Here is a 71756-nt window from a genome sequence, read left to right as displayed (position 1 = left end):
TATATATATATATATATATATATATATATATATATATATATATATATATATATATATATATATATATATATATATATATATATATATATATATATATATATATATATATATATATATATATATATATATATATATATATATATATATATATATATATATATATATATATATATATATATATATATACATATATAAATATACAAAATGGCATAAAATTAATCACCCCATTGAAAGATGTTATAATTTTCGCAAATGACGTCGTACGTCAATCATATTTGACATTCGTGAACTAGACAGCTGCAGTGTAAAAACAGTTTGATAAAACGGGCACAAATGTGTATCGACACTGGCCGGCAGCCACATGACGGATATCATCTTTTCTACTCAAAAGAAAAAAATTGCAAAGGTCCAAATGAAGATTTCTATCACTGAAAATATATATGATTTATTTAGTAAAAAAGTTATTCAAAAACAAATTTGGATGATTAATTTTGCGCCACCCTTAATTTTTCTGTATACTGCAGCTGTCTAGTTCGCAAATATAAAATATGATTGACGTACGGCGCCGTTTGCGAAACTTATAACATCTTCCGATAGGGTTAATTTTGCGCCACCCTGTATAACAATTACACACAAGAACATGTCCTGTGGAAGTCAATTTAACAGTATATCAATAATATATAAAATGGAACCTTTCGTCAATAGTGGCACTTTGCGGGAAACATGTCATCGAAGAATTCAGAATTAATATTTAGTGTGATCTGAATAACTTGATATTTAACAATATTAATATTGTAGATTATTTTTGTCATCTGAAAATAAATGAAGAAGAATATGGAAGTCTGGGCATTTACAGGGTGATCATTTTACACACATGTAACATACACCAGTGTGTAAAGTAATCACTTAAACCAGGTTGTAAGCCCTTAAACTGGTACTTAAACCAGCCTATGACGGTCGTAAGCCCTGTAAATGCACAGACTTCCATATTCTTCTTCATCCATGTTGAGATGTCAAAAATAATGTACACAATAACTCCGAATTGGCGATAATCCAGATCTGTGAACAAGTATTTGGACACACAAAATTTTGTACATATTAATGTTATTTATTATATGGGACACTGGATTATTCACTCTACGGATGAGATTTTTTAAAAGTGTCTCAACTTGATACGAAACATGTATATTCAAATTACTCAACTGACAGCGCAACAGTTCATGAATGTATCAGGTAGGATCTAAGATCATTGCATAAATACAAGTTTCAAGAAATAGTGCAAAATGGATGTTCAATAACGGGCAGAACGGTGAGCATTACACAAGTGTATAAGTGATCGCTTAAGCCAGGCAAATGTCAGGTCGTAAGCCCTGGGATGCTCAGACTTCCATAAACATGTTTCATATCAAGTTGAGACGCTTTTAAAAAAACTTGATATTTCATTATTGTTGTGAAACATGACTTCGAACCGCTACCACTATTTTTGGCAAGGCGCAATAAGCGTAACAAAATTACACCTATAAATATTTTTTTAAACAAATTATTTAAATTGTTCGGTAAATTTACGACTACAAAAAATATTTTTCTAATTGTACATATTTTATCATTTACAATGAATCTACACCTTTTCATAAAAGTGATAAAACTAAACGATACAAATATTTTTTTTATATTGGGTCATAAAGAAAGTCTCCGCGGTTTTTCGGTACATTTTTGAACAAAAAATTTCTTTCTTAAAAATCAATTTTAATCAATTACATATGGATGGGATCGAAAGTAGAGTGGAAATTGTTGTCACAAAAACGCGCTTAGAGTGTCAGAAATGAAGACTCTAAGAAGCATATCTGGCAAGAGTCTACGAGACAGACTAAGGAACGCCAGGATAAAGGAAATATACGAGATCGAAGATGTCGTTTTTCCGCTATTTCCTGACGTGTCCTGACTATTTCCTTGCGTGCTGGTCTTGCTCCACCAGTTGCAAAATTTTTCATTGACTGGCTGACCGGAGCGAGGTACATCTTTGACAAAGAAATTTCCTGAGCGGACCACTCCTGGGTCCTTTGGTCGCTCAAAGCATTAATTGTACACTTTTCGTCCAACTGTACAATTTTTCACCATGTTTTTGCAGGGTTTTCACCTTTTTATAGTAAAAAAGCATCACATAGCGTATTCCTTCAGATATTTCACTAATTTTCAAATCAATATAACTTTTTACAACTTTACATAACAACAATATAACTTTCAACAACGTATTAGAAAACTATGTTGCCAAAAAATGTAGACTGAAATGTCATCTTTTAAGCGAACGTTGGTTTGAGACAATCGGGTGAGTATTGCGAGATATGTAGGCATAAACACTATCTAGTGACAAAAAACCACGGAGACTTTTTGTATGAGGTATTATAAAGTAGTAAAATCTTACCTAAAAACTATAAATATTCACGGCTCCAAAAACCATATTTATTAAGTAAATATAAAAAGCATTGAAATAATGACATGAACGTAGATACTGCTTAGTATAATGTATAATACACAAGAGTGCACTTCGTAAGTAGTGATCGCTCTCGGGAAATAGAAAACAATCCAACTTGTATTTAGGTCTGAGATCGTCTTTTCAATCAGTATTAATAAAAATTACCGAAAAAATTGAGAGGCGCACAGGAAGAAAGTTTTTTTTTTTTATATTGTACTATAAAAAAAAAAAACTTTTTAAATATTATTATGCGTATTCTTTCTGTGGACCCTTCTAAATACAGATGTACGAATCTGAATTACATTTCCTTCCTACCTAAACCGTGTCGGTGTTGCATAATGTACAGTACATAAGTGTGGGTAACAGAACAGAAGCGGGATACATTCTTTACACTATCTATGAAATGAAAAATAGGATCTCTGAATATGGCACGAAACATAAAATGACTACAAAAAGCAAATGACACTGAATCAATCTTAGCGTACAAAATCTTCATAAAGGAAAGTATAAGAAACATGTATTCCGCACGAAATATATAAACTTAGTCAGATTTACTTACAAGCACCAACTAGTCGCAAACCTCGGTGACTACTTATTCCCAAATGATCAACATTTCAATTACACCAAAACATTGCCAATTGCATTTCAATTACATGAAAACACTGAATTGCATTTCAATTATATGAAAACACTGAATCGCATTTCCATTGCATGTTGTGAATTGCATTTTGATTACATGAAAACATTGAATTGTAATTCAATTATATGAAAACACTGAATTGCATTTCCATTGCATGTTGTGAATTGCATTTCGATTAAATGAAAACACTGAATTGCATTTCAATCATATGAAAACACTGAATTGCATTTCCATTGCATGTTGTGAATTGCATTTTGATTACATGAAAACATTGAATTGCAATTCAATTATATGAAAACACTGAATTGCATTTCCATTGCATGTTGTGAATTGCATTTCGATTACATGAAAACATTGAATTGCATTTCAATTATATGAAAACACTGAATTGCATTTCCATTGCATGTTGTGAATTGCATTTCGATTACATGAAAACACTGAATTGCATTTCCATTGCATGTTGTGAATTGCATTTCGATTACATGAAAACACTGAATTGCATTTCGATTACATGAAAACACTGAATTGCATTTCAATTATATGAAAACACTGAATTGCATTTCGATTACATGAAAACACTGAATTGCATTTCCATTGTATGTTGTGAATTGCATTTCGATTACATGAAAACACTGAATTGCATTTCAATTATATGAAAACACTGAATTGCATTTCGATTACATGAAAACACTGAATTGCATTTCAATTAATTGAAAACACTGAATTGCATTTCAATTACAATACTCATATTTACAAAACAATTTGTAAAGTAGGTGGAATCACGAGATACCTTTTCGCTCTTCGGTGACCAAAATGTATTAATTCATTAATATATTTTTAAAAGTTGATTATAACTTCACAAGATAATTTATCAATTACATTCAATGATCAACAATTAAAAAGACATTAAATGAAGTAAGGTTATAATTTCTTTGCACGGCAAATGATGTTTACAAAACATAATATAATGATATCGTTAAAACATAAATTGATTGGATGTAAAGATAAAAATTGTGCAGAGATTGAACTTCCCATATTTTACACATGATTTATTCTAATATTTTACAAACCGTTCACGCAGACGATGAACGCACTCGCGCGTGCTCGAACCCAATTTAAATTGTCAAAAATATTTATTTACACAAAGAAAAATTATACAGTGCGAAAAATAGACACTCTTCGTTTTATATGAAAAAAAACCTAATATTAACTCGTAAGTTGCAATTTATCTACACACCAATTTTTATACAACTTAATTTCATTTCAAAAATTAAAGTGAGAATTTTAATTAATATATATATATATATATATATATATATATATATATATATATATATATATATATATATATATATATATATATATATATAAATATATATACTCAGTGCAATCTCACATAACGAACATAAAAAATGTGAAAAAGTTGCTCCCCTTACGAGCGACATTAAGCATAAAGAGTTACAGGGAAAATTCCCTTTTTTACGACATTAACTTGTAAGCTGGAACTTCTGCGCCAGTCAAAACAATTTTTTTTTTTTTAAACTAGCGTTTCGCTTAATGAGTAAGATTCTGGAACGAATGATTATGAGAGGTTCCGCTGTATATATAATATCTAACACTCATTTTCTGGATAATTGTAGAACTAATCATTCAAGCTCATCGACACCATTCCCAAAATGTATTCGGTGAACACAGCATGTTAGGAAGTTGACTTCTGTACCTTAACTAAGTAAGAACGCAGTAAACTTACGACTAACCCACGATAAGTCCTCAGTCTCGGTGCATCGAGGGTTAAGTAGAAATGATTTTACTTCAAACAAGTTCCTACAGCTATTTAGTGATATGCACTAATGTAGAACTTTATACTCTAACTTTATTGGTGAGAGGGGTACACTGGAAGTTTTATAACAATTTCCTTTTGAGAGTGAGAGTGTGAACACATAAAAAATGTTATTATAACATAGATATCACATATTCCTATACATAAATTCCATTAAAATTTCACCAAGTAGCAAAAATTTACATAAAAAAAAATTATGATGCGGAACGCACCGAAACATGTGTCACAATAGATTTCAAGAAACATTGGCATTAGCCAAGTGAAATTAAAAAAAAAAAAAGTTGACCTTACTTGCTATATTTTACCCTTATCCAGTTTAAATCTATTTTTGCTATTGGACACATGCAACATATAGTGCAACAGTAACATATGTACTAGAGAACATGATAACAGCCTAGTGTTATTTTGTTGTAGAGTTGTTAGTACTAGGTCAAATATTACAAGGATTTGTGAATACGAATAATAGTCAGTCAATAAATTCGGTTAATTTAATACTAACTGATGAATATATGGATAAAACTTTTTAACACATTATTGGTGGGCACTTTTTTCTTCAACCCTGACCCTAATCAGTATATTATTTAGGGTCGTATCTTATCACAAGTAACCGTAAATCCAACTTTGATCTGTACGATGTTTTTTAGAATCTCGTGTTGTATCAAAAATAAGCAAATAGAAGGCTTTATAAGCGTCTCCCGCTCTCTACCAACAGTATGTTTTCAAACATGTCGCTCACTCCTTTCAACAACGTGATATATCAAAAAACTTGATTTTTCAGGAGATCGTTTTTAAAGTTTAAAAATATAATAATATGTATTAAAAATAAATATCAAGCCACTTATTGAACTTTTTACTGTGCAAAAGATCTTTTTAGGTAAAACCTGAATGTTTTTTCTCCATTTGAAAAATATTTAGTATGTTTAAAAAAATAATTAAACAATACCTTTTCTTCAAAATGCTAAAACAACACTTTCTGCCCTGTAGCGGGTAAATATTAAGTTAAAAATATGCCGCTTTTGCTGGGATATAGTACATTTTCTGGGCATTCTGAAAACACGCACAACTCAAAATAGACGATTTTTGATATGAAGTTGTTGAAAGGAGTGAGCGATGTGTTGATATGTTTCAATGAGACCATCCCCAATACTGAATGCTTTTCAATTTCCTACCCTGACCATGTGTGCCTATCTCTATAAGTTTCTTTGAAATATTTCTCTATTTTTAGGTAACGTATGCGGCACCATTTCGTTTGCAATAAAACAACAGATAATTTTAATTATGGAAAAATTTCCTACAGCTGAAATTGGATGTGTTTTGTTAGGCTTAACAAAATCATAAGATAACATTTTGCTTTATGTGAATCTGCCTTACCAAATTGAATTGAATTTAGTTAAGATTGTTGGAAATTGAAATAAAGCATTTTTTAACCCCTATTGGGAATTTAGGGAAAAGAACTTGAATGTGGTCAGGTCAGAAGCCGGTATAGTTGGTGGGTATATATGAGGATATGCATGAATGTGGAAGAGGCGAAGATTGTTTGCAAAGATAGAGAGCGGTGTCGTAGTCCATTATCTATGCTGAAGAGGTGTGATGGTTCGTTAGTAAGTGAGAACCTATCGTTAAGTGTATATACTAATATGTACAATATCTGTATAATTTATGAAAAATTAGATGATTTTCTGCCTATACTTTTACCTTTCAGTAATTATGTTGTTATGTAAAGAGACAAATATTATCTGTCATTGAATAGGTGACAAATGATTTTTCCTAGAATGTAACAAAATCTAGTTTTCTGCGTAACGTATTTCCTAGTTTGTGGATTTTTAATGTGTAAGAATTATTTTAGCCCATACTTTTTTTTAAATGCTTACACACTACACACTCTCGAAAGGAATTTCTTACAATAATTCTAGTCTACTGTATACAAAAAAGTCCATTTTTACAATTTGCTGCCATAAGTTTTGATAAGAACGATGTTGGAATGATATTTTGAGCGTAGCATATTGGCAAATTCTTAATTTTTTTAAATTTAAGTTTTATTTGGTAGATACCGCTATTTCTAAAAATGTTAGTATTTACCAAGTAAAACTTAAATTAAAAATGAATAGATATTACCACAAACTGACTGCCGAATCAATTGATGAAATTCTTTCTTTTCATACAAATTTACCAGTATTAGTTGTCGGGAAGATAACAAAAGAAATAAAAATACAACGTTCAATTATAATAGATCACCGTGTGACGGATTTAATTTACACGGGAACAGTTTGGTAATTACATAGTGCCGCATTTCTGACTTGGACTATTCTAATGATGTGAAATAGAATAACTCTGATAAGAGCTGGAATGGGTTGGCAAAAACTCTTTAATTAAAACAGTTCCATCAAAACGATTCTCCAGAAAAAGTATTCGCAAGCATACTTCCAGCTGATTGGTTTCGCCAATATCTAAATCTAGAGACTGCAATAAGACTTGCCAAAAAATTAAATATGTGTGGAAGAAAAAAATTATATTTTAAAGCACTATTTGTCATTATTATTGTAAAATCATGTATATTTTGATTATGGTAGTAAGCTTAATAAACCTAGACTAAATGTTCGCATTCGAAACAACGTTCTAGATTTAAAATAATTTATATTAATGACTTGAATAAAATGAGCTTTAATACCGACCAAATCAATTCAATAGTACAAATCAATATGTTTCCATACTGCCTTCTAATACTCGGTGGAATTTCATATAATTTCTCATGTGGTTTTGATTCATATCATTTGGCTTTTACAACTTGAAAAAATAGGCCAAATCGCATTGATGCCTCGATTCATTGAGTGAGTTAACAATGCGGTATATATGGCGATTTTTTTTCATTTATTGTCCAGCCTATCACACAGACGGTCGCAATAATATTGTCTCTGGACAAATTTCCCCATCAGGAATTGAAGTAATCCAAACGGAACTGAGTGAGATATTTGTTTATTACGAATGTGTTTGGAAATCTGCGTTTAGTGAAATGCCGCGCTATCAATTACCAAATTCTAGAGTGATTAACGGAAGCGTCAACAAGCGACGGTGGCGGATGTTTAGAGAATATGACACTTGAAGCGTCTGTTGGATCCGATCTTATTCTGCTTCCTGTTCTTCTTCCCGCGGGACTCCTTGTCCTTGCGGATCTCACGCACCAGCGTGTAGAAGGCGTCGTCCACTCCCATCCGGGTTTTTGCCGAGGTCTCCACAAAGGGGACGGCATACTGAATAGCAACCTGGAATTATTTGATTTGTACTTTACACAGGCAGAAATGCAAATGCAAATCTGCCTATGCAATGGCAACAAGAAAAGTGTATTTCAAAGGGTTAGAGAATGTGAATCGAATGAATGAAGAAACATAATGAAAGAAACAAACAAAAATAAAGAAATAAAAACAAACAAACAAAAAGTAAGAAACAAAAGAGTCAAAAATTATTTGCATAGACAGATTGGTGTGAAGTTTTATTATCTCTTTTTATGTCTACTCCTGCCGGGAAGCGACATGATGGTTACATATTATTCTTCTCCCCCCCTTAGAGAGGGGTCAAAATAAATACAAGAGATGTAAATGCCCACACTTTGATATTCTTCTTCATCTATGTTGAAATGTCAAGAATGTATAAAATAATTCCTAACCGGAGATAATCCAGATTTGTGAACAAGTATTTGGACACGCTCAAAAAGATTTTTCACTGTAATATTAATTTAATATTACCCTGGACTAGCACTCAAAATTCATGATTCATAATTCAACATTGTGTCGAACTGATGTGGAGCCCTATTCACCATTGCCAATGGCTGGGTGCCTGAGCCAAGTGGACCTTTGTAGGTATCGCAGTGTACATTGCTGCAGGGCGCATTTGCACTCAACATAAGTCAGCGAGAATTCACAAGAATTTTAACAGATAGCGTTTCCAACCGGGATAAGTTGTAGTAATAAAAAAATGTTTGAAAAAAAATTGTCCGCCTCCGTAGTGTAATGTTCAGCACGCTGGGCTACCGTACTGGGTTCGATTCCCAGGGGGGGGGTCAAATAAATAAAAGTGATTTTTTCACTCTAATATTTATTCAATATTACCCTGGACTGGTACCTGAAGCGGAGGGCTGATCACCTTTCCTTCATGTGTTAAAATTTAGGTAAAACTGCGTTTATATGATGCATTGCCCTATGCACCATTGGGGTGCGGATAAGGGTTTGAAGAAGAAGAAGAATTTTTTTTTTAATGACAATCACATTTCAAATATAGTGAGGACCTTTTGAAAAATTATTCAGGAAACAGCAAAAGCAAAAACTTTTAAAATATTAAATTTCAATCGTAATATTTTTAAATCTAGTAAAACTGTAACTTGTAAGACTCAAAAATCATTTAAGATTGATAAATGAATAACGTTCGCCTCCACAGCGCAGTGGTTGGCGCATTGGCTACTGTGGTGGTAAAGATTCTGGGAACGATTCCAAAAGGGGTAAAAAAAAATACAAGAAATGTAAATGCCCACACTTCGATATTCTTCTTCATCTATGTTGAGATGTCAAGAATGTATAAAATAATTCCTAACCGGAGATAATCCAGATTTGTGAACAAGTATTTGGACACGCTCAAAGAGATTTTTCACTGTAATATTGATTGTATATTACCCTGGACTAGCACTCAAAATTCATGATCAACATTGCGTCGATCTGATGTGGAGCCTTATTCACCATTGCTTGAGTTTGAAATTGAAAAAAATCTTGGTAATATGTGAAAGAAAACATTGTAGTCAAAACAAAAAATAAAAAATAAAAACCAAAATAATCAAATTATAAATAATTGTCTTAAAATGGAGGTGATGTGCGATGGGGGCATACGAATGATGAGCAGTACCTCTTTTGCTTGTGCCATGTTGACGGCCCAGTTGGGCAAGTCACACTTGTTCCCAACTAGCACCATGGGGACCTCCTCCGCGTCCTTGACCCGCTTGATCTGCTCCCGATACGAGCCGATGTCCTCGAAGCTCTTGGGGCTGTTCACCGCGAACACCAGGAGAAACCCTTCCCCCGTCCGCATGTATTGGTCTCGCATCGCCGAGTACTCCTCTTGCCCGGCGGTGTCGAGAATATCCAACAAGCACGTCTCTCCATCGATCACAACTTGTTTTCGGTACGAGTCTTCTATCGTCGGGTCGTATTCGTCGACGAAATGGTTCTGAATCAACTGTATTGTCAGGGCAGATTTTCCTACACCACCAGCACCAACAACAACCAGTTTGTATTCAGTCATAGCTTGAAACAAAATGCAATATTACCGAAACGCCAAATAATATTTATGCGGTGATGTCCGGCACTAACGCGGTAAATATTGTTTCACTCGAGCATACTAAGCAATGCAAGGATTTATGAAAGCTTTGCGATTATAGTTTCCGATGGGAGTTAACGACACTGTCATTCGCACGGACCATAGACACAAATTATGGAATGAGTAATCAAAGGGATAGACGCAAAGATACTAAAGATAGACGATATACGTAAACCAAAGACTAACTAATTACGCACACCAAACCATAAACAACATTTTTTTATAAAGGGTACCTTCCCATAAGATTATTTACTTATTTTTCTTTTATGGCTTTTCACCCTGCAAGGGTGTCTAGTTATTTTTTTATTATTATTTACAATTGATTTTAAAATATTAATATTCCTGTTAGTGGGGTTAGGTTTTTATTAATTAATATTTGTTTGATTTGTGAGTTATTTCACATATAGAATACACCTTTACAAATTTATACAATTAATTTGAAGAAATTTACAAATTAATGTATACACATGTTTGTCAGAGGAGGTAACGTTAAGATCTTATGAGGCAACGGAATATTTATGCTGGAAATAATTGATAGGAAACTCAGGAAGCCGTCATTTAACAAGCACCCAAAAAACATGTGATTTAGGTACTCATTTTCTAAACTGCACTCACACATGGTAGTATCCCGGACATGTATTCTAAACAAGTGGGAGCCGCAACAGCAATGATTTTGATCTACTAAAGATTAAAAGTATATGATAAAAGTAAATACTGGATAAACGTCAACAAAAGGATGCAAAAAACAAATCATTGTAAAATTTACCAATTGGGTAGATTTTTAGAGGCCTTTATAATTTTTCTATTTTTGATACATACAATATATCTATTTGAATTGTCGGCAATCTATAAATTGTCCATTAAATAAATTGGGTTGCTAATCATGTTCATACATTTCGCTCACTCCTTTCAACATCGTCATATATCAAAAAACTTGATTTTTGAGATCGTTTTTAAAGTTTAAAAATATAATAAAAATAAATATCATGCCACTTATTGAACTTTTAACTGTGCAACAGATCTTTTTAGGTAAAACTTCAAGGTTTTTTCTCCATTTAAAAAATATTTAGTATATTTAAATAAATAAAAAATACCTTTTCTTAAAATGCAAATACAATACTTTTTGCCCTGTAACAGGTAAATCTTAAGTTAAAAATATGGCTCTTTTGCTGGGATATAGTACATTTTTTGGGCATTCCAAAAATATGCACAACTTAAAATTTAAGATTTTTGATATATGACGTTGTTGAAAGGAGTGAGCGATTTGTAATCATCAAATTTGCATTTCATTTAGACTTCATACATTTTCTTCGATTCCTCTTCTATAAGGAATGTAAGGCTGAACTACGGATAGTTGAAAATATTAAGAAGAGTTCTTTAAGGTGGTATGGACATATGGAGTTAATAGGTAACGAGAGAATGACTAAGAAAGTATGTGTGCAAATGTGAGCGGGAGAACATAACGAGGATGGCTGAAAAAGACTTGGCACGATCAGATCAATCAGAACCTAAAATCCAGTGAAGTAAAAAATCTGCGTAATTGGAGGAAATGTATGACTAGATTTATGGATGTGAAGGAGGCGAGGAGTGTATTTCAGGACAGAAGAGTGTGGCATTCCATCTTCTCTGCCTAGCCCTGCGGAGAAACAGCGTTATGGTATTAGTAGTAGTAACTCTTCTATTATAAAAAAAATTTGATTAACACATTAATATTTTGCTAATTTACTTAGGGAGGTACATAAAACTTGTTGAAAAAACAAACCACAATCTATTATTTTCCAAGTTTTTTTTATTGTTCTATGTGAAATTACATATATAATACATACACATATTAGGTAAACTAAAACACTTTTTATATCATGATAAGAAATGTAATTTCACATTTTAAAAGAAGTGAAAATGAAGTAGATAGATACAGTGGAACCTCTCATAACAAGTAATTTGCATGATCAGCAAAAAAAAGTGAAAAAGTTGCTCCCTTAACGAGTGACATTCTGCATAACGAGTTGCAGAGAAAGGACAAGTCCTCTTTTCACGACATTCACTTATGAGCCAGGACTTCCGCGCTAGTCATAACTAAAAATGTTTCACTTTACGAGTAAGATTCTGGAATGAATTATACTCATTATGAGAGGTTCCACTGTATTTTGCATAGAAAATCTTACACTATCATTTAGATGTAAATATATGTAATCTTAATTATAATGTGAATAATTGCCTATTTCAATATCAAGTCTCAAACAGTGAATTCTGGCATCGTAAAGTTTTCACATCAACTGGGATTTCTAGGTCAATAAAGGTTACCTTCAGCTCTTCAGTAGATTTTGAAAGTCAACACAAGCTAATGTATCTATTCAATTATTGTCTATCGCATATTTATAACATAGTAAATATTTCCACACAGATTTTGACCTTCCCCTCCCAGTGATTTGTATTTTCTACAACTCGACTTTGAAAATGAGAATTTCAAAATAAAGTATAATAGATACGGGCTCAGAATTCTTATATTCCGCCGTAATATAATAATGTATTTCATGAAAGTATTATAATATAAACTTATTCATTTGCAGCGACAGAAATAAAAAATTTGTGAAAAAATCAGAGATAAAATCACCAACACACTAACATTTCTCATTGTGTGCGTGCGTGCCGTGCTTTGTGTATACGCGCATGTCGTAGCGTGTTTACTGCGCCGGTAGTGCACAGATCGTCTTAAGCGGTGGTCGTGTCGCTACGCTAGTTATTGCGGCTACTTGCGATTAATTTTTGTCTCGTTTTCAGATACTTATCAGAGCTAACATTACAAAATTGTATTTTAACTTCAACTGTGGTCAATAAAAGCAACATTTAGGAATATTCACATTTTCATATGGTGTACAAATACATATGATTGTTGCACCGTAAGGGAAAGGTTAAGATAACTGATGGTAAATTAATATTAGTCGATTAGGTGATTTATGTATTTCCAGTGAAACGTACGAGTATGCGTTTAATTAGTCCAGTACGGGTGGTATGGAGGCTGAGAAGTAATGTTGTGAACATTGGGGGGCGGTGGTGGGGGCGCAATGTGAGTGCGGGCGGGGGGCATCATGGGCGGAGGCCCGCTGGAAGGGGGAGGAACCATAGACGGTCCCATGGAGTGGACCATAGGTCGCATATTCATCTCTCCCATATGTTGATTGTTATTTCCCACATTCATCGGCATACTTTGATTGTTGACAATCATCGACGGCATGCCTTGACCCATGCCCATGTTTTGGTTCATGTTGGGTTGGATATTTTGAACCGGATTCGCCGGTCCCCCTTGGCCCATATTAGAAGTCATATTCGGATTCATCATGTTCTGTCCTAAATTATGCTGCATGTTATTGGGAACATTGTGTCCCATGTAAGACGAGGGGCTTTGACCCAGATTAGGCATCATGTGCTGCCCCATGTTTTGGGGAATATTCTGCCCCATATTTTGAGTCATGGCTTGTAAGTGATTGGGCATTATTTGTCCCATGTTGGGAGACATGTTTTGTCCGACATTCGGGTGGATGTTTTGCCCGACGTTCATCGGAATGTTTTGATTCATTCCGGGTGGCATATTGGGCGGCATGATGTAACTGTTGTTGGGCATGTGATGCTGTTGCGCCATATTACTCACCATGCCCTGAGACATATCGTACTGAGTATTTTGATGCATGTTTTGGCCGGCGTTCATGTTCGGTGGCAGATTTTGCCCGAAGCCTTGGTTCATGTTGGAATTGGCCATGAGCATATTGGGAGGGGTGTTGTTTCCTTGCGGCATATTGAACTGCATGTTCGGTTGCATGGAAATGTTTTGGGGTTGTCCTCCCGGAGGCGGAGGGGGCGGCGGCAGCAGGTGATAAGGCAAATTCCCCTGGAATATCTGCGTAGCATTCACATAGGGCTGATACTGCTGTTGGAATTGTCGATTCGGGATACTGTCACCGCCCATCGGAGCGGGTTGTCCTTGGTACTGATTTGTGTTGTACTGCACCGCGTTGCCTTTGTACTCTGTTCGCTGGTCATTCCACGGTGCCGGTTTCTGCATATTCTGATTTCCATTTGCCTGTGTCTCAGACCTGTGAAAAAATCAAAGTAAATAAATCATAAATGAAACGAAAGAATAGCTTTACTTTAATAATTAACAAAACCATTTACTTACTGTTCCCCAGCTTGCTCGTTGGGCTTATCGCTCTTGGGAGAATTTTCTTCCTTCAAATTGTGGTCTTCCTTTTTCAGATCAGATACATCTACTTTTTCCATTGTGTTTTTTGAGTCACCTACACATTCATAGAGTTATATCTTTGTTATGTATTATCTAAATTAATACTTACAAGATTAAGCATTAGATTTTTTTTAATTGTGTGGACTTGCAGCACTCTAAAGTATTACATAATATTTAATATTTAAAATAATTGTTTTTATACTACTATGTAAACTTGAAAACATTATATTATTAAAACATTTATATGATGTTATATTGGCTCCAGGTTTTCAATTAAATACAGGAGAAAAAATTTCCACCTAGAACTAAGTATTTATGCATCAAAATTGCAAAAATAAACATAAATATTTGCTTTCTCCGCCGACCTATATGAAATGTGTTTCTGGAACATAAGTATGGAAAAAAATCCTTTCATAGCAAATAGTATAGAAGAAATGTTTCATCTCAGGCAGCAATAAATGTGTATGAAACATATTCCTGGTACATTAACTCTAACTATGACAAATACATATCGTAGTTGGGTGAAACTGGTGTCGCCGGTTTGATTCTCGCTAACGAATGAATGAATAAAAGCAACACAAAGGAGAAAAATTTACGCCTTCAAAATGTGGTGTTGTAGGCGCATGCTCCAAATTCCATGGACAGCTAGACGCACCAATGAGTCCATTCGCCAGGAACTACGCTTGACTCAGGGCAATGCCTGTACGCGATGATTTATCGTTGCTCGTGGCAACGAGGATAGCCTGGAACGACTAGTTGTGATCGGTAGCCTGGAGGGGAAAAGAGGGAGAAGAAGATCCCCCCACGATGGACCAATCAAGTTAAGACAGCAGCAGGCACCTCGGTGGCTGGAGCGCTACGTCCAGTGCAGTGAAGGGATAACTGGAGAAGAGTCATTGCTTCCCTAAGGATCACAACCCTCAGTAATGAAGAACAAGACGGAGAAGAAGAATGAATTAATTCTAATTGGTTAGGGTCACAGTTTCATCATAATTTCCTTGGCCATTTTCTCCCTCCTATAGAGATTTAGGAATTTATTGAATGTTTCAGCTCTGGAATAGTAGACATCGATTGACAGCAAATATATATATACATGAAAACTGTCAGTATATTTTCTTGGTAGCAAATAAACAGTAATTTTTCAGCCCCGGATCTTATCTTGGTAGCAAATATACATGAAAATTATCAGATCTTTTTATTGTAGCAAACAAACATCAATGTTTCAGCCTTGGATCTTATCTTGGTAGCAAATAAACATAGCAAAATTGTCAGGTACTCTTTTTGGTAACAAACAAACGTGAATGTTTCAGCCCTGGATATTTTTTTGGTAGCAAATATACGTGAAAGTTGTCAGGATCTATTTTTGGTAGCAAACAAACATGAATGTTTCAGCCCTGGATCTTATCTTGGTAGCAAATATACATGAAATTATATTATTAATTGATTCGGCATTAACTTTGTGGAATGACATGATTATTTTTATTTTTATAACACTTGAATAATCCACTTAATTGAGTTTTATTTTTATTTACGACTAGTTTCGAAAACGACAATTGTTTTCATCTTCTGGTACAAATTCAAACTTAATTTTAAATTAAAACTTAGTTTAATTTGTACCAGAAGATGAAAACAATTGTCGTTTTCGAAACTAGTCGTAAATAAAAATAAAACTCAATTAAGTGGATTATTCAAGTGTTATAAAAAAAATATATACATGAAATTGTCAGGATATTTTTTTGGTGGCAAACAAACATGTATGTTTCAGCCCTGGATCTTATCTTGGTAGCAAATATACATATCAAAATTGTCAGGATCTCTTTTTGGTAGCAAACAAACATGAATGTTTCAGCCCTGGATCATCTCTTGGTAGGAAATAAACATGAAATGTCTTGGATCTTATCTTGATGGCAATAATATACATGTAAATTTTCAGCACTGCATCTTAGCTTGGTAGCAAGATACATCAAAATTTTCAGCCCCAGAATATTACTCTTCTCTTAGCGGTAGTTTTTAGAAGTGGTTCCGTAGTTAGCGTCATGGTCTCCGAATTGGAAGTTCTAAAATCTAGGTTTAACCCCCACTCCGACGCAACACGATTCCTATTTTACATTTCGTGAAATCTTTCAGCCGAAGAATATTTATCCTCCTTTGACTTAGGTTTCCATAATTTTTCTACCACTATAACTATACACATAAGAACTGAATTGTGGTCGATCAGCATGATAAAATTTTGATCATTTTTATTACGTAGTTTGTATGTAGTTAGTTCTTGACTTGAATGTTGTATATCTGGTTCTGCTGACAGCTGCTGTGTTGACATATGCGAGACTGGATACTGCTTACGTATCATAGGATGATCAAAATTGAGGCCATTGAAATGCAGGGTCACTGCAGAATGCTCCAAATATGGACAGACTGGATATCAAATATCCTGCAATGGATTCACCAAAGTCCAAGCTTTGTAAAAGAATGCAAAAAAACGAATAATACTGAAAGTTAGAAGTTGCAAGAAGAAGGATTTTGTGGCTGGGGTTCGTCAGAAACTGCATGGGCCTTCGCAAGCAGCTGTTCCATGTACTAGATGCTTGGTCTCTGTTGATACATCTAATATAAATAACATATAAATAACTAACATCTTGGCCATGCTCCAGCACGAGAAGGCGCAATAATACGGCAGCTCCACTTTCCCCCCTTCACACTCAGCCAATTGACGATGTCTTTCTTCAAATTTTTTTTTATCTATCATTATAATTTTCATATCATAATCCGCATCTGTAAAACCGCCCTTGAGGTAGTATTTTACGAAAATGGCCCTATATAAATTATCTAAAATTATTAGTATTATCTGCTTTCTCCGAAAAATACAAAAAAGGTGTTCTGAAAACGAAAACAAATAGCATTTTGGAAGTAACTGAAAAGGGCAAAATCTAGCAAAATGTTTCAAGGAAAAATTGAGCTAGTAAGAATAAGAATACTACTATATTCGTGTTTCCCGATTAATTAGGAAATTAATATAATACCTTTCTTCTCACCCCATTTAGTGGAACTGCTTTGATCACTCTTAGTAGATTCGGTTGACTTGAAGGATTTGTTTGGAGATTTCCCCGAACACTGTGATCTGAGGAATGTTGTAAACATGTTATACGTTAACACCTATTTTACACAATATCATCAGTCGATAGACAGATTTGCAATTCGAGAAGTCGCAACTCCTTAATATAGCTTAATCTTGACAGCATTATGACTATTCATACCTCACAGCATATCCAATCTTGATGTGGCCACCACAGACTGTAACTCTACACAATAAACATATTTAATCTATACAAATAAAAACGTTACTTTGTTCAAAATCTCAAATCTCCTCAAGCTATTCACCGATTTCTTTGAAATTTTGACAAAATGTTGCATTCAAATATGCGCCAGTTTTTATATACCTGACAGGTGTTTTTACTTGGGACATTATGAAATTATGTTTTTTTTTAATCTTTTTAACACTTTTTTGACCATAATGGCAATTACATCTGTTGAACACAACAATAATATGCACAAAACTAAACATTGCTCATGGCGGACAGCATGCTTCTTAATAGCTACTATCACTTATTTTATACATTATTTTGGTTCATTGATTTTTAATATTTTTATTGCTACACAAGCATTGTGAAATTAAACATATTAGAAATGTGCGTTTCGTGTTTTCTTTCTTTTCCATTAAACCAAACTGAGCCACAGCAACACGTGGCCGGGTACAACTAGTAATAATATAATTACTTATTTATATTTTTCCAAAAATGTTATAAATATTAGTATCTAACCATCGGTGAGTGGTTAAATACTGACATATTTGTAAAAAAATAAATAAGTAAAAATGACTAACCACAAAGTAAATGCTTTAAATATTAATAATATTGAGAATAAAATAATATAATTATTCGAATAATTGTATTTACGAAAAACTTTCGATAAAACCAAAATCAGTAATTTAAAAAAAAATGCTACTTGTAAACTGATTTCTTGTAAATTTGTTTTAAATTAACTGGAAAATAGTGTCTAGCAAAAAGAGAAAATTTGACCCATTTTAAGGAATTTTGCGAACTCTTCAGCATATCCCTATCCTGGTATAACATGTTATATGGCATTTTAATAGGAGAATAATTTTCTAAGAATAATCATAGTGAAATTTTTTTATTAAAAAAACAGATACTTATTGCCTGCACTATAAAGTAAGTCTTGAAAACACACATAACTTATACTTTAAGGCAGTTGTGATGCCGGTTAGAAAATATTATTACTTGATAAATTGGCAAAAAGACATTATATTGTAGTCATACAGGAGAAAGTGACCAACTAACAAAACGTAAAATGTTCAGGAGGGCCATTTAAGTCACATTTGCTTGGCAAGAAAATAAACATCAATGCAGTTAGTCATTTTTAAGAAGTCAATATATTATATTTCCAAGTTTAAAATCCTTTGAGATTATTTTCAATATTAAGCTAGTAAGATATCAAATAGTCAATGATCACGCTTTTTGTAAAAAAATGCACTTGGTCACTTTCTCCTGTATGACTACTATATTATCATGGAATGTTATTTTGGCTTAGTACAATGTATTAACCTTTCCTGGAGTAAGAACGTAAATGAACATCGGTGCGAATTTTTCTCAAAGGAGTGTCGACATTAATGAACGTTAAAGTCCGTCTGTCAGTTGTATGATGTAACTTGTATGGCATTTGCATCTGTGGATATTTGTATGTAATTTTGTCATAATAAAACCTAAAAATGGCGAGTTATTTAATTATTATTTTTACATAATTTCTATCTTCATAATACATAATACATAAAAAAAAAAATTCATGTAAAAAGAACCCATTCCCCAGAGAAAGTCGAACATCAATTATTGTACTCCCGGAAAGGTTAAAAATTGTCTCGAGTAAATACTGCATTATATGAGTACTCATTGAGTTTTATAATGTTTGAAAATGATTCTCTTCCGTTTGGCATGCACTATTTTTTGCAGAGAAAGCGTCGAAATCTAGCATAATATTGACAATTAGCAAAAATTTACTCCATTAGCTGCTCCATAAACCTGTCTTTGAAAAAAACTTCAAAAAAATATAGTCTGCCATCATCAAATCAAAAGATCTGATTTGATGATGTCATACCGCACTGCGGAACATAAAAACAAGCTTTAAAATCTCAATTATTGCCTTTTGTTCATAATGTTTGCATTCTGCACCAAACGGCCTATTCTCGGTTTACCACAATATCCCAAAGTTGTAGGCAGCTGAACCATCTTTGCAGCAGCAGCGTTGCGTTTTTAGCAGAATTTGCAAATTTCCGCGACCGAAAGTTCAGGAGCGAGCAACTATGATCACGTGACTAAAAAAATATATCCCGCAAAATCTGCTCAACGAAGACAGGTCAAACCTAACTGGAAAAACCTAGACACCACCCTGGTGATCTGATGGAACCATGAAAAATACTAAGCACAAAACATTCTCCATGAATTCCAACCAGTGGTAGACAGAGCTGAGCTGAATTCCAGAGAGAGAGATATCAAATCATATTCAACAATCAGCTACATATGCTGTAAATGGGGGCTTGTTACAAATAGTGAACTTATCATAAAACAAGTACAGTAAAAGATCATTGATGAGAAGTACAATAAGTTAACACATTTCAGACGGTTATTTTTTTCATCTGCTGACAATGGGATTTGATAATTATGTACATATAGCTAAGACCTTAACAAAGAGATTGGTATATAATATTCATATAAAAACATTGGATAATTCTTTGTTTTATGCCTTTGGATAAAGGCTGTCGCAGAAGGTAAAAATACCCTTCCCATGCTTAAGCATCAATTGACCGATTAGGTAGAAATACCTTTCCCGTCCGAAAAGTGTTAAGATATTCCATAATTTTAAAAATACTCATATTATAAGAAAAAAGGAAAAAATATTTTTTCAAATTCATTCAAAGATTTGTTATTTTGTCAACACAAAAATATGTTTTTATTTTGAAAAATCAGTGCGCAAAATTTACATGGAAATTTCAAATTAACCCTTCAATTTCAAATCAATGATCTTTTACTGCATAACTAACAAAACAAAACTAGGGAGCCTTTCGCCAACCAAATTCCAGAAAACGCAGCTGAAGAAATACCGGTAATACCTATCAAGTAGTATGGAAGTGTCAAGTTTGTCTCTAAAAATCTGACATGTTCCATCAAGGCAACAGAAAAGTAATATGTATTATCAAAAATGTGACTTGTGAAATTTTGACATCGCCAATATACGCGTCCACTGCGTTAGAGAGGCTGAAATTTAGATTAGAAAATATTTAATAATATATGTGTTTATAAATGTTTAGTTCAATTCTTACCCTGGAGCTCTAGATTTATAATCCTCTTGGTCAAATCTTTTTTTGTGGCTGCCGTCTGATGAAGATTTTAGGTTTTCAGATCTGTTTCCCCAAACACCCTGTAGAAACACACATTTGAAACGGTTATATTTATAAATTCATAATGCGTATTGTGTTCAGTTATCCGAGTGATAAGCGCATTTATACCTCTTGATCAAATTTTCTCTTCTGTCCTGCCTCTGGAGATCTATCCTTCCGAGTGTGATCCGACTCGTTCCTATTGCGATTTAATTGCTACAAATAAAAAAAAAAATATCTCAAATAAGGCAATTAATTTGCATGTGGAAATACCTCTCTAAGGTATAATACAGTCTGTCTTGTGTTGTGGTTCTATTCCGAGTATAAATGTGATTCAATAAATAAATATGATTTTTCACAAATATTATAACAATAGTAAAACAAATTTATGAGGCGAATGTGTTTTGTATCAGAAGCAAAAGAAAACAGAGTAAAAGTTAAATAATAAAAAGCTATTAAACAAAAAACTATCCAAAATCAACAAAACCAATCAATTTCCATAATATTTATTTTTTTTAATTTTTTTTTTTTGTATTATTTTTTGACATCTCATCAAAGATGAAGAAGAATATGGAAGTCTGGGCATTTACGGGGCTGACGACCGTCATCGGCTGGTTTAAGTGATCACTTTACACACGTGTAACATTCACCAATTCTACCCATTATTGACAACCACACTACTCAAATTCTTGGAAGTTCTTTATATATGAACCAATTTAGAAACCTTGTTCTTGAATCACTAGAACTTCACTAGAGACATCTATTGGTGAGATGTAAAGAAGCTTTTTATTAAGCAGAAACTCTTATATTAGTATGTGAGGTCCAAATCCTGGATTATAATCACACACATGAGAAATGCCAAAAAATACCATTTTCATTTTTATTATTTAAGCTTATAATTTGACCAGATAATTTATTTACAACATTTTGAGTGTGTCCAAATACTTGTTCACAAAATCTGGATTATCTCCAATTACAGGAGTTATTTTCATATTATTTTTTGACATCTCATCAAAGATGAAGAAGAATATGGAAGTCTGGGCATTTACGGGGCTGACGACCGTCATCGGCTGGTTTAATTGGTTTAGAATTGGTGAATGTTACACGTGTGTAAAGTGATCACTTAAACCAGCCGATGACGGTCGTCAGCCCCGTAAATGCCCAGACTTCCATATTCTTCTTCATCTTTGATGAGATGTCAAAAAATAATATGAAAATAACTCCTGTAATTGGAGATAATCCAGATTTTGTGAACAAGTATTTGGACACACTCAAAATGTTGCAATTTCCATAACACACAAATAATAATCTATAACAACGGTTTCTAAACTTTTTGAATTACTCTTCCGGCGGTCTTGTGACATAGTCCATTATAGCTTAAGTTAGAAAAAAGAAACCAAAAGAAAGCATTTCTTACCGCAGGTGGACTGGATTTGGTTTCTCCTTGTCCATATTGCTGCGGAAAGGTATTACGTTGTCCGCTCTGGTTGCTAGAAGCTTGAACATTGGATCGCAAGATGTTCTCCTGCTGCCCATGGTCACCGTCGTAGCCCCTGTACTGATTATCATCCGTCTGAGATTTTGCATCTTGCTCATCTGGCGGCTGGTAGCGAGACGATCTACCTTCGTTCCGTTGCATATCGCTAATCTTCCTCTCATACTCAAACTCCCTGATACTTTCTTTCCTCTGCCAAACGGGATCCGTTTGTTGATTGGTCCTCTCTTGGTCGTTCCTACTCCACGGGTGAGGATATTGCCGGTTGCTTCTCGGCGCTCTCCTATTCCTGTTCCCCTGATTGGACCGACTCCTGCTTTGGTTGTCCTGCCTTCTCGGTTCCTGTCTCGACGGTTCGTTTTGGTTCGGCCCAAAAGGTCTCTGGGTTTGGGAATGCTGATTTATTTGATGTTGTTGGCCGTCTTGAGAGAAGACTTGCATGTTCAGCTGCGGCTGATTTGTATCTTGAGGGTTGATTTGGTGTTGGTTCCCTTGCTGCTGATTACTGTCGGAGGAAAAATGGTTGGGAGGCATCTGTCTCATTTGCTGATGAGTATTAATCTGACCGGTGTCTTGATTAGATTGCTGATTGGCAAAATTGTGTTGAGTTTGATTGGGTGCTTGCTGATTTAGGTATTGGTTGTTGCCAACCATAGTCGGAGGACCGTCTGTGAATTGGTTGGGCGGGCGGTTAGTACGTAACTGTCCAAAGTTTCCACGATGGTCCGAGTTATTTGGCGGGGGATTCATTTGCATTTGGTTTTGAGGAGGCATCTGCATGTTGATCTGACCGCGTTGGTTGTCTTGTTTTCCTTGACCGAACATTCCCATTTGCCTCGGTCCGGACTTCCCGTCACCTTGATCTGACTGATGGGAATTAGGGTTCCCTTGTCTCGAGTCGTTCTGATCTTGCTCACCGTCGGATGTATTTAAATTATTTCCCGCGTTACCTTGATAAGGAGAATTGATAATAGCTGAGTTCGCGTTTCCGGTTTGATTAACATAGTTGAAATTGTCATTGTGATTGTCTTGATTCTGGACTATCTGTTGGGACTGATCGTCCCTGTTCATTTGGTTTTGAATCTGACCGATGACGTGGTACTTCTGATTGTTTTGTTGATTGATTGATCGGAAATTATGGGACATTTGATCGTTGGAATTGATGATCTGAGAATTGGGATCGAGTTGGATTTGCGCGATGATCATTTGGGGCGGCGGTTGGGAATGGGGATTGATAGAGATGTTTCCGTCGTTCTGTTGAGAGTTCATGATCTGGTTTTCTCCGATTTGGGCCTGCGTCTGAATGGGAGGCGCCTGGTGGTAGACGAGGCCGCCTTGCACCAGCGAGAAGGTGCCGATGGAGTTGGAGGCCACGAGGTCGGGGGGGAGGTAGAGCGGCTGCGGAGGGGGGTGGCTGACCACCAGCACGGGAGGTGCATTGGGGCCCGAGGGAGGGGGCGCAGACAGCTGCACGAGCTGCGGTGGCGGAACCTACCAATAAACAACAATTTATTATTTTTGACATTTTGAAAGGTGAGAAATCTTTTTTTTTCTTCATCTGGAGTAAGTATTGAATTCACAGAATCAAGACATTTTAACTACGAATGCAAAGTTGCAAAGATTCATACAGATTTTGGATTATTGATTCTATACTAATTTAATACAGATTTCTAGACTGTAATTCAGATTTTTTGGTTTGGCATATAGTAACACTGAGCACAAGGCCACAAGCGAGCAGTAGTGTTATAAACGAGCACTGATCGCGGTCAGTCAGCAATGCCGCAACGTCGTAACGTAACATGCTCACCGAGAGCGATGTTACGACGTTACGTTATGACGAAATGCTCCGGTCAGTCTCCACTATCCCAAGTTGGACTTATTCCAAAGCAGACGTATACTGAGGTTCCACTGTATTTGGACACACTCAAAACGTTGTAAACAATTTATTTTTGCCTTTTGCAGAAAATTAAAAAAAAGTTTAATCAAATAGATAGGACAAGTAAAGTATACATTACCAGGGGTCCAGCATGTTGCGGGATGTGCACTCCAGGTGGAGGGATGTTGACATGCGTGCCGGGACGCGGCGGAGGCTGTAACACAACCTGCTGCAGCTGGAACTGCTGACTGGACACTCCCATCTGTTGTCCAGTCGACTGTTTCAAAAATAAATCAAATCAATCACTATTTTTGATATCTCAACATTGATGAAGAATAATATGGAAGTCGGGGCATTTACGGGCTGACGAAGCGTAGTTGTCAATCATGAGTAGAATCGGTGAATGTTACACGTGTGTAAAGTGATCACTTAAACCAGCCAATGACGGTCGTAAGCCCTGGAAATGCCCGGACTCCATATTCTTCTTCATCAATGTTGAGATGTCAAAAATAATGTTAAAAAAAACTCCTAATTGGAGATAATCCAGATTTGAAATTGTGATAAATAACTCACATTATTTTGAGTGTTCATCAGCCAAGGATGGTCCACGGAGAGTTGAGGCGGGGCGGTCATGTGCTGCTGGGGCGGAGGGGGCGGCATCGACATCTGAGGGGGTGTGCTCATCATTTGCTGGAATCAACAGGTAATATGAGTTTAACCCTTTCCCGTCCTTAATTTTTTTTTAATAATTCCATCAGGTCCACAATAGATTTACAGCATTACAGGGTTAAACAATACATCCAAGTTTTTTTTTAAATAAAACTACACTTGTGTTAAAAATTTATTTTTATTTTGAATGTAAGCCCTGTAAATGCCCAGACTTTCATATTTTTCTTCATCTATGTGGAGATGTCAATAAGTACAACTCAAATTAAAAATGGATAGATTTTATCACAAAGTGACCGCCGAATCGATGAATAAAAAACAAATTTCATACCTGTTGTGGGAATTCCGTTTGCTGGAGTTCCTGCACCAAGGTCTCCACGAGGTTGACCGCCAGCTGCCGCGCTGTAGCCAGCCCGTCCGGGCGAGGGTGCTCCAGGTACAGGTGGAGGGGCTCCAAGCTCTCTCTCCCCAGAGCCACCTCCACGAACTGGGAGCCGCGCCCACGCAGCGTGACGGCGGCTCCCGTTTCACTGCGGATATAGTGCAGATTGGAGCCGTTCTAAAATTATAGATATAACCAGAACAAAAATTAACCAAAATATGGAGGCGGACATGGGCAGTATTATATTTACACAAAAATTAATTTTTCCTTTGAATATGGAAAATATCTTATTATTTGTTCTTATTATTCTTACATATTATTTGCAAGAAATGATTAAAAATGTCTTTAACTTTCCCCTCCCGGTGATATAACCTTTAAAATGAGAATACCAATATAAAATATTATAGATACGGGCTCAGAATTTTTATATACTAATTTATTATTTGAAGTTATTCATTTGCAGCGACAGAAACAAATTTGTGAAAAAATGGAGGATAAAATCACCAATACACAAACGTTTCTCAGTGTGTGCCATTGCTTTACGTATACGCGCATGTCATTGCAAGTTTAGTAGTGCGCAGACCGTCATACGCGGAGGTCATATCGCCATGCTAGCTATTGCGGCTACTTGCGATGTATTTTTTCTCGTTTTCAGAAACTTAGCAGAGCTAACATTACCAAATTGTTACATTTCTACTTCAAATATGGTCAATAAAAGCAACATTTAGGAATATTCACATTTTTCCCGTTTTTAAACCACATTTTCATACGGTGTAAAAAATACATATCACCGTTGCACGCGGAAGTTTATTAGCACCGTGAGAAAAAGATTAGCATACTGTTGATAGAGAGCGGGACACGCTTATAAGCATTCCATTTGCTAACTTTGGTAGAGCGCGAGACGCCAAAAAACTTTGTATAGATTGGAATTAGGTTTGCAGTTGCTTGTGATTAGTATACGACCCTAATTAGTATACTAATTAGGGTCAGGGTTGATGAAAACGCCTGACAACAATGTGTTAAGAAAAGAAGGCCAAATTTATCTGTACTTTACTCTACAACACGACATTAAATTTTTCATGTTATTTTTTTCCCAAAAAAAAATAAACTAAATAAGATATTTGTTGATTTAAATACCAATGATTATGCAGCCCTGGAATCAATTCTTGATAAATTATTGATTGATAGTTTTGCTATCCATACTATCAAATCTTTAAAAAAAATTATATACCAGAAGCAAGCAGGTATTTTTTAAAAGTGATCCTTTTATCTTACAGAATTTTATAAGGGGTTAATGTTTTAAATTGTATTTTTATATTTTGACTAGCGAAAATGACTGAAATGAGTAACTCAACCCTTCACTGCATGACTTTTTTTGCATGACTGCATTGACAGTTCATCTTCGAGAAACAAGTGAAGTTATTATTTTGGCGTTCATAGCGCATCTCTTGGCTAAATTATGAACTATATACGTGAGTTATGAATGTATCTAATCAGTAACAACAAAGAATGGTTGCCTATATTTTTAAAGGACGTTTTAACACTAACTTTTGGGTATGTAACAAATTTGATACACTATGCAGTGAAGGGTTAAAATTGAAAAACAATTTAAAAGCATTGACATTACTTCTCTAAAAAGTCTCCTCTGATATCTCAGCATTATAGGGGGGTTTACTGTACTGATTTGTTGAATAAAATACTATTTTATTACCGGTCCAATGATTTTCCCCCTCAAATCGAAGGAGGCGGGTACTCCATCCAAGCCGATATAGAGTTTCTCAACCTGTGTGACATTAGTGGACACACCCATGAGAGCTGGGGGCTTGGGCGCCGGCTGGGAAGACTGCATGTTGGTTCTATTATTCGCCTGCATGGAATGAATGGAGTTCATCCCTTGACGAATCGGGTTCCCGATGTCGTTACGGATTATTTCGTGGATCTTTTGAATAGCCACTAAAAGCAAAGTAAAAAAAAACATATGTAGTACAGATGGGCAAGTTAATAATATAAATAGTGATAGGTAAAATACATAATTTTAACACAGTAAATCTGGGTAATTTAGAAGTCATAGTTATTACATATTGAACAAATGATTAATATATCTTGTTTAACAATTCTTATCTTTCATTAATTGATTCGGCGGTCACTTTATGGTAAAATCTGTACATTTTTAAAAAAAGTTTTACTTAGTAAATACCATGTCCACCTCTGTAGTGTAATGGTCAGCACGCTCGGCTACCATTCTGGAGGTCCCGGGTTCGATTCCCAGGGGGATCAAATAAATATCAGTGATTTTTTCAGTCTAATATTTATTCAATATTACCCTGGACTAATACCTAAAGCGGAGGGCTGATCACCTTTCCTTCATGTGTTTACGTCAAGATAACACTGCGTTTATATAATGCAGTGCCCTATGCACCATTGGGGTGCGGATAAAGGTTAGAGAAAGAGAGAAATACCATTTTTTCTTAAAATCTATTGTGATACGTGTTTCGATGCATTCCGCATCATTTTCAAACACCGTATGTGAAGCTAATTATAAATTTTAGAGTTGGGTCCTTGGGACGTTGAAGGTTGAAGAGAGGGTAGGAGCTGTTTCTTTTTTCTATTTATTTATTTAATAATTATTATTGTTTATTTGATTTTTATATCACTCATAAATGGGGCAGTATGGAAAATACTTTTTCTGTTGTTAGTTTCATGTTTTATTTTATTTTAAAGACACAAACATCTAGAATTTCGGGCACTCAAGAACTTACATTCAATGCTTTGCTTCGTCGGCCCTTGGATAAAAAGATACAAAGGGCGGTCCAGAGGGTTCTTCTGATGATCATTTTTAGAAATAAACCTCCCCCGAGTCGTTATCGCAGCACCAGAATAGTGGTTGATCTCATCTTGCACAAATCCCTACAGGAATAAACACAAACTTCTATAAGGAAAAATCTAACAAAGGTTAATTAATTCTTTTATTTATATTTGAAGCACTAACTTTGTGACTATCCATTTTATAATTAAAATGTAACTTGTATTTACAGTGATTTTAAAACAAAGTTACATTTTAATTATATATATAGTAAATTGATTCAATTCTTAAATTTATTAGATGTAACACGTTGACTGTCACGGCTTTTTTCAGAATTCCGGTCTAAACAGCCAATTTTATTAAATCATATTATTATTTTTGACATCTCATCAAAGATGAAGAAGAATATGGAAGTCTGTGCATTTACGGGGCTGACGACCGTCATAGGCTGGTGTTTAAGTGATCACTTTACACACGTGTAACATTCACCAATTCTACCCATTATTGACAACCACACTACTCAAATTTTTGGAAGTTCTACATATATGAACTAATTTTGAAACATTGTTCTTGAATCACTAGAACTTCACTAGAGACATCTATTGGTGAGATGAAAAGAATCCTTTTATTTAGCAGAAACTCTTTTATTAGTATGTGAGGTCCGAATCCTGGATTATAATTACACACATGAGATACACCAGAAAATATCATTTTCATTTTTATTATTTGAGCTTATGATTTGACCAGATAATTTATTTACAATATTTTGAGTGTGTCCTATTACTTAAATAATATGAAAATAACTCCTGCAATTGGAGATAACTCAGATTTTGTGAACAAGTATTTAGACACACTCAAAATGTTGTAATCATATTATATTATTAAAAAAATTAATAATACATAATTATATTTCCCGTTTATTTATTAATAAATTTTCTAATCTCAATAATATTAACATTTAAAGCATTTACTTTGTGGTTAGTCATTTTTACTTATTTATTTTTTTACAAAATATTAGTATTTAACCACTCACCGAGATTTTTATGTCTACTGGTTTCGAGACGTACACGTCTCTTCGTAAGGACAATCACTAATTCATCACAAATTAATTCAAAACAAATCACTTAGTGATTGTCCTGACGAAGAGACGGGTACGTCTCGAATCCGGTAGAGATAAAAATCTCGGTGAGTGGTTAAATACTAATATTATTAACATTTTTGTAAAAAAATAAATAAGTAATAAATTTTCTGTTCATGTAAGCCAGCATTGATTTTTTTTCTTCCCATGCGCCATCCATCCATATTAGTACTGATATACATACTAGGAATTTTATCATAGCTGCATGAATATGGCAAGTAAACACAGTACGAGATAACTCATAGTCAGTTTCCTAGCAAGAACACAATCTACGAGTAATCTCGTAGTCGGCTTCCTAGCAAGAACACAATCTACGAGTTATCTCGTAATCGGCTTCCTAGCAAGAACACAATCTACGAGTAATCTCGTAGTCGGCTTCCTAGCAAGAACACAATCTACGAGTTATCTCGTAGTCGGCTTCCTAGCAAGAACACAATCTACGAGTTATCTCGTAGTCGGCTTCCTAGCAAGAACACAATCTACGAGTTATCTCGTAATCGGCTTCCTAGCAAGAACACAATCTACGAGTTATCTCGTAGTTGGCAGTCAATGTATTAAAGGCAGCTCAGATGCTGTTGGTCATTTTATGGGTTTTATGCAATGCGCTAATAATAATTTTTTCTGGTCTTCGGGCATTTACAAGGGACGTTTCGAGAAGAGGTTAGCAAGAGGTATGATCGGTAAATGGGATAATAACCCGCAAATGCACCATAACAGGTAGATGGTTTCTTATTTTTGGGAAGTGTGTTTTTTAGGGATGGAAAGATTGATAATGATAAAGAAAGGATAGTGAATGATGGGAACAGAGTGAATGGTGCACTGAATTCAGTTAACCTTTTCCGGTCCCCCAAAATTAAAAAAAAAAAATCTAGGTACAGTTACATTCCAATTGGAATAAAATCCTTTGTCCTCTGCTCCACATACTGTTGGAAAAGATAAGAGTGACAAAAATGTAAGATTGGAATTTAAATAAACAATACTAATGATGAAAAAAATGTCGAATAACATCTGACATGGGACCTAAGAGGAAAAAATCGATGTCGAATGAGATTCGACATTGGACCAGTAAGGGTTAAAGCAAATAAACAAAATCTGAACTGGCAGTGCACAATGGAGTCCTGGTTCCAACATGTATGCCGGATATTCAACCATCCGGCCGAATATATTTATGAGAAAGCCGTATATCGGGTATCCGGCCAAATCACTATGCATTTCATTACTAGCCGTTTTTTATATTAGTACAATATATTTAATTTGCAATACAACAACAACGTTACAGTCAATAACAATGAATAAGCTTAAAATACCTTTGTAAGGAGATTTCTAGCTCCCACGGGTGCATCATTTATTTCAAACTCTGACGTGAAATAGTCGGAATTTTTCGCATTCGTATTGAATGATTGGGATTCTCCATTGAAATTCTTGCCAAATCTCGTGAACACGTTAGTCATACTGCTTTATGTATTTAGAAAAATTCCAAACTCGGTTAACTATGTAGTTTTCGCATACTAATGTATAAATAAATATACTGCAAACATGTCAGATATATAATACTTATTAAATAATCTTTTAAACAGTATTTTAACTATGATTACAGCGAAAATAGTTACAAAGATCACATACTAGTCACGGCTTAAATATTATCGAGCTTAATATTGCTTAATATTAATAAATTATATTTGCGACAAGCCATAGATGAAACTGGAAATGGATTTTGATTTTGACATTTATATTGACAAGAATATGCACTACATTTTGTACTAAGTGGTTCATATGTTGGTAAGTACCTAACCGTAAATTACGTTCATCTTGTTCTGACCGTTATCATCAGGGTAGGGTAGGGTTTTTAATTTGCCTTTTTCCCTACAGAAGTGTTTGAATTGATTTTTCTCAATACAGTGATAGTGAAAGTAAATTCAATTTTCTAAATGAAGTCGTTGCGCTTAGCGCAGTTACTCTAAAGTGTAAACTTGTGTCCCATCAGGAACAATTAAATGTAAATTCAGTGAAAAAAAAAAACGTTATCATCATCCAAAGGTGCACAAGGCACTTCATTAAATCGACGTTAACTTGATTGTAAATCAAATGAAGGCTTCTAGATTAGTCCTCTGCTTCAGGTACTACTAGTCCAGGGTTGTATTTAAAGTACTCGCAATAATAATTTCAATATCTAGCCTATGTATATAGGGACACTTTTACAAAATATTGTCTGGATGTCTAGAGTTGATGCTCTATAACAAAAATATAACTAAAAAAAATATGTTAAACTTAATTTGAACCCCCTGAAAATTGAATCCGGGATAACCAGGACAGTAGCTAAACTTTAGTAGCTAACTTTAACTCCTACCTTATGGAAGCGGAATTACTTTTATTGTATGATCTTATTATAATATATAATTAATTGTGCTTTGAGGGTTTTTACTCGGAAATCAACAGGCTTTCATCTATGCGTATACATTAGTACCTAATACGATGAAAATTCAATACCAGTAAATTATTTAAATATTTTTTTAAAATCCATGAAATAAATAATGAAATCAATAAGGTAGCTAGCCGAAAATGACAATTTGCCCTGCGCCAGCCAGTACCTGTTATGTTGTAATAAAAAAATGCTTATGTTATCCACCATGTTTTTTTTTTTAAATATGGAAACACCTGAATTTGACCCATATATCGATTTTACGGCGGGTGTCTGTCATACTTTTGTCTTTATTGTAAACGAATAATTCGAATCAATTATTGGATGAAAGTTTTTGCGCGAGAGTATTAGTCTAAAATATGCCCGCAAAGCTTATTCTCCTGACGTTATTTTCTCTAAATCTTTACGGTGAGCGAACTATCTGACAGCTGTCATTAAATTTTTCATTGTGATAATAATCTATTTATATTAATGTGTTGATTTTAGTTTTGGTGTTGAGTGACGGAGAATGCCCCGACATACATGGGAGAATTATTTCACCAGGTTTGCACTACGTTCCGGGCCCGGATACGTGCACTCTGTGTATATGTGAAAATGGCCAACCCAAATGGTGCAAGGCAGTTTTGTGTTCGCCACCACAGGTAAGAATTCATGTTTTGTTTTGTACTTCTAGTGACTAAATTATATTAGCTGGTGAAAATATATATTGGTTGCATGTTTATTTTAAATATGCTTCTTACCTTATATTTTTCTCATTTATTTCTTTTAAATATGCTTAAATATGCTTTAATAATTATGCTTAAATATGCTTCTTATGCCTTCTTATGTCCGCCTCCGTAGGGTAATGGTCAGCACGCTCAGCTACCGTTCTGGAGGTCTTGGGTTCGATTCCCAGGGGGGGTCAAATAAATATAAGTGATTTTTTCACTGTAATATTTATTCAATACTACCCTGGACTGGTACCTGAAGCGGAGGGCTGATCACCTTTCCTTCATGTGTAAACGATCAAGATAACACTGCGTTTATATGAAGCAGTGCCCTATGCACCATTGGGGTGCGGATAAGGGTTTATTATCATTTATTCTTATGCCTATTTATTGTTTTTATATTTTGCCATGTATTAGTTTTAGTTATTTAAAAAAAAACTGTTCTTTAGCTTTATTATTTGTGTTCCAGTCTTGTAAACCTTAATCCCATGTCCCAAAATGAGAAATAGAAATTACTCATCGGGAATATTATATATATCGCCCACTCCTTTCAAGAACGTCATAAATCAAAAACTGGATTTTTCAGGAGGACGTTTTAAAAATATAATACAATGTATTAAAAATAAATATCAAGATTCTTATTGATCTTTTTACTGTGCAACAGATCTTTTCAGGTAAAACCAGAAGGTTTTTTCTCCATTTGAAAAATATTTAGTATATTTAAAAAAAGTAATTAAACAATACCTTTTCTTCAAAATGCAAAAACAACACTTTCTGCCCTGTAGCGGATAAATATTAAGTTGAAAATATGTCTCTTTTTTTGGGATATAGTACATTTTCTGGGCGTTCCGAAAACATGCACAACTGAAAATTGACAATTTTTGATTTATGACATTCTTGAAAGGAGTGAGCGATATGACTTATGTATATTATATTTTTTGAAAAAAAAAATGTTTTGTTATGATATGTTTAATAATGTTAAAGAAAGCAATATAATTCCATATTTTTCTATTAACTGAAGGTAGAAAGGGTCTTGTAGTTTAAAATTTATCTTTAAGTTTCATTATGATTTATTTATTGTGTTGGTGTCGAATGTGTATAAAGTGATCACTTCAACCAGTCAATGATTCTATTATTCAAGTATTCTTCTTCATCTTTGTTGACATATTAAAATAAAAGAAAGATGTTCTACATTAAAAAAAATATATAAAATAAAATAAAAATCTCACTCATTAGCATAAACAATAAACAATGAGTTTAAGTCCCTCTCCAAGCACAAGAGCTTAGTCTCTTTATTGTAGGGAACAGCGTAACTAATTTAAAAAATTTTAAAAGTGGAAATGTCTAGCAAATTAATTAAATTATAAAGCAATAATAATTACAATATTTCAGGCTAATGCATAATTCCTTGTTTTATACATTCATCTTTTTTTAGATAAGTACTTTTCGAACCAATGATATACTTAAAAAGAGAAAACATATAATTATCATGTATAAATTGGCTATGGTCATTAATAATGGATTTAAAATAAAAAAAATAAAAAAAAACAATGTTAAAGGTTTCATTCTTCCTAGGTTTCGTTTAAATTAAAAGTATGCTGACAATTTAATATTTTAGGATTGCAAGTCATTTCGGCTCGGAAACACCTGTTGCGAGTTCATCTGCCTGGACGATGCCCTCTCGAAGCACCCGGACTCTGTGCTGGACGGCTCGCAGGACTTCGGGCTGCGACTGATCGCCACGGCGGTGGTGGTCATCCTCTTCCTCTCCATGCTGTTCTTCATGGTCCACCGGCTCCGGCAAAGGAAGCTCAGAGGACATCAGAACCGGCAGATGAACGAAGACCAGCGTAGTCTCGCTAGCATCGGGTAATATAAAATTTTACCTTTAGTTATTCAGTTAATATTGTTAACTGTTTAAAAACATTGTTTGTGGAAAACGCTAAAGCTTTCCCTTAGGGCGTTTGTCCACTACACGGGATTTCACCATCCGGCAGTGCGGTTTTGAAAAATGAAAACGACTACGACAGTTTAGCGTGATCGAATTTATGCACAACGTGTTCACGCACCGACCCGAAGAAATATGGACAAAAGCACAAGCCAATCCAAGCCAATGATCGTTTGAAAACGCTAACTGACGTGCCGGACGGTAAAATTCTGTGTAATTCCGGGTAGTGGACAAGCGCCCTTACGGTACTAAAAACTTCCGCGTGCAATGGTGATATGTATTTTGTACACCATATGAAAATGTGATTTAAAAACTGGAAAAATGTGAAAATTCCTTAATGCTGCTTTTATAGACCATAATTGAAGTTAAAATATAACAATTTGTAATGTTAATTTATAATATAAAAAATACATCACAAGTAGCCGCAGTAGCTAGCGTAGCGGCATGACCGCTACGAAGGTCGACCTTCGCAACTCGTGCTACTAAACATGCTACAATGTGCGCGTGTACGCAAAGCACGGCACACACGCACACACTGAGAAATGTTTGAGTATTGGTGATTTTATAGATTTTTTCATAGAAATTCATCATAGAAATAATCGTATATTCTACAATAACCATATATTTTCACGAACCTTTATTCACATTTAAATATAAATATGAAGTCAGAATAAGCGCTGGCATACTCTTAAGGTGGAGACTGACCGGAGCATTTCGTCGTAACATAACGTCGTAACATCGCTCGCGGCGAGCATCACCGAGCATCCAAAGCTATGGATGGAGCGCTCGGCTCGCTGTACTGACTGCCTGAAAGCTCGCATCGTAACGTTTTACGTTACGACGAAATGCTCTGGTCAGTCTCCGCATTTACTTGTAATTTTTACAGGTTCCTTGAGGTCAAGTTGCTTAGGTAGCTTTTAGTGAGGATAATATGAATTATATTGTTTTCTATACTTCATGTGCTATTTATCAAGTAATTATATGCCATACTGTCTTGTATATATAATGTCCTCATAATGTTACATTCCAGTTATATTGGTGGAAGTCTCGGTTACCTCGGCGGAGGCTGTGAGGACGGTCCATCCCATTTCCCTTCTCTCTGGAAGCCTCCGGGAAACTACTTCCCGCGAGGCGAAGCTCCGCCTCCTTACGATGAAGCGGTGGCCCAGGCGCGAGCGGAAGCCATCAGGTTAGTTGTAATTGACGGTATGATCCGACATTTTGCTGCATGGTCACAAAGTGGCAAAACAGGGAGTGTTTCATGTAATGGTACTGGAACACTTGTGATGCGGAAGACGTTAACGCGCAAAGTGATTACAAAAGTCAATTACAGTGAAACCTCTATCTATCGTTCCTCGAATAATCGTTTTCCCGGATGTATCGTTTATTTTCTCTATCCCGAATTCATTTCATACTAAACTAAACCGCATTGATCGTTTCTCTACCACCATTTACCGCATTTATCGTTCGAATTAAGTTGCATATTTGATACATTTTGTCTGTTTTTTACATTATTTTCAATTTTCTTACAATCAACGGCAACGTATAGGATAGAAACTATCAAAAGCTTGTGTAACCGATAGCAGGAGAGGTCGATATTGATGAAAAGGAGCCGCTGCCTGTGCCTGCATTTCCAGAAGCGTACACTCTTTGAAAGAAAACTTTCTACAATGCACATTCAATAACCGATGCTGATATTGACTTACGAAAATAAAACAATTAAAAAAAAAATTTTTGATCAATAAACAACTCTATTCTTTTTCAAATTCTATTCTGGTTTGTAGTTTTTTTAAAAAATAGATTCATTTGCGTCTGAAACCTGTATTCTTCTTAAAATTTTAGCCTACGAATGGTTACACAGATTGGGAGGCCAGTATCGTATCTACTTGCGTATTGATCTTAATCCCGCATTCATTGTTTTCCCGCATTCATAGTTTATTTTAATAGGTCCCTTTAAAAACTATACTATAAACTGTAATTTATAAAAAATTACAAAGTTATCAAGGCGAGAAGAGCAACGGGACACAAATATATTGAAAATTATAACACTTATTAGGGCGAGAAAAACAAAGCGACACCAATAGAAAAAGAACGAGCGCGACGTATACACGTTTGAATATTAATCTAATCTGAGCATGAAAATATTGGTCCTCCACCCCTTATATACGATTTTAAAGGAGTTGCATGTGGTGGGGACAATATTGTAAACATTTCAAACTTATTAAACTGCGTCTCTTTGTTCTTCTCGAATACATTTATGCCTACAATTTTAAAAACAAATTGTTTGAAAAAATACACAATTTTTGGCATGAACAGGGAGAATGCCGGACGAATTGAAATATTTGTAGCTATCATTCTTCTTCTATTAAATTTTATTATGAACGGTTATAATTATTATTATTATGAACAGTAGCCAAGTGAGTGAAAAGTTATCAAATTGTGATGTGTGATTTACACATGAATTTTGTCTAAATTAAAAAAAAAACAAATCTTTAACTGGAATATGGGAGCCATCAGTAAAAAATGTATCGGGTTGTGGTCTCAAGGTTAGTGTCGCAGACTCTCGAGTCAGAGTTTCCCGGTTCGAACCCTCTTACCACAATTTGATACCTATTTCTAATAATGAGCCGCTAAGGGTCACAGAAATAGTATGAAATTTAAGTATTTTTGTAAATAATAAAAACACAAATATGTATACTTTAAAAAAAAATTAAAATAAAAACATTATTTGGCTAGTAGTTCTCTTTCACCAACCCCCACTGAACATTATCATTAATTTTAGTAATTTAATTTACATTTTGCTTTTAGTTATGACCTAACAATCACATATTTTTTTAGCATAAACAACATGTCTGGATACCACCGCAGCTTCCCGCTGAATGCTGCTACGAACATGGAAAACCTCATAAGGATTGAGAACAGCCACTCCCCACAGCAGAGGGGCCATAATATGCAGTCTTCCAACGATCACAATAACATCTCGCAGTTCCACAACAACGGGAGCAGACTGGCCGCCCCCTTTTATCTCAACAACATATCGTCTAATCACAGCAGTGTCGGGAACAGCATCGCAGATATGAGGGATAGACAAGTTATCGTCATGGGAACCAATCAAGCTAGAAACTTTACAGCACAGCATTCCATTACGAGCTCTGCAGGTAAATACATTTTACTTTTCATTGGTAGGTTAGGTTAGGTTAGGTTAGGTGTGGCATCTTTAAACACTCAATGCGAAACTAGCATTGCAGGTTTAATTCTACTGTTTAATATGTACTCGTGTAGTATATATGTAACCCTGATGATGACAAGGTCCTTGTCGAAACCGGTTGGAGAAAAAATGTACCAATAAAAAAGGAGTTAAAAACAAAGTTGTTTTATTTTATAAAGTTTATAAAATGCGCCACAAAGTATCTGCGAAAAACATTCAAGAAATCAAGTAAGGTTTTATTTCAATTGGTCCTAGTATTATAGCGACATTCTATTGATATTTCGAAATATTAGGTTGTATGTATGCCTGGGCTAATGACTCATCGTTGGCTGGAGCAAATCCACAATCACACGAATCCACGACACAACCAAAATATTATGAATGTAAGCAGTCTAAATAATAAGAATGTATCAATAAAAGGAAATAGTTGAGTGATATTTGACATTAGTGGGACCTGACCTGACAGGCATAGAAGAAGAAGAAGAAGTTCCGAAATTCAATAACTGTGATTGGCAATCATACGTAGAATGGTAAATGTTTCACAGTACATAAAATGACAAGTCTAACTAACTAACCATCCATCATGCTGCTTTTCCGCAGTGTTAGTAAGAGAGAATAGAACGCCACATCAATCTGTTTTTGCAAACAATCTTCACCTCTTCATATTCCTATCTCACCTTCTTAATTGAGATATCGATAATTGAAAAAAAAAGGATTGATTACAGGCAATAATAACTTCATCAGCACTCTCAAGATAACGAGCTCCCTGTCTGCTGTGTCTGCCCGAAACAGGGAACACGGGGACTTCCTGTTCTCTCCCCACTCCGGGTCCAACGCTGAATCTCACTCCTCCACCCAGCCCCGCGTGCTCCCGGCTAGCTCCATCGTTGAACCGAGGCAGTGAGTATCATTTTGTGGGCAGATCCCACTTAGCTTGCGTTCGCCTTTTAACAGTCTACCCTGGAATCGGGAGAATACATTAACCTGTTAACCGGGCGGGACGCATAAATACGTCAAACGTAAACAATATCGGGTACAGGTAGGACAAAACGCTCACTCCTTTCAAGAACGTCATAAATAAAAAATCGTCACTTTTCAGTTGTGTATGTTTTCGTAATGCCCAGAAAATTTACTATATCCCAGCAAAAGAGGCATATTTTAAACTTAATATTTACCCGCTACAGGGCAGAAAATGTTGTTTTTGCATTTTGAACAAAAATTATTGTTTAATTATTTTTTAAATATACTAAATATTTTTCAAATAGGGAATAAACCTTCATGTTTTACCTAAAAAGATCTGTTGCACAGTAAAAAGTTCAATAAGTCGCTTGATATTTATTTTTAATACATTGTATTATATTTTTAAACTTTTAAAACGTTCTCCTGAAAAATCTAGTTTTTTGATTTATGACGTTCTTGAAAGGAGTGAGCGATATGAATATGGTTTCGAAGCTAACCGCTTCTTTATCAAGACTGATTAATACTAAAACTCTATCTACTATATGTTTCCAATCACTCATCATCCCTGATTGTTGACTGTGACTGTCAATCAACAAAAAAATAAAGCCACTTGAGATCTACCTAAGCTTCTTTCCCTAACCGTCAAAATATTTTGAATATTGTTTAGTAGAAAGAGTTTTAGTATTAATCAGTCTTGATAAAGAAGCGGTTAGCTTTTCTAAGCTTTTCTAAGGTTTCTACCGATAGACATTATAATTAAGTTATAATAAAATATTTATAGTGATTTTAAAACAAAGTTACATTTTAATTTTGCTTAAATTGCATTAATCTTTTACTTGGGCTCCTGGTTTAGTTTATATTCATATGTTTTCTATCTGAAGATACACCATTCAATCAATTTCTAGTACTCGGGCTTTTTATATTATCTTTCAAACTTCTTGTAATATTTTACTTTTATTTTCAGGCACAGGACTATACCTCGAATGCTCAGCGCAATGGACGACATGCCGTCTGAGAGTGCCAACTTCTCGCACCTGAAACAGAGGGGACTCCATTCCAAGTCCAATCGGGACATCAACATCTTCCGCCCATCCGAGGAGGCTTCCAGGCATTCCAGCTCCAGCTCCTCCAGGGTCTCCAGCGACGTCAACAACTCGAGGATCTCCAACGAGAACGGGATCAAGCTATCAGGAGACGACACTCGCTTGCTGCTAGATGGCAACAGCCACCGATTATCCAAAGGGAATGTCCTGAGATTCGGGAATGAGATGGCTCAAAGCGACCACCAGAAGGCGGCCAAGGATCTGCCCCGGTCACTGAGCGAAGTGTCCCGACAGCTGGCGGGGGAGATCTCTCGAGTGGAGAGCGAGCCTAGTAGATCTGGCGCGGAGACGGCCAAACGACAGTCTTCTGGCTCACTGGGAAGACTGCTGGAAAGACACCCACTCTTGCCTATGCCGGCAGATACGGTAAGAGTCTAATCACATATCTTTATTTTTAAACTTTATAAAATTAATTAACTTTGATTTCACTGCTTTTTTTACTAACACATACAATTTAACCTACCCGTTTCATTCAAATAACATTTAGGATTTTTGTGTGTGTGGAAGTTTTTGGCGAGAGTATTTTAATGTTTTTAATGTTTTTTTAATTAAAATAAACCCTGATGATGACAAGGTTCTTGTCGAAACTGGTAGGTTAAATTGTATAAATAAAAAACTGGTGAAAACAATGTTAATTAATTTTATAAAATTTATAAAATGTGCTACAAAGTATCTGCGGAAAACTTTCAAGAAATCTTTATTTTTAATTCAAGTTTTAATTAGTAAATACCACCATTTCTTAAAATCTATTGTGACACGTGTTTTGATGCATTCCGCATCATTTTCAAATAGCTTATTATATGTTATAAAACATGGATGCTCTCGTCATGTAACTTCCATCGTTTCAACAAATGATGTCATATAACTTCCATTGTTTTATTGATAATCCTGTTTAAATTCCACTGTTTACATGGATGATCTCGTTGTTTAAATTCCATTGTTTATATGGAGTCTTGTTGTTTAAATTCCATTGTTTACATGTAGTCTTGTCGTTTAAATTCCATTGTTTACATGGAGTCTTGTTGTTTAAATTCCATTGTTTACATGGATGATCTTGTTGTTTAAATTCCATTGTTGACACGGCTGATATTGGTGTTTAAAATGGATTTTTGGATAAGTTTTTAGATTGTAAACACTTGATGATGGTATTTTACTATTTTTCAGACGCCGTGTAGCTGCAGTTATGACTCGGAACCGCTGGCCGTATTGAATGATGACCAGGATGATTACCACAGCGAGTGTGAAAACTGCAAGTCGGCAAATGGTTCCAGGTAAAATGTCCAACTCTAAAAGAATTTTCTTTTTTAGATGGGAGTTGCATTCATTATTTACCTTGCTTATTATGTATTGTCGGCCTCCGTAGTGTAATGATCAGCACTCTCGCCTACCGTACTGGAGATCCCGGGTTCGATTCCTAGGGGGGGTCAAATAAACATAAGTGATTTTTTCACTCTTATATTTATTCAATATTACCTTGGACTGGTACCGAAAGCGGAGGGCTGAGCACCTTTCCTTCATGTTTTAACTATCAAGATAACACTGCATTTATATGATGCAGTGCCCTATACACCATCAGGGTGCGGATAAGGGTTTGAATGAATGAAAATTATGTACAAAGTTTATAGATTATTGAGTGGATTTTTCATTTTTCTAACTTAATAAAAAGACGTTTTATTTTAATCTGTGCTTGGAACAGAAGAGATAATCTAGTGTAGGCCAATCAGGAACTTCTCAGCATTTGCTCATTGCTGGGAGGAAAGTTCTCTTGAGTCGGGATCAACCACTTATATTGGTTTGGTGCTATTGGTTTCGGGATCAGCTATTTTTTATGGTGGCGTTTGGCTGCGTTTTTGTGATCAAAATTCTGGTGATAGTTTTTGTTAATGTAAGGGGTAGTGCACAGAATGAAAATAAAATAATGTACTTACAGTTGCTTCCTTTATTGAAATGAATATAAATTTACTCTGATACTGAAATCAAATAATGGCAAATAATTTATAATATATGGAGATAAAGAAGTGAAGTTAAAATCTAAATTACGTGTCTGCTTCCTTTGACGGCCCAAACAATTCTCGTCGTTTTTCGGGTCCCGGTTTTCAGCATCAGATTTGTTCGGTTCGGTGCTCTCGGAACTCCTCGGCCCTACTCGCATCGGCGCGTTCGGGACTTTTCGGATTTCTTCGGTTTTGTTCGTATCGGCGCGGGACGCAACGGTGTTGCCACAAACTCCTCAATTAAAACAAGCTAGACTATTGACTATCGTCAACAGACCTTCCGTTCCACTAGAACAAGGTTCGACGATTTTGTATCCTAGCTTGTCCTAGCTACATGCTTGAAATAGTGTTTGTAAACGGTGTATATTTTCCTCAAAGGTATTACTTGGACGAATCGGAGGAAGGAAGCGAGCTGTGCGAGACTATGACTCTTCACAGAAGACCGTTACCGGAACACGCAACTGAAGACTTGCACCAACTCCCGACCTCACTCACCTTACCAGTCAAGACCAAACGAAACAGGTTCCTAGTTACTTTATCTAAAGCACTCACTCCTGTATGTCCAAACCCGTTGAAATTTGTAATTTTTTCAAAAAGTCAATATAAAAAGTGTTTGTTTGCGCTGAAAAAATTTTAGTGCATGTTGGTCTTCGGGTCCACCAAAAATCCTAGTTTTAAGTGTGTAAATGGTGCTATGGTAGTGAAGGGTGGTATTGTTTGCATGCTGTGGTAATGATTGTCCTGTTGAAGAGACGGGTACGTCTCGAAACCGGTAGAATTAATTTAGAATGAATTAATTTTACTTGGTAAATTTGTACTACTATTTCGTAAAATCTATTGTGACACGTGTTTCGATGCATTCAGCATCATTATCAAATGCCGTGTGTGAAGCTCTAAATTTTAGAGTTGTGCCCTTGGAACGCTGATGGATGAAGAGAGGATAGCAGCTGTTTCTTTTTTTTTTATCAGTGGAAACATGGACAATAGGGGAACATGTCGCTCACTCCTTTCAAGAACGTCATAAATAAAAAAAACTGGATTTTTCTGGAGATCGTTTTTAAAGTTTAAAAATATAATACAACGTATTAAAAATAAATATCAAGCCACTTATTGAACTTTTTACTGTGCAACAGATCTTTTTAGGTAAAACCTGAAAAAGAGAAAAAAATATTTAGTATATTTAAAAAAAAATTAAACAATACCTTTTCTTCGAAATGGAAAAACAACACTTTCTGCCATCTAGCAGGTAAATATTAAGTTAAAAATATGCCGCTTTTGCTGGGATAAAGTAAATTTTCTGGGCATTCCGAAAACATGCACAAGTGAAAATTGACGGTTTTTGATTTATGACGTTCTTGAAAGGAATGAGCGATGTATCATAACAGATTTGAAGAAATGGTGGTATTTACCGAGTAAAATTTTAATTTACAAATGGATAGAGATTACGACAAAGTGACAAAATGAGATTTTTTTGATCATATCTGTTCTTCACCTGTGCATATTGTTTGTGGTGTATTTGATTTTCTGTTAGTCAATAAGGATTTGTGTTACTTTACGAGTTTACTTTAAATATCAAAATGTAAGGCTCAAGGCAAAAAGTAAGATAAAAATACATATAGTTGACAGGTGAAGCATGGAAAATGACTTTGCAAAATTTTGAGTGTGTCCAAATACTTGTTCACAAATCTGGATTATCTGCAACTGTAGGAGTTATTTTTCTTATTATTTTTTGACATCTCATCAATGATGAAGAAGAATATGGAAATCTGGGCATTTTCATCTCACCAATAGATGTCTCTAGTGAAGTTCTAGTGATTCAAGAATAATGTTTCAAAATTGGTTCATATATATAGAACTTCCAAGAATTTGAGTAGTGTGGTTGTCAATAATGGATAGAATTGGTGAATGTTACACGTGTGTAAAGTGATCACTTAAACCAGCCTATGACGGTCGTCAGCCCCATAAATGCCCAGACTTCCATATTCTTCTTCAACTTTGATGATATGTCAAAAAATAATATGGAAAATGACTTATCGGCTGTTCTCATCAGCTGACTAATGAATGACAGGACAAGGTTGTGATTGAGAGGTTTTGATTATTAGAATAAATCAGTTGGTATATGGAATAAAAGTTAACACATTAAACCTCATCACCAAAAAATTGCCAAATTTTGAAAAGAGTTTCATTAAATTGTGATGTTTTTTCCAGATGTCAGCCCGGAACCAGAGACGCATGGTTCAACTCTATGCCGGGAACGTCTTCATCCGAAGAAGATTAACCGGAGACCATCCAAAGCTGTTAGTCGATGCTGCGTCACAAATTTTCTAGTAAGGCCCTAATTATAAGGTAGACTATTTCGTAATAATAGATGTGTCAATGTGAGAAGATTGTCAGTCGTACTGTATGTATCTGTAGATTGTAATCATTTGGTAAAAAATAACACTATGGAACTGAATCGAATGATTTTTCATTGCTGTAACATGATTTTTTCTTCAACATTCCCTCTATGATTTCGACCAATAAAAGTTTAATTAAATGTTGTATGAGGTATTGATTTGTAACTTAGCTTACTCCAAAAAAATGCTGAAAAAGAAACATATCTGTATTGAATCCAGGCTCAACATTTTATTACTGTTTTATTAAAAAAAAGAGATATTTCAAAATATTAATCATGCTATTCAATATACTTAAATTTTATATTACTTTCATAGGTCTAAGTAATTATTTATTTAAAATTTGAGCGGATAAGTGGTAGAATGGGCTCAAACCTGTAATCTCTGACTCTGATATATATGGATTCATCCATTTTTGCAAGTCAATGCCTCGTCTCTTTGTTTTTTTTTTCATTGAAGTGACAAATTCACAAATGAAGTGGAATTTTCTTGGCCTAATTCAATTATTTGTTTTTGGATATTTTGGATACTTAGCTCATTTTGGAGGATTATATTTTTGATAATGAAAAAGTAAATTTATAAGTATGTCTCAATTTTATTTGTATGTCTACATTGGAATTGTGTACCTGAAATACATAAAAAACCCCAAAATATGTTTGAATTTCTTTCAAATTTACTGTGAACTTTTCGACATGCATTCGAAAGATTAATCTTTTTGACTGAATGTTGGTATTTTGTTTATAATGTTCCTATAGTTTTACTGTGATATTATTTTATTTATGTTAAGTTTAGATTTTTATATTTAAACATATTTTTGTATGTCTATTATTTATTTATCGATATGATATTGATATATAGGGTTATCCAATAAGAGGTTTCATTTTGATATTTGAAAAAAACTAGTATATTTTAAGATAAATCAATGAATAATTATTGCATTGTTAAGAGAAAAGTATGCGATTAACGATGGAAAACGATATCAGCCAAATGGCCGCCACGGCTACGGCTGCAGCACCATATCCTTTTCATGAAATTTTCCATGACCAATTCGCACATTTGCGGCTGTATGTCCTCGATTACTTCACGAATTCCATCTTTAAGGTCTTCAATCGATTGTGGAGCATCGGCATAGACCTTATCTTTCACGTGGCCCCAAAGAAAAAAGTCTCAAGGAGTTAAATCACAAGATCTCGGGGGCCAACTGTGATCACCTCTTCGAGAAATAACACGGCCAGGAAATTTTTGTTGCAAAATTGCGATTGTTTTGTTGCTTGTGTGGCACGTAGCGCCGTCTTGTCGACAATAAACGTCGTCAACATCAATATCTTCCAATTCCGGCCATAAAAAATCATTAATCATAGCTCGATAGCGCAATCCATTCACCGTAACAGTTGCACCAGCCTCACCAGATCGACGAGGAATCGACAAACCTGGGTTTTCGTCAACACTGCGGGCTACAGCAGCAATATTCTCAATTGTTCTTGAGCGATGCACACGGTTTCGATTCTCCACATCACTAAGTTGTCCCAACAGCTCAAATTTTTTAAGTAAGTTTCACTATTGTTGGCCGAGAAGGCACTTTCACGACGACCAAAAAGTGCTTTAGTTTCGCGAACTGTGACTGCAAAATTTTCACCATTTCTGTAGTGAATTTTAACAATTTCAATGCGTTGTTGAAGCGTGTATTGTTACATTTTTATAAATCGCGTAGTTTTTACTTGTCAAATGTCAAAAGATGACAGCTTCAAAAGTGGCAGCTGCCCAGATAGAGGGCTATTCAAAATGAAACTTCTTATTGGAAAATCCTATACATTACTTTAATAAATTTACTCATTTAAATTAGTAAGTTCTTATACTCGTACATAAATTTCTGGCACAAAAATATCTAAAGTTTGTTTATTATTGTGGTTTTTCAGGAATAAATGAAAATAATTATTTTATATATTTTCTGATTTGTATAGAAAATTATTGTTTTCATAATTTCGGCAACATTTTGCTGATACATAAAGGATAGTAGAATAGAACTAGACTCCAATATCTTACACTCAAATATATTAATTTAATAAATAATAAGACTATCTATTGATATTAATTTCAAGATTTTTTTTAATATATATTTTTGTATTAACATTTTTTTGATGTGTTCAAATCTTTTTACACAAATATGGGATTTAATCCTGGAAGGGGCTGTTATCGAGATTGTTATTCATATCTCAACAGATACGGATAAGTTTTTAAGATGGGAATGTGGGAGTCTGGGAATTTACAGGAGTCAAGACCCGTCTTTGGCTGGTTTGTGATAACTTTATACACTAGGCAACATTGACCATTCTACGCATGATTTACCAACCATATAACCCTAATGTCATATATCGCTCACTACTTTCAAGAACCTCATAAACAAAAAAACTAGGTTATTCAAGTTGAAGAATGTTTTTAAAGTTTAAAAATAAAATACAATGTATTAAAAATAAATATTAAGCCACTTACTGAACTTTTTACTGTGCAACAAATCTTTTTATGTAAAACCTGAAGGTTTTTTCTCCATTTGAAAAATATTAAGTTTATTTAAAAAAAATAATTACACAATACCTTTTCTTCAAAATACAAAAACAACACTTTCTGCCCTGTAGCGGGTAAATATTAAGTTAAAAATATGCCTCTTTTGCTGGGATATAGTATATTTTCTGGGCATTCCGAAAACATGCACGACTGAAAATTGACAATTTTTTATTTATGTCGTTCTTGAAAGGAGTGAGCGATATGTATGTCGATGGTCAACATGCAATAGTCAATATCTCACCGGGACCAAATTTTACAGGAGTAGCCAAAAATTATTTTAGTTTGTAATGCATTCAATACGTTTTGATATTGTGTTTTTGTAATCTGACTACAATTTAATAGACTGCGTGTTAAAATCTTTTTTCAGGTGTTATTTTCGGCACACTTTCGGTACGCTTTTCAATTTCCATTTCCATCAAACTCAATTTCAGATTTTTTGTGGGTTTGTAGTTATTGCAGGTAAACCAAATATATGTATATTACGTTTAACCAAAACATTTTACGTTAGCCCAGCCTTCTATATTACCATCTCGATGACTTCTTCATTTCAGCTGAGATATCAATCCAAATTTTAATTATATTTTACTATTCAATTACGTGCCGTAGCCTTAGAATGACAACGTTCTAATCAAACAATAATTTTAAATCAGTTATTGGCATAAATATGTCCTGAAAGTACTAACAAATGTCAAGGGCCTATTTATGTGTCAAGATTTCGATTTCGTCTGAAATTCTGAATTCTTCAAAAACTTATGTGAATATTAATTTCAATCACAATTCTACAAGGTTTCAGTAAGATTATAATAATATTATTAATATTAGAATCACTTAATTTGTTGTCAGTCATTTTTACAAAATGTGAGTATATCGCTCACTCCTTTCAAGAACGTCATAAATCAAAAATCGTCAATTTTAAGTTGTGCATGTTTTCGTAATGCCCAGAAAATGTACTATATCCCAGTAAAAGCGGCATATTTTTAACTTAATATTTACCCGCTACAGGGAAGAAAGTGTTATTTTTGCAATTTGAAGAAAAGGTATTGTTTAATTATATTTTTAAACATACTAAATATTTTTCAAATGGAGAAAAAAAATTCAGGTTTTACCTAAAAAAATCTGTTGCACAGTAAAAAGTTAAATAAATGGCTTGATATTAATTTTTAATACATTGTATTTTATGTTTGAACTTTAAAAACGTTCTCCTGAAAAATCAAGTTTTTTGATTTATGACGTTCTTGAAAGGAGTGAGCGATATAACCACTCACCGAATTGTCAGTTTACCGATTTCAAAACATAGGGCGCATGTCCACCGCCCGGAATTTTACAGTCCGGCAGTCCGGTTTTGAAAAATGAAAGCGACTACAACAGTTTAGCGTGATCGAATTTATGCGCAACGTGTTCACGCACCGATCAAGAGCACCAATCCGAAAAAATATGGACAAAAGCACATGCCAATCCAAGCCAATCGTCGTTTTAAAACACTAACTGACGTGCCGAACGGTAACATTCCATGTAATTCCGTGTAGTGGACTAACGCCCATACCCGTCTCTTTGTCAGGACAATTACTATACCAGCATGCAAACAATACTACACATAACTACTATAGCACTTTTCACACACTTTATGCTATAGCAGTGCCGTGTAGTATTGTTTGCATGCTGATGTAGTGATTGTCCTGACGAAGAGACGAGTATGTCTCGAAACGGGAAGACTATAATCTTGGTGAATGATTATACTCTAACATTACTAAAATTTTGTTAAAAATAATAATAATAATTTCAAGAGTAAGGTGAGATAATTTGGAACCTTGTTATTCTAGGGGTACAATGTATATTTTCAATAAAAATACCACTTTGTTATATTCCACATGTTACCAGACCGTTAATGTACCAAAATTGTTAGTATTACCGTAATCGTGTAAAATTAACTAGGTAAAGTAATAAATATATTCTCTGTGTATTATATTTACATATATTGATGTGAAATACTCATCCACAAAGTGTTCGGGATTTTCTGAGAGCATCTGAAATATTCTGTTAGCGACTTCAAGTCCAAGGGTAATCGTCGCACGGAGTTATCAGTGTTTAATGTATGTATTTAGATTAAGAATTTATCCATATACGATATTGTGTAATATGCTGCCGTACGATAGGAGATATACGTCAATCATTTTCTACTTTGCTCTCTATCAGTCAAAGAAAACTGCGTTCACATGTATGTATTTTAATTCAATACTATTTTTCAAACCAATACCCCCTTATCCGCACCCTAATGGTGCATAAGGCACTGCATTATATAAATGCAGTGTTATCTTGATCGTTAACACACAAAGGAAAGATGATCATCCCTCCACTTCAGATACCAGTCCAGGGTAATTTTGAATAAATATTAGAGTGAAAAAATCACTTATATTTATTTGACCCCCCCTGGGAATCGAACCCAAGATCTCCAGAACGGTAGCCGAGCGTGCTGACCATTAGACTACAGAGGCAGACGAAATTACTGATACTATTTTTAGCCTAAGCAAATTCTATTTATAGATTTGGCATTTAATTTGTAGAACTACATTTTAATTTATGTATTAATTGTTAAATAAAACACAGATTTTTTGAGTCTAAATTGTATTTTATTGTTGAAAACACATAAAAATTAATATTGTGACAATTGTTTCACCTAGTTGAACATTCGACATTCGTTTGAAAATGCCATAACTAGGCGAAACAATTGTCACAATATTAATTTTTATGTGTTTTTTAACAATAAAATACAACTTAGTAGACTCAAAAAATCTGTGTTTAATTTATTTGACAATAAATACGAAAGGAAATTCTGTTTAACCCTTCTGGAACAAGCATTTTGAACTAAAACTATTGTTTATATTGTCAACATGATGTTTACTTTTTCAGCACCAAATCCTAATGTTATATCCCTGGGAATCGAACCCAGGACCTTCAGCAATATAGCCAATCGTGCTAACCACTACACTATGGATGCGGGCTGAGAAGAGGTTTTTAATGGGTTTTCCAATAGGGATGGTACATTTTAAATGGTTATAATGGCAACACTGCATTTTTTTTTTGACATCTTTTATGAAAACCCTATATAACATTTGGACCCTTTTAATACTATTACAAAACTGCTTCAAACTGCAAAAAATCTTCCATTTCTTTTCCCACAGCAGTGATGATCTTCTTTTGTGTCATTCTTATCCCATTCAAATCAAATATATTCACTCCTTCATCTGAGAATCTGAAACGCTAATTACCTTGCTATTATGTATGTTATTAGTGAACGAGTTAATACTGTGTATATGAAGCAGTGCCCTATGCACCATATATGCTCAAGTAGGGATTATAAAAAATAATTAAATGATAAAACAGTCACATTTTATATATTTGATGTTTTTATTTTATTATTTTCAATACTTACGCTTTTAACAACTTCACTGTATGAATACAGCAGTTTGGCTGTCCAAACTCAAAACACAGTAAAGGACATTTTTTTTGTAGTACGTTTTTTTTGCATTTTTGGACTAAGTAGATTCTCCTTAGTCCAAAAATGCGAAAAAAACGTACTACAAAAAAATGTCCCTTACTGTGTTTTATGTTTGAACAGCCGAGTTACGGGTATCATTTATTAGCTGATCATGAGTGCAATTGAAATCCGTGAAAACAAAATTACCATTATAAAGTGTCAGTTACCCTCTCCGAGTTAGTATGGCAGTATACCATTCCGAGTTACACTGACATGCCAAAATATTGTTAAGAAATAATTAATAAATTAATTAAATGTATTAATAGTAAATTGATGGCGATTAGATAAAGTGAACGTGATACGAATAAACTTACGTATGTTGAATGTTTTTTAGCCAATATGAATAATGCAATAATAAATTTTTTTCCTTATTTTTTTTTTTTACTATTCCATTTTTTTAATTTTAAATATGGTATATTTACTTCTGATTATATTTAAGAGAATATTAGTTTATATTTAAAATATCGTACCTGTCCTTTTAAATTCAAACTTTTTTTAAATGAATATATACCATGTCTGGGAGTGAGATTCTCTAGATAAAACTGTTTCTGCGGAGTGAGTGTTATTTTTCTCTATGTTTTTCAACATTTTATTATTTTATATCTATATTTAATGCTATAAGCAACATATTTTCTTCAATAAAAAATATTGACACCAAAAACCATGATTTATATCAAAATTGACGATATTTTACATCATGGGTTTTCTTTGACAGCGTCATTACGATGTCACATAAACTTTGTTTTAAGTAAAATTTCATATATAAAACAGAAATAATCTGACGCGTAGTTTTAGTGTTTAAATACAACCACAGATGGCAGTACAAGGCAGTACATTTTAGAAATACATGTCACCCGGCTTTAGTTATAAGCGCAGGCGTTCATGTATGCCCATTCTATTTAGAGGAATATTTTGTTTCGACAACCATGTATGGCCACACTCCCAGACAGGTTTAATACATTCGATAAATAATTTTTTATTTATTTTTAAATTGACAAACGAAAGTAAAAAATAACTGCATTGTATTAAAGATTCACCAAATAGCAAACATTGTGCCAAATTTTGAATGTCAACAAGTTAATATAGTGTCAAAAATGTTTAGGACGTACCCTGTTAAATTTTTTACTTAATATAAATATCATAAACTATATTAATGTGGCATTTGTTTTGTATGAATAAAAATTAAAACCATATATGGATCACTCCTTTCAACAATGTCATATATCAAAAATCATCAATTTTCAGTTGTGCATGTTTTCGGAATGCCCATAAAATGTAAAAAAAGCAAAAGCGGCTAAACTTAATACTTACCCGCTACAGGGCAGAAAGTGTTTATTTTTACATTTTGAAGAAAAGGTATTGTTTAATTATTTTTTTAAATGTACTAAATATTTTTCAAATGGAGAAAAAAACCTTCAGGTTTTATCGAAACAGATCTGTTGCACAGTGAAAAGTTCAATGAGTGGCTTGAGATTTATTTTTAATACATTTCATTATATTTTTAAACTTTAAAAACAATCTCCTGAAAAATCATATTTTTTGATATATGACGTTGTTGAAAGGAGTGAGTGATATTTGTAATAAAATCAAATTACTGTGTATCATTCTAGTTCTGATTTTTATTTAAGTACATGTTGTAAAGAAAATTTTAAACTACAATATATATATGACGTTATTGAAAGGAGTGAGCGATGTATGTATGATATTTTAAGGTAATCTCATTGTACTCCAATATAATTATAAGTCGTTGTAAACTATAACTTAATATTTTATTTTGTATAATAATAACATTTAATTGGTCCACTGGAAAATGGTATAAAATTAGATATTATAATATGAATGTAGTATGAATAATGTTGTCATTCTTGTATGGTAAAACTATTGACTTTCTAGAAATTCAAAAATCTTCCTTTATATCTTACTTAAAAGCGCAAAATGTATAAACATATAAATATCACAAAATAGGTGAGACAGTATAGAATTTTGGGCATTTACAGGGTTCACAACCTGTCATTAACTGGTTTCAGTGATCATTCACATTCTACCTATGATTGACAACCACACTGCTCAAATTAGAATAGTGTGATTGTCAATAGTATGGTAGAATGGTGAATATTACACAGTGTATAAAGTAGCACTTCAATCGGCCAGTGACAGGTCGTAAGCCTTGTTAATGCCTAGACTTCATCTCAAACCTAAACCTCATCATGTGTCATGTGCTGTCAGTTTTAGCTTCATACCATCAATATGCAGACTGACTATTTTTAACAAAACAGTCGGTCTTTGTATGTGTCGACTACTTCACTACTACAAAATCCGCCATATCCAATTTTATTAAATTTAAAAATAAATACTCCATCAGAATGCCAATTGTGGGTTTTATTGTTTAAAATATTTATATACTTGAAAACCCTGCTAAAAAATACTTAAAAACAGCGTTGTATTTCAAATTCCGATATATTCATGAAACTTCTGACCCATATCGACCAATCAGAGAGCGGGGATAGGTCAAAAATTAAGATGACGTCACTATCAGTTTGTGTCTCATGTTTTTTTTTAAATACTGAAAAACTTTCCAAAAAAATGGGAAAATTCTCTATTTTATAATATTTTATCTAAAGATAGACAAATCTTTGAAACATAGATGTTTTCCGGAGAGTTGCATTTTTTGTAAAATCAACTTATATGGATCTGGCAGATTTTGAAAATAGGCGACACATATCATCAATATGATTAATTGGACTAAATCAAAGTTTAATTGAGATTAATTCACTGCAATATTGAAAATTGTTAATTAACTGGTGATTTTTGGCGGCAATACAAATTTCTGTACTTATAATTTGTTATGTTTATCGCATGCAAAATGAATTGAATGTATGGACTGTAGGATGAAGGTAGCGAATGAATTTTTAATGTAAGTTTTATGGTATATATTATATATGTTAGAGATGAAAAAATAAACAAATTTCAACAAAATATATGTATTTCATTTAAACAGTATTATCGTCAGTGAAAAAATACAATGGTAAATACTTATTATTTAATTTTTTTTAGTATACAAAGTTCTTATGGCCATTCAGATTTATTCTATTCAGATAACCCTTTGCCGTATTTGCCCATACCACATACGGGCAAAAAAATCGGCCTTTGCGGATTTGCCCGTACTTGGTTCGGGCACCCCATAAAAGAAAAAGCTCTTCCTCTGCTTCTATTACCAACCACATTTGTCTCATAAATTTGGTTTTCAGTTCTTTTTTTCATACAAATATTCATGTGAATTGTTTTCTTTACTCATTTTAATTTACACAAATATTTGGTTTTTAAAATGAAATACTAAATGGAAAACCTTTGTGTATTGTGATCAGTTTTAAAAGTAGTAAAAAATTATCTTATTTTAAACATTCGATAAAAATATATTTATTTAATGCCTTGCAATGATGAATTATTTCATAATCAAAAATTAAAAAAAAAACCTGCCCTATTGACAAATAAATTTTTTCATTAAAACTCATCAGTCAAAGAGTTAATAATAATGGAGTTTCACAGGTGTTTAATGGTGTCATTACAACCTCAATTTTTTTAAGCTAAATTTTCTACATAGTATATTTCATTGCGATGTAATGGCACATCAAAAAATGCTTATTTTTTATTTAAAAAATATTTGATTCTAACTCCTTGTTATCCAAAATATTAATAACTATTTTGCAGTGAAGAGCCCTGACACCCCTAGTTTGATTCCTGGTAGGGCAAAAATAAATATCAGTTATTTACTCCTGAAATACAATATTTATTTAATATTACCTGAAACCCTGGACTGATTCCCTCGCCTTTATGTAAGTAAAGAACATGAAAACAATGCGTGCATGCGATCCAGTGCCTTATGCACCATTGGGTGCGAAAAAGGGTTAAAAGGACATTTCCGCAGATCATTGTTGGCGTATCACTGTTAATTGTTCATTTATTTTCTAGGGCCTCATTATATAAGTCCCGACAGCATTGCTTTTCTTCCTCGCGGTCTTTGCACTGGTATTCTCCTGAATTCCTGTCGCGGCATTACCATTTTCTTCCTGTGAACCTTCTTGTGCTTGGCCAGGTGGTCGGATCTGCTGAAACACTTGACGCAATCGTCACACTTGTATGGCTTGACCCCCGAGTGGCTCCTTCGATGTCTCGCTAGCTCGTCGGACCTGGAGAACTTCCACGAACACCCGGGCCACGTGCAGAAGAAGGGTTTTTCACCCGTATGCCTTCGCAAATGCGCCTTCAGATGTGAAGCCTTCGGGTAAAGTTTGAAACACCCGTCAAACATGCACGGGAATATTTTTTCATCATTCATTGCGGAGACTTTGGGATGTATACATTGATTTGTTTCCTTTTGCGTATAATTTTGGTCGATCGTAATGGTGTATTCCGGTTCTTGCTGGATGTTAGTATCGCCGAATTCTTCGCCTTTGTATGAAAACATATCCAATTCTAGTAAATACACGGGTTCGGGTTGGTTTTGTAACGATAGGCATTGCGAACCTTCGTTTAGGAAATTATCGCAGAATTCGTTGCAGAACATTGTTTTATCCGGTAAGCACGATACGTCCCAAGATGAATCGTTGGAGCACGCGGATTCTGATAGAAAATTGTCCAATTCTTTGTCAATATTTAACAATTCGCTTATATCCGTACTCGCTTGGTATTCATAGCTATTTGGGTTCATGTACGGCTCGGAATATGGCATCTGAGTATCATAATTATTTGAGTTGAGAGTTATCTCATTTAGTCGCAGTACGTCTGAGAGTAGAACTTCTGTGTTATCGCTTTCGTTGTATTCTCTCTGATGATCGTACGAAATATCCTTGACAATTTCCAGGGCTCCGTATTGGTCTGGGTAAGTTTCGATAAAGGTTTCTGCGTTGTCATACTGTCCGAAGTAATTGGTGAATTCAAGCGGCTCCAGAAAATCAACCGAAGTATCTCCAGTCATCTAAAAGATAAACAAAATAACTTAATAAGATATGTATTGATTTTAGCACAGGGATGACCATTTGCCTTCATTAACTCTTTGACTGATGAGTTTTCATGAAGATTTTATTTGGAAAAAGAGCATTTTTTAAATTTCTGATAGTAAAATATTGTATTATTATACATGGCATTACATAACACCAGGATAAGAGAAATGTGTGAGATCCAAGACATCATTAGGTGGGGTAGAGAACGAAGAAGACAATGATATGGAGAGGAGAATGGAATCATCCAGAACTCCCACATTGCACTGCACGGCCAACCACAAGGTAAACGACTCCCGGGCAGGCCATCAAAAAGATGAATTGACAGCGAGGAATCAACATCGCAGGAAGCTTATCCTTCTTAAAACAGGCCACAAGACCTACACTAAGCATAGAAGAAGATTAAATAACATAATTTTTAAGGTTTTATGATTAATTTATGATATCCCAGCAAAAGCGGCATATTTTTAACTAAATATTTACCCGCTACAGGACAGAAAGTGTTGTTTTTTTCATTTTGAAGAAAAGGTATTGTTTAATATTTTTTTTAAATATACTAAATATTTATTGAATGGAGAAAAAACATTCAGGTTTTACCTAAAAATATCTGTTGCACAGTAAAAAGTTCAATAAGTGGCTTGATATTTATTTTTAATACATTTTACTATATTTTTAAACTTTAAAAACAATCTCCTGAAAAATCAAGTTTTTTGATATATGACGCTGTTGAAAGGAGTGAGCGATGTATAAAGTGATCACTTAACCAAGCCTATGACGGTCGTAAGCCCTGTAAATGCCCAGACTTCCATATTTTTCTACATCTATTCAATTGTATGAGATGTCAAAAAACCTATTTTAATAAAAAAAAATGTATTTAGCAGAAAGTACTTTTTTATAACAAAGAAATCTATGTTTCAACGCATACCAATAATGATGGTGATTATCAATTTAAAAAAAATATTCAAATAAACATATCGATATTTTGCTTACTTTGTTATTGCACCAATGTGATTTTTGATTTTTCACGACACAATTTAGTAATTGACATGCGCACCCCGTCGGAAGGTCCAACAGATTATGGCCATTAGTGTCCATCTGTGCATAATATTAGGTCCAGACACTCGTCAAACTATACGCCAGCGATACGCAACCTTTTTCAAAGCTGGCATAAAAGTATTTTAGAAATAATGTTTTAAAAATCTTTATGTTTTTTGTTTTATATCTCGCTCACTCCTCTCAAGAACGTCATAAATCAGAAATTGTCCATTTTCAGTTGTACATGTTTTCGGAATGCCCAGAAAATTTACTATATCCCAGCAAAAGAGGCATATTTTTAACTTAATATTTACCCGCTCAGGGCAGAAAGTGTTTTTTTTGCATTTTGAAGAAAAGGTATTGTTTAATTATTTTTTCGAGATGGATAAAAACCTTCAGGTTTTACCTAAAAAGATCTGTTGTTCAATAAAAAGTTCAATAAGTGGCTTGATATTTATTTTTAATACATTGTATTATTTTTTTAAACTTTAAAAACGTTCTCCTGAAAAATCAAGTTTTTTGATTTATGACGTTCTTGAAAGGCACTCCTGCGATGTGTTTACTGTTTTTTTTTGCTGTTGCCTTATAGCACTTATTTTTACTTTATTGCTCTTCTCAACTTGTACATCTTATGACTGTTTGTTTTTATTTTATTATAATTTTTACATTAGCTCTAAATTAAGTCTGCCTATTGCACTTTTTAACTTTTGCTATATTTTATTATTGCTGTTTACTTTTAACTTATTTGTGACACTTATTATAACTTTAATGTAACTTATTATAACAGTTGTGAAATTTTGTAATTGAAATGTTACAATTACCTGTTTTTTTGTTATTCATTATTGTAAATGTATTTATGTTAATGTTCTGTTAAATTTCTAAATAAATAAAAAAATACATATATTCAGATTCACGTATAAGAAAAACTCGGTGATTTCTGTTTGTTTTTTAATGTCCCTCACACTGTACGTATATATACGACATTACTCATGAAAGGGTTAATCATAATAAGGGAGCCATCTCCGCTTTGCAAATGATAAAGTATTCATCAGTGACGATCTGGAAGAATTTTATTTCATCATAAAACAGCTACACGATGCGTCCATGAAAATCGGTTTTGAGATGGGCATAAATAAAACCAAAGTCATGAGTCCATCTAACAGCAGTATCACAATTAATGATAATAAAATTGATGCTGTTGAAAAATACATATATCTTGGATAAAATATCAAATTAGGGAAGAAAAATCAGACAGCGGAAGAATTGGACAAGGTTGGGCAGTCTTTGGAAATCTCAATCATGTCTTTAAGAATAAGGATATGTATTTTCATGAACTTAAAAAGAAAAGTATTCGAAACAAGTATTCTCCATGTGTTTACGTATGGTCTGGAAACTATTACTTTAACCGCAAGGACCATATCGCTAACTCCTTTCAACAACGTCATTAAAAAAAACTTGATTTTTCAGGAGATCGTTTTTAAAGTTTAAAGATAAAATGAAATATATTAAAAATAAATATTAAGCCACTTATTGAACTTTTTACTGTGTGGCAGATCTTTTTAGGTAAAACCTGAATGTTTTTTTCTTCATTTGAAAAATATTTGAAAAAAATCATTGAAATATATTTTTTCTTCAAAATGCAAAAACAACACTTTCTGCCCTGTAGCGGGTAAATATTAAGTTAAAAATATGCCGCTTTTGCTGCGATATAGTACATTTCCCCTAAATCGGATGTTGCTGACCACTGGTTAAATAGATAATAATATTTACCTAGGCAATGTGAAATGAAATTATATAAACAGTCAACATACATAATTTTTCTCTAAATCTTCAAAATGCACACTTACTAGCAAGAGTCATCCAGTAACTACTAGTAATCATCTTTTTTCGCCTAAAGTACCTACCTTCCTTAATTTCGATATCATAACTTTCATCAACACATTAAAGGACTCGTACATATTAGTTAATTATACAAGCTTGACGAGTAGGGGTATGCAATTTCGGTGCTCTTCATTGTTACTATTTCTGTTAATTTCCTTTACCCGCTTGTTTCTCCTCCTTTTTTTACGTATTAATTTTTTTTTATAAAAATCACAATCTAATACGCCGAAAGCCTCATTTTAGGGGCTTGTCTGCAGGAAGGATGTTAAGGATGGGAAAGGTAGAAATGAAAAATACACTTCAAACCGATTGAAAACACAAACTGAGTTTGTATTTAAGCTGTTGATGAGAACATTCGTAGTTCTCGAAACTAGTCGTGTTTACATTAATTATCTCAAAAGAGGTCTGATGCTATTTTCATCATGTGTTCTACAAAGTTGATGTCAAATCAATAAATAATTTATAATGAGATTATATTTACCTTTATTTTTATTAAATACTTTTCGTATGTCATTATTTACATCATTCTCCAATATCACGAGTAATTTTACTATGAAAGTGATAGTATAAATGGATTGAAATTCCTCGTTTGTATGTAATATCTACCATATATAGTGTCGGACTCCGTAGTGTAATGGTCAGCACGTTCGACTACCGTTCTGGAGGTTCAGTTTCCAGGGGGGATCAAATAAATATAAGTGATTTTTACCATAGACCTGATGCAGAGGGCTGATCACCTTTTCTTCATGTGTTAACAATTGATCGTTTGTGATGCAGTGCCCTATGCACCATTGGGATGCGGATAAGCGTTTGAATAAGAAATCTAATCATAGATGGCAGTTGTGAACTCGATCATGGAACATCATGAGATTGATTATCACTTCCAAAAATTTGAGTTGTGTGGTTGTCAATCATGGGTAGAATGGTGAATGTTACACGTGTGTAAAGTGATCACTTAACCAGTCTATAATAGGTCGAAAGGTATGTAAATACCCAGACATCCATATTCTTCTTCATCTTTGTTGAGATGCCAAAAATATGACTTAATTTGGAAAGAAAATTATTTTGACGGTCGTGCTCTTATTTTATACTAAAAATGTATCGAAATTCCTCATTTGTGTAGCTAATATTATAAAATCACACTTGTCGCGTACATTTGAGAATTGAGTTTATTTAGATTATGCTGACGGTTGTACTCGTATTTTATACGAATGCCCTGGGGAAATTGATGCTGAAAAAATGTATTCATGTATATTGTAGTCGTATTTACTCACAAACGGCTCTCTCGAGATGTTATTGTAAGCACTTATGCAAATTGGAGTAAGATTGACTATAAATCTGCGGAGGTGCTTTTAAGGATAGAGTGGCAGTCCCTCGGGATCCGGGATACACACATACACCAACAAGTGTTGCTCTAATGAACTTGTAAGTATAATTCATGATCTATTCATGATTTAAAAAGATTACATACATACCATCGTTTTATTTATTTCGTTGACATCTCAACAAAAATGATGAAAATATGGAAGTCTGGACATTTTCTGGGCTTGGTTAGGTGATCACCTTACACACGTGTAACGTTCACCGATTCTACCCATTATTGACAACCACACTACTTAAATTCTTGGAAGTTGTATATATGTATATATGAGCCGATTTTGAAACATTGTTCTTGAATCGATAGAACTTCATTAGAGACATCTATTGGTGAGATGAAAAGAAGTAGCTTTTTATTGAGCTGAAACTTTTTCATTTGAATGTGAGGTCCGAATCCTGGATTATAATTACACACATAAGAAACACCAGAAAACATCATTTTCATTTTTATTATTAATTGGAGATTATCCAGATTTGTGAACAAGTATTTGGACACACTCAAAATGTTGTAAATAAATTAACCATCGTTTGTATATTTGATTTAAATAAATATATACAATTTATGTTAATAAAAAAATGGGGAAATTTTTGGAAAAGGTAGATGATTTCGTATATTTAAGAAGTATGTTTTCTAGGGATGGAAAGATTGATAAAGATATAGAAATGTGAGTGAATGGTGGGATCATAGTAAATGGCGCACTGAATTCAGTTAAAGCAAATAAAACCCAGCAGCGAAAGCTAATCTGGCAGCGTGATAATTAGTTAGTTTAGTTTTATAGCACTCTCCTTCATTTATCGTTCACTAATCATTCCATCATCAGGTCAAATGTATATCAAAATGAAAATTTTACGATCTTACATTTTACAAAAATAAAAATTTGAAAGAGAAAGAAAGAAGACAAATGAATCACAATGGGAATATTCCCATTCGCAACTATGGGGAGCTAAACAAGCCGCTCTTCGTCGTTGAACATGTTGATAACCTACCTAGATTTAATTATCCATTTACAACATTAGAGGCTTTACGGGTTATTCCTTTAAAAAAACATATTTAAAAAAGTCTATCAAACAGCGTTTTGCTGCACGTTTATCTAAGAAAACGAATTATTTTATTATTATAAATAATATTGGTTGGGTATGTAGGTCCGGATAGACGAATCAGTCATCAGCAGATGTATCGACGTCGGACGTTCATTAATCATGAGCAAGTACTCAATACCTAGCCCTATACTTGGCTGTGTGTGGTATGCGTTGCGGGCTGTACCAGTTCGTTCCAGAGTCGATCCCCTGGGGACCGTCTAGTGCTGTCGCGTGCCGGCACAGTAAGATAAACATGACACTCCAGTTTGGTGATCTGACACGAGACATTATATAAATGGTAATCCCATAAGTAATGTGGGTTTTCACAAATTTTTGAGCGGCTGAATTTTTTCACCAACTCTGGATTTTTCTCCACTGATGAGTTAATTATGTCAAGGTTTTTTATTGATAATAATATAGATAACTAATTTAATTTCATCTCACTAATAGATGTCTCTAGTGTCTATTCAAGAAGAATGTTTCAAAATTGGTTCATATATGTATATAGAATTTCCAAGAATTTGTGTAGTGTGGTTGTCAATAATGGGTAGAATTGGTGAATGTTACACGTGTGTAAAGTGATCATTTTAACCAGCCTATGACGGTCGTCAGCCCTGTAAATGCCCAGACTTCCATATTCTTCTTCATCTTTGATGAGATGTCAAAAAGTAATATGAAAATAACTCCTGTAATTGGATATAATCCAGATTTTGTAAACAAGTATTTGGACACACTCAAAATGTTATAAATAAATTATCTGGTCAAATTATAAGCTTAAAAAATTCAAATGAAAATGATATTTTCTGGCGTTTCTCATGTGTGTGACTATAATCCAGGATTCGGACCTCACATAGTAATATAAGAGTTTCTGCTCAATAAAAAACTTATTTTCATCTCACCAATAGATGTCTCTAGTTCTAGTGATTCAAGAACAAAGTTTCGAAATTGGTTCATATATATAGAACATCCAAGAATTTGAATAGTGTGGTTGTCAATAATGGGTAGAATTGGTGAATGTTACAAGTGTGTAAAGTGAAAACTTAAATCAGCCTATGACGGTTTTCAGCTCCGTAAATGCCCAGACTTCCATATTCTTCCTCATCTTTGATGAGATGTCAAAAAAATATGGCTTGATATTTATTTTTAATACGTTGTATTATATTTTTAAACTTTAAAAACGATCTCCTGAAAAATATTTGTTTTGATTGATGACGTCGTTGAAAGGAGTGAGCGAAATGTTAATCGGTCACAATGGGAACTAACTACGCATGACGCTATGACGTGAACAAGCTTCTGGCGCAGAATTCTGTCGTCCGTACCAGCCAACAGTCGTCTCCAAATCTGTATCTACTCGCAGAAACGTATGTCAGCGAACATTATACAAAATATTACCGATATTGTTGATTAGCGGTCCCAGGGGAGCAGAAGAGTGTCTGGTTCCACGCTGTGACAGGAAGCATTTTGTGTACCCGGTCTCGGACCTGGGAATGGCGTTGCGTGATATATCCTACCCATCCTTGGGTGGGATATCAGAGATTGACACTGTCGAGTGACATTAAACTTGCGCATGTGATGATATCCACTCTGTTATTACACTTTTGTGGCTATTCTACTATCATTGCAATAGATAATTTAAAAAATAATCTGGAATTCATTGTCAATAAAAAAATAATTATTAGATATTTGTCTCGTAATATTTTAAGTAATATTACGAGAGTCAAAATAAATGATATGAAAAACGTACTTTATGGAATGATATATATGTAGTGATTAGTCATATTTTCTTATTTTGTTTTTACCTTAAGTTTTTTTTTTATATTCTCTCATTTGTTTATTTTAAATATGCTTCTCATCTTATGTTTTTCTCATTTATTCTTTGAAATATGCTTCTTATGCCTATTTATTATCCCTGTTTATTGTTTTTATTTTTTGCCATGTATTAGTATTAGTATTGGTTATTTAAAAAAAAATTGTTACTTTATTATTTGTGTTCCAGTCTTGTTAACCTTAATCCCATGTCCCAAAATGAGAAATAGAAATTACTCACCGGGAATATTATATGAACCAGTAAATATGACTTATGAATGTAATATGTTTTGAAAAAAAAGTTGTTTGTAGTTGATATGCACAGTAAAAATAACATTTAGGATTTTTTACGGAGTGTGTGGTAGTTTTTGGTAAGGGAATGTAGTTAATTATGAGTATTTTAATGTTTTAGAATTTAATAAACCCTGATGATGACAAGATTCTTGTCGAAACCGTTAGATCAACCGTAAGTGTACTAATAATAAAAAAGTGGTTAAAACAAAGTGGTTTAATTTTATAAAGATGTGAAAATTGTTGGCAAAGACAGATTGATTTGTCGTTCTATTATTTCTGTCTACCCTTACGGGAAAAGCGACGTAATGGTTATTTAGTTATTTTTTTTACAGGAATCAATTCATTAAAATACGGCTCGAATTTTACAAAATAACAATCTTGAAATATTTGTAAAATTAAATTAATGGAATATTGGATTTGTAAAGATATGAAATGTTAAGAATTTGAAGGGAGTACCAAAGCGGAAATTGTTTCCAAGCCTATGTAGGCAAAGGCGCGTATTATCATTATTATATTCTTTTGTAAACGAAAAATTGCTACTCAAATTTAAGGCACGCGTAAGGAATTTGGGCAGGTATTTGATAACATTAAATGGAAAATGTACGACATGGTATCACATGTAACAAAAAAACATTTAACGTGAAAATCAATCACATCGTATGTCATAATATTAGTTAGAGCTATCTTACACAGCTGTTTTTTCGTTTTTCCACAACGATATGACATATTAGCAACTTGTCTGAAGACACATTTACAAATGGATTCGGCATTTATTAGCATTTTCAGAGGAAACCCATTTCAACATCGGAGGCTTTTCCAATAAGTAAAATGGTCACATTTTGGAAAATCCAAACGTCATAATTGAAAAGCCGATGCACCCACATAGAGTGACTGTTAATGTACATGTATATCATATGTATGCAATATCTATATGATATACATATGAAATATAAATGACGTACATCATATGTGTCGCCTACTTTCAAAATCCGTCAGATCCATGTGAGTCGATTTTACAAAAAATGCAAAATTCTCCGGGTAACATTTATGTTTCAAAGATTTGTCTGTCTTTAGATAAAATATTATGAAATAGAGATTTTTTTATATTTTTCAGTAGGTATTTAAAAAAAACACGAGACACAAACCGATAGTGACGTCATCTTAATTTTTACCTGTCCCCGCTCTCTGATTGGCCGATATGGGTCAGAAGGCAAGTTTCATAAATGTAGCGGAATTTGAAGTACAACGCTGTTTTTAAGTATTTTTTAGCAGGGTTTTCAAGTACATAAATATTTTAAACAATAAAACCCACAATTGGCATTCCGATAGAGTATTTATTTTAAAATCATATAAAATTGGATCTGGCGGATTTTGAAAGTAGGCGACAGATATAATTTATATAATATCTAGTTAATTGTGCGGATTTTGGTAAGTTGGCAATATTTATCCTAACGTGTGCATTTAAGAATTACTCTCACATAACACAGTAAAGATCTCAGTAAAGCACATAAATCACAATTAACACACTTCTCCGAAACGTAAATAGAACTACAAGATCCGAAACGCATCAAACAAAATCGAACACATACCTCTTTTGGTCACAGTAAAAAAAAACTTTATCTAAACTGCTATTCACAAATGGATAATGGAGGTGAGTTGATCTGCATACACCGTATCATTTGGCCGTGTCATATTTGATATAAAAAACACTTCAAAAATATCATAAACAATTAGCATTTAGATCGTTTTAAACATAAGTATTGTAAAATGTGTCCTCAGTATTGGAAAACTCATTGAAGGCACATAATTTTTATTTATCAAACCCTTATCCGCACCCCAATGGTGCATAGGGCACTGCATCATACAAACGCAGTGTTATCTTGATCGTTAACACATGAAGGAAAGGTGATCAGCCTTTCGCTTCAGGTACCAGTCCAGGGTAATATGGAATAAATATTAGAGTTAAAAAATCACTTATATTTATTTGACCCCCCTGGGAATCGAACCCGGGACCTCCAGAACGGTAGCCGAGTGTGCTGACCATTACACTACGGAGGCAGACATTTTTATTTTTTTTTATATTTTATTTTTATTTATCATTTGTAATTATGTGTTTGATGAAAAATAAAATAAAAATAAAATAAACTGGATAATTTATTTAGAAAATAAGCAAGTTATGGTCGATGGCGTAATTTTTCTTATAATTAGTCTATTTACAGCCGATTCAAATTCTTAATATGAGTTTAAATCAGATTACATACTTAGGGTAAGTCGATAACCACCACCTTCTGGTTTACGAATTATTTAACAATTATCAATGTATCATAATTTTAATACTATTCAAAGCCTACTCATGTGATAATTTTAAATTAATACACGTTCATGAATTATGTTTAAAGTAAAAAGCACGGCAAAATTCAAAAGGAATTTGTGGACGTGAAGAAAACTATCCGTAAAAAAGTCCCTTGACAAACTATCGCATATGGTACGTGCGCGAAGGGTCCCATCGGACGGTTTAAGCGGAAATTAAATTCCCAGTGATACTCGCCATTTTCGATTCAGATTAAATATTGAACCGAAATTGATATATGAATACGAGAATAAAATTGCCTCTGAAGCTATAAATTGAGATTCGATTATTATTTTTTATATGTGAATTACCTTGACTGACGATTCTTTTGGAGAAATCGTTGATGAGTATACTGAGTCGTTTTCGTGAATTGATGAATGCGACAAAATATTGAGTAGTTAATAAATTAAAATACAAATGGTATTGAAAAGTAAAGTGTTTTAGTACTTTTTATCTTGTAAGAGGTCACATTTGGATGGAACAGGGTAGTAATCTTTTTGTTTACAATATTTTGAGTGTGTCCAAATGCTTCTATAAATCTGGATTATCTCCAATTAGGAGTTATTTGTCTGACGGTCGGTAGCCCTGTAAATGCCCAGACTTTCATATTCTTCTTCATCTGTCTTCGAAATAAATATAAGGTTTTTGAAAAATAACTTCAAAACTATAAATCTATTTCGAAAAAAACTATTTTTATCAATATAAAAACAGTGTTTTAAGAAAAAAATCTATTACGTCAAATGTTACCTGGATTTAGAGAAAAACAAGTTGCGATATATAGTATATATTGTACCTTAATATATTAATTACATATTTATAATATTTTGATATATCATCCTTAGTGGTTTTATCCAATGTTTAAAAACGATGAAATAAAAACGTTGTTAATATTTTTTAAACTGCACTTCGAGACTGAAAATGAGCAATATTTTGCATAATGCCTTATTATAATATATTTTCCCGTCACTATCCCAGAGGTTTGCTTACGGCGCTGTCTTTTTATTTATCTCTGCTCACATATAACACCACTACAGTGGCATGGTGATCTCGTCCGTGTATTTGTAGATTTATCCAGAGTCGGTATTAGAATTTCGATGAATTTAGTAGGCCGAATTGCTGATTTGGTGCAACAATGGCGTAATTAGAAATATTACAAGAGATGCCATTCAGACGTTGTAGCAACAGAAATGGCGCCATTTTACCCATTTCTTCAACGACAATCGCGCCATCTCTCAGCATTTCACCACAAAATCAATTCAGTCCATGTTTCTCCCGATGTAAAAAGTCTTTCCGCACATTTTGACATATTTAACTTGTATTTATAAAAAGTGTAATTACGTCATTGTTGCATCAAATGAGCGAAATGTACAATAAGTATCGAAAAATAAAGAGTATAGAACGCTTCACCACACTGTCTTTGAAAACATTATTCGCCTCTTCCACGCTCATGCATTTCCTCATATAAAACATACATACCTGCCGATTATTCCGACTCCTGATCTGAATATTTTCAAATATTAGAAATACTTGATCATGCCAAGTTTTTCTTGTCTTCTACTGCTCCTTTTTCCAACTACATTTGCTTTAAAATTCCTCGCTTATTCATTCCACATGTCCAAACTGTCTTAACACACATTTCTTAATTTTATCGATAATGCTTATCTCAGCTGGTTTGTAAAACGTTCAATTTTATTCGTTAAAGGTCCAATTTAATTTGTAAGACAACAAATTTTGTTTGTACAAAGTCCAATTTGATTCGTTAAACGTCCAATTTATTTGTTAAACGTGCAATTTAATTTATAAGGCATCATATGTTGTTTGGAAAAACTTCAATTTGATTAGTTAAACGTCCAATTTCTTTTGTAAGGCGTCCAATTTAAAAAATCTGTATAAGTGTTAGAGACCCAAGTACGGCCCAGAATTCCAAATGCGGTGCCCGATACGCGATGTGGTTATTGAAAAAAGCAATACCGGAATTTCTTATATGAGACAAATTGTTATCGTCACTCTATATTATGACTCAAGAGATTGATATCGTAGAAATGGAAGCATTGGAATCCCTTTAAATTTGTTTAAATTTTTGCCTTTGTTTAAATTTGCGACTCCGTAGTGTAATGGTCAGCACGCTCGGCTACCGTTCTGGAGGTCCCGGGTTCGATTCCCAAGGGGGGTAAAATAAATATAAGTGATTTTTTTTCACTGTCATATTTATTCAATATTACCCTGGACTGGTACCCGAAGCGGAGGGCTGATCACCTTTCCTTCATGTGTAAACGATCAAGATAACACTGCGTTTATATGACGCAGTGCCCTATGCACCATTGGTGCGGATAAGGGTTTTATTATTATTATTATTATTAAATTTGACCTTGTTATGGACTTCCAAAAACAACACAAACTGATTAAACTCACCCACATCCAGTTAAACGGAGTACAAAACGGATTACTGATTTCAACCCTAATGTGTGGTATAGTAAAGCATGGAGTTGGCAAAAAAGGATAAAAGTAGGCTGAATAGAGTCGAAATGCCATGTCTCAGACGAATCTCCGGCATAACGATGTATGATAGAGTTCAATATAAGGAAAGGTTAGAGCTGAGATATCGCTCACTCCTTTCAAGAACGTCATAAATCAAAAAACTTGATTTTTGAGGAAAACGTTTTTAAAGTTAAGAAATATAATACAATGTATTGAAAATAAGTATCAAGCCACTTATTGAACTTTTTACCGTGCAACAGATCTTCTTAGGTAGAACCTGAAGGTTTTTCTCCATTAGAAAAATATTGAGTATGTTTAAAAAAAAAAATAATTAAAAAATACCTTTCTTCAAAATGCAAAAACAACACTTTTTGCCCTGTAGCGGGTAAATATTATGTTAAAAATATGCCTCTTTTGCTGGGATATAGTACATTTTCTGGGCATTCCGAAAACATGCGCAACTGAAAATTGACGATTTTTGATTTATGACGTTCTTGAAAGGAGTGAGCGATATGTAAACATTTTCTATAAAATTATTAAGAAAGGTTTGTTGAGATGGTTTGGACATGTGGAACGACTGAGTCAACATAAAGATATTTCATAAATTGTTATTAAACTGGGAAGTACGAATATGTATAATAAATATCATCGAAAATCTCGTTATTTAAAAAAAATAAAAGTAAAAATAACTATCCATCACGCCGTTTCCCTGCAGGAGTAGACAGACGGATATAACGCCACACTAATCTGTCTTTGCAAACAATCAATGCCTCTAACATATTCACGCATCTCCTTATACACACATACCCGGCGATTATTCCGACTATAAACCTGACCACTTTCGATTATTTCAAATAATAGAATTAACTTAACCATACCAAGTTTTCATTTGCCTTTCTTGCTTCTATTATCAACTACATCGCCTCATAAAATTGTTTTCTTGTTCTTTCTTCATACATTCGATTAACGTCAGCAAACCTTTCTTAATTTATCGATACTTATCAGCCTTGTACTCATTGTACATTGTACATTCCTTTATTACCGTTTGAACATCTAATATGCATTGGTTTACCAAAAATACGTCCGAGAGACCGAATTTCGACTGCATTTAGTTTTCTATTTTTTCCGACTCCATGCTTCATTTCCTCACATCAGGGTAAGAACTAGGACAAATGAATAAATTGGGTTAGCAAAATTTTGAAAATCTTCCCACGAACTTATGTTATAACAAGTTAAAAGATTGCTATCGTTTCGCAGAGGCCTACAAACCTCTGGTCCATTTGGACCAAGTACGGCTATGAAACCGAAATCGTTACACGAAATGGCCTTAACCCTTTCTAGAAGTGTGTTGTTTGGCAGGGAGACGGTGGAACAGATTGTATCGGTCCGATTAATTTGAGATTACTCCTTGTATTACAGATTGCCAAGTCTCTCTGTGCTCCGGGCAGCTGCAGATTCTCCAGAGATAGCGTTTCCACTCCAGAGATGTTCAACTTCACCGAAACTCTCATTTATCTGGAATTACTTTATATATATATATATATATATATATATATATATATATATATATATATATATATATATATATATATATATATATATATATATATATATATATATATATATATATATATATATATATATATATATATATATATATATATATATATATATATATATATATATATATATATATATATATATATATATATATATATATATATATATATATATAATGATTTTTTTCAATTTTATGATTAATTTAGTTGTAATAAATTCCGCCTCCGTGGTGTAATGGTCAGCACGCTCGGCTACCGTTCTGGAGGTCTCGGGTTCCATTCCCAGGGGGGGCGAAAATAAATCCTAGTGATTTATCAATATAATATTTATTTAATATAACCCTGGACTGGTCCCTGAAGCGCAGGATGATCACCTTGCCTTCATGTAACTAACGATCAAGATAACACTGCGTCAATACGATGCGGTGCCCTATGCACCATTGGGTGCGGATAAGGGTTTAGAAGTAGAAGAAATATTTTAAACCTTGTTTGATTCATGAAAGTTAGGGTCAAATTACATTGGGTCACAGAGGGATATTATTCTATGATTGTAATACAGACATTATCTAGTATTGCGTGTCTTACTTCGAGTCGTAAATTACACCTTCTTTGGTTAGATTTAGGACCCGAGTCTAAACAATTAAAGTTGTATCGCGAGGAGGCTATTATGTGGAAAACGTTGTATCGCAAGATTCTCTAATAGAGGCTTATATGTGGAACACGTTTTAATTTAAGATCTACCCTTCCACGTGCCTTATCGGGGGGTTTGTCTAAAATGTAATATTCACGTAGCACAGCATAATGTGATTCTAAATTACTTAAACATCTTTCTTACGTTCAATTCAGAAAATCAAATAACAAAAAGCGAAAAGGCACATTTCCTTCTCTTAAGACCCATGTCTTAAGGGAAGGAAATTTACTATACAGCCGAGTCAGGAGTCCATATATAATAATTGTGTAATTATGAAGTTAATTACAACATTTTGAGTGAGTCCAAATACTTTTTTTTGGACAAAAAAATATGAAAAATAACTCCTTTAATTAGAGATAATCCAGATTTGTGAACAAGTATTTGAACACACTCAGAATGTTGCAAATAAATTAACTGGTCGAATTATAAGCTAAAATAATAAAAATGAAAATGATATTTTCTGGCGTTTCTCATGTATGTGATTATAATCCAGGATTCGGATCTCACATACTAATATAAGAGTTTCAGCTTAGTAAAAAGCTTCTTTACATCTCACCAATAGATGTCTCTAGTGGAGTTCTAGTGATTCAAGAATAATGTTTCAAAATTGGTTCATATATATAGAACTTCCAAGAATTTGAGTAGTGTGGTTGTCAAAAATGGGTAGAATTGGTGAATGTTACTCGTGTGTAAAGTGATCATTTAAACCAGCCTATGACGGTCGCCAACCCCGTAAATCATATTCTTCTTCATCTTTTTTGATGAGATATCAGAAAATAATATTACGTTAATTAATTTAATTCAGTATTAAGGCACAAAAAAAAAGTTTTGAAAAATTGTCACACAAACAACCGGAGCTTTTTTTTCATGTAACGTGGTGGAACGGCGTTCCGGCATCCTTTTTCACGGATAATTTTGTTTTCTTCAAATTTTCAAAATCAATTAGACGAAACAATGTTTGCGCTTACATAATTGCAATCTATATTTACATAATTCGTCAAAACGATAAAATATGGTATTGTAATGAATATTTGAATGATTATGAATATTTATATATACATATATTTTTAATTAAGCATGAAGTAAGTTTCGGAACCTTTTTTGTTTAAAAAAAAGCTCTGTAAAAACTATTTGATTAATGTTTCTAGGTTAAATTTCATTTTATATTTAAAAACAACAAGCAGTTTTATCCATTTTTTATTTTATTTAACCAGTGACTAGGTTTTGTCGTTACCGACATCAGTAGACTCGTGATGTCAGTAACGACGAAATCCAGTTACTGGTCAAATGAAAAAAAAACTATATACTTATGTTATTATAAAAAATACCTCATTACTTTTGATGGTGAAGCGATTTTATTTTTTTTAATAATAAACAAGCCTTGTGAAAATGTGCCCCGCTAACACGACTACCCTCGCTTATATGTTATATCGATAAAATTAAGTAAGGTGTGTTGAGATGGTTAAGAATATTGATCATTTTAAAGATAAAATTACTTTGATGGTGAAGCCATTTTATATTTTTAATAATAAACAAACATTTTGAAAATGGCTACCACGGCCAACACGGCTACCCTCGCTTAAAGTAATTACTCTATTCCTGTTCTAGGTTTACCTTATTCAATATATAAAACATGTAGAAACTACAACATCAAGTTAATTTTCAGCTGTAAAATAATTTTCAAAATGAGATGTTCTCTTACCTCATTACTTTTGATGGTGAAGCCATTTTATTTTTTGAATAATAAACAAGCCTTGTGAAAATGTCCCCCGCTAACGCTACTTGTTATGGCGCTCGGCGCTGCGGCAGCCATTTAACGATATTTACCGTGACTTATAAACTTGTTAAACACGTGCTTTTTATTATTTCGGCTCTTGTGAAGCTTTGAAAATTAACTTTATGCTCCGAGAGTCATAACATTATACAGCGGCGGAGTCATGAAAGGCCATGCCCGTTATTCTTTTTTTTCAAAAACGGGCACGCCCGCTTTTCTCTTGTTTTCACCTCACGAAAGGACGATTTATAC

The 71756-nt window shown here is 33.9% G+C and overlaps 4 protein-coding genes across 7 annotated transcripts; 1 reads left to right on the top strand and 3 right to left on the bottom strand.

Moving 5' to 3' along the window:
• Positions 1-6171: 6171 nt before the first annotated feature.
• On the bottom strand, positions 6172-10463 carry Ras85D (GTPase ras-like protein 1). 2 transcript variants are annotated; one of them, XM_088258982.1, is made up of 2 exons: positions 9841-10463; positions 6172-8201 (listed from the first exon to the last, which is right to left on the bottom strand). In XM_088258982.1, the coding sequence occupies exons 1-2, from the start codon at positions 10234-10236 to the stop codon at positions 8034-8036; spliced, it is 564 nt and encodes a 187-aa protein (XP_088115108.1). In that variant the 5' UTR covers positions 10237-10463; the 3' UTR covers positions 6172-8033. The 2 variants fall into 2 exon arrangements, with proteins under 2 accessions (XP_088115108.1, XP_088115107.1); XM_088258981.1 differs by having other exon boundaries at positions 6172-8213; positions 9841-10436.
• Positions 10464-12080: 1617 nt separating this feature from the next.
• LOC148310160 (uncharacterized) lies at positions 12081-31039 on the bottom strand. 2 transcript variants are annotated; one of them, XM_088258958.1, is made up of 12 exons: positions 30661-31039; positions 28172-28319; positions 27124-27365; positions 25362-25589; positions 24938-25054; positions 24504-24641; positions 22411-23979; positions 21123-21209; positions 20937-21034; positions 17569-17666; positions 14486-14603; positions 12081-14402 (listed from the first exon to the last, which is right to left on the bottom strand). In XM_088258958.1, the coding sequence occupies exons 1-12, from the start codon at positions 30802-30804 to the stop codon at positions 13301-13303; spliced, it is 4089 nt and encodes a 1362-aa protein (XP_088115084.1). In that variant the 5' UTR covers positions 30805-31039; the 3' UTR covers positions 12081-13300. The 2 variants fall into 2 exon arrangements, with proteins under 2 accessions (XP_088115084.1, XP_088115085.1); XM_088258959.1 differs by having other exon boundaries at positions 13162-14402; positions 17581-17666.
• Positions 31040-31994: 955 nt separating this feature from the next.
• LOC148310159 (uncharacterized) lies at positions 31995-45961 on the top strand. Of its 2 annotated transcripts, none has more exons than XM_088258956.1 (10): positions 31995-32180; positions 32259-32413; positions 34098-34348; positions 35458-35616; positions 37266-37585; positions 38361-38535; positions 39560-40064; positions 40863-40969; positions 42071-42214; positions 43901-45961. In XM_088258956.1, exons 1-10 carry the CDS (start codon positions 32132-32134, stop codon positions 43968-43970), a joined length of 1935 nt encoding a protein of 644 aa, XP_088115082.1. In that variant the 5' UTR covers positions 31995-32131; the 3' UTR covers positions 43971-45961. The 2 variants fall into 2 exon arrangements, with proteins under 2 accessions (XP_088115082.1, XP_088115081.1); XM_088258955.1 differs by having other exon boundaries at positions 32020-32180; positions 38349-38535.
• A 7230-nt stretch (positions 45962-53191) lies between these two features.
• On the bottom strand, positions 53192-56234 carry LOC148310158 (uncharacterized). The gene is made up of 2 exons (XM_088258965.1): positions 56170-56234; positions 53192-55157 (listed from the first exon to the last, which is right to left on the bottom strand). Exon 2 carries the CDS (start codon positions 55155-55157, stop codon positions 54159-54161), a length of 999 nt encoding a protein of 332 aa, XP_088115091.1. The 5' UTR covers positions 56170-56234; the 3' UTR covers positions 53192-54158.
• Between the last annotated feature and the right edge of the window lie 15522 nt (positions 56235-71756).

The sequence above is a fragment of the Brachycentrus maculatus genome, unplaced genomic scaffold (genome assembly GCF_059751285.1).
Source record: "Brachycentrus maculatus isolate JH-2025_06_01 unplaced genomic scaffold, ASM5975128v1 h1tg000105l, whole genome shotgun sequence".
NCBI classification, from domain to species: Eukaryota; Metazoa; Arthropoda; class Insecta; order Trichoptera; family Brachycentridae; genus Brachycentrus; species Brachycentrus maculatus.
This window is presented reverse-complemented; position numbering and strand designations above follow the sequence as displayed.

Excerpts from the sequence above, each read along its gene's own strand:
- LOC148310158 (XM_088258965.1), bottom strand. The coding sequence starts at position 55,157 with ATGACTGGAGATACTTCGGTTGATTTTCTGGAGCCGCTTGAATTCACC.
- LOC148310159 (XM_088258955.1), top strand. The coding sequence starts at position 32,132 with ATGCCCGCAAAGCTTATTCTCCTGACGTTATTTTCTCTAAATCTTTAC. Across the intron at positions 35,617-37,265 it reads GCGCGAGCGGAAGCCATCAG|CATAAACAACATGTCTGGAT; the intron begins GTTAGTTGTAAT and ends ATATTTTTTTAG. Across the intron at positions 38,536-39,559 it reads TCCATCGTTGAACCGAGGCA|GCACAGGACTATACCTCGAA; the intron begins GTGAGTATCATT and ends TTTTATTTTCAG.
- LOC148310160 (XM_088258958.1), bottom strand. The coding sequence starts at position 30,804 with ATGACTAACGTGTTCACGAGATTTGGCAAGAATTTCAATGGAGAATCC. Across the intron at positions 21,210-22,410 it reads CCAAATCCAGTCCACCTGCG|CAATTAAATCGCAATAGGAA; the intron begins GTAAGAAATGCT and ends TTTTATTTGTAG. Across the intron at positions 14,604-17,568 it reads TAAATGGGGTGAGAAGAAAG|GTGACTCAAAAAACACAATG; the intron begins GTATTATATTAA and ends ATGAATGTGTAG.
- Ras85D (XM_088258981.1), bottom strand. The coding sequence starts at position 10,236 with ATGACTGAATACAAACTGGTTGTTGTTGGTGCTGGTGGTGTAGGAAAA. Across the intron at positions 8,214-9,840 it reads ACATGGCACAAGCAAAAGAG|GTTGCTATTCAGTATGCCGT; the intron begins GTACTGCTCATC and ends AAATAATTCCAG.